Source organism: Gopherus evgoodei, chromosome 12, assembly GCF_007399415.2.
Source record: "Gopherus evgoodei ecotype Sinaloan lineage chromosome 12, rGopEvg1_v1.p, whole genome shotgun sequence".
Taxonomy (NCBI): Eukaryota; Metazoa; Chordata; order Testudines; family Testudinidae; genus Gopherus; species Gopherus evgoodei.
In genome coordinates, this window is record NC_044333.1 from 18,090,176 (window position 1) to 18,162,264 (window position 72,089).

Consider the following 72,089-nt stretch of genomic DNA (forward strand, 5'->3'; position numbering starts at 1 on the left):
AATCATGCACTGTGATTTGGTTGGGTGTACTGCTGGCCGTGCACAGAGACTCAGTGAAGCTGATGGGCCCCTGCAAGTACAGCAGATCACAATGCAGGATCAGTGGGTTTCTATGGAGATAATAGTATGCCATCACTGTAATTAAAGACTGTATGATAATGTGTTCACACTAAGAGGCTTCATTAAGGTTGCACAGGCAACTACAAATCTGGAATTACTTAAATTTTGAGTGTTTTACTTTGCATCCTTAACATTCTTTTTATGTAGTTATCTGTATTACTGGTATAAAAGCCTGGCTCCCACTGACTTCAGAGTTTGGACTAGGCTGATGTTGTCATAGATTTGCACTGTTTTTTTTATGGTCCAGATTACTATGGATTCCCTGACCTGATGAGCTTACAGTCTAAAATTAAGATGAGAACAGGTGAAGACAACAAATGGAACCATGACAGAGAAGACTATTTGATGTTATGATCAGCTAGGAGGCTAGTGCCACGTGTCTTGAATGTAATGAATATTTTGTTGAGGTCAAGAGTGAATTTAGAGAGATAGTCACATCATATGCTCTACACTGCACTGAAGGATTCTTGTGCTGAAATGTGGGTTGTTCAAACCTTCCAAAGGCAAAAGAACCCAACATCCCACTACAGAGAAAGTATCATTGTGAGTAACTGTATTACTGCTCAGCACTGTAGTAGCGAGTCTCCTTGAGCATTAGCCAGAGGCCCTTGCATTTTCACCCTGAAGCTGGTAACGAGCTGTGAGGAAGCATGAAGGCATGTGAAAAACTACTTGGTTTAGTAAAATTCAAGAGTAAAAAGAAGTAAAACACAGTTGTTTTGCTGTAACTCTATTTAACCTTTAAGTGCTGCATCTTGAATTTTAGACATTTTGACAAAGCAAAGGTTTATGATGCCATAAAACAGCAGCAAACCCATAGAAAATTCGCTCTCATTACTATGCTTGACAGCTGTTTATATGGTGCCATTCTTCCTTCATCCCAAGCTAATAAGGTCATCAGAGATGAGTTCAAATACAATGGTTGGCACTAGATCAAAAGTTCCACCAAGTTCAGCTTCCTGATTTTGCCCCAAACATTCAGACCAGTCTCTCTCTGATTTCAAAGCATCAGCTTGTTCCCTCTGTAGACTTAGGTCTTCCTCTTGTCCTAAGTGAAAATAAATGTCTTATGTTCTTGGGAACAACACTACATTCCCTTTCACACCCCAAAATCCTATTTACATCAAAAGGGAATGCAAGATTGGATGCTTTGTTTTTGAAAGTATCACAGAAATAGCTAAAGCACAGTACAGTACAATATGATATAGCAATAGAAAGCACACAGGAAATATAAAAACAACAGTAAAAATACTTGTGAAAACATTTTATCTTGACTAAGCATAAGTTACTGCAGCTATGGCTGTGCTGTAGTAATATACCAGGGGTCAGCGACCTTTCAGAAGTGGCGTGCCGAGTCTTCATTTATTCACTCTGATTTAAGGTTTCGCGTGCTGGTAATACATTTTAATGTTTTTAGAACGTTTCTTTCGATACATCTATAATATTTAACTAAACTACTGTTCTATGTAAAGTAAATAAGGTTTTAAAATGTTTAAGAAGATTCATTTAAATTTTAATTAAAAATAGAGCCCCCCAGACCGGTGGCCAGAACCCAGGCAGTGTGAGTGCCACTGAAAATCAGTTCACGTGCCGCCTTCGGCATGCGTGCCATAGGTTGCCGACCCCTGTAATATACACTACACAACCTCCTTTTACACAGTGAAAAGCATCATCTATTGACTCTTTATTTAAAGCACGGGAGCAGTCCCCCACATCAAAGGGTATCATCCCTTTCTAGAGATACACATCTCTCAAATCCATATAATCACCAGGACCGGCTCTAGGCACCAGCAAACCAAGCACGTACTTGTGATGGCACAATTGCAGGGGCAGCATTCCGGGGGGGGGTGGGGGGAAAAGGGTTTGCTTTGGAAGTTGTGCTCTCAGAGGTTTTTTTGTTTTTCTTTGCTTGGGGTGGCAAAAAACCTAGAGCTCACCCTGATAGTCGCACTATCAAAAAGGGCTCTATGAGTCTGTAATAAAGAGTACCACTTCCTCAGAACTCTATTCACAGCAAAATCTGGCAATTAGGTACTGAATTATGGATCTGGACTGCATTTTTGCATAACTAAAACTTTATAGGGACATTCAGGAAATGTTACTGTTATCACTATAGTTGGTGAATTTGAGATTATCAAAGTAAGAATTTCAAAGTATCTACTTTTCCACTAATTCAATAAAATACGAATATATACGGGTCAAATCTGAGGTCAATGGAAATTTTGCCTGAGTAAGAATTTGGCCTACTTATTTCAGATCCTTTGAAGGATTTATCTCTGTATGAATGAATACACACATAAATTGTTATTAATTGTGTATATGTGTACAAAGACATATATGTAAATACTTTCCATGTAATAATACATACTGTATATGCATGTATAACTCAGAGGGAGATAAAACAAAAAAAAATGCTCTTGACCAAATTCTCCTGTGGTGTAACTCCACAAAATTAGAAAAAACAACGTTTATAAACTCCAGTAATAAAATAAATTGTGGACCTATTAAAATTGTTAAATATATAACGGTATGGCTACATTTGGAATTTCGGAGTGCTGCCGCGGCAGTGCTTTGAAGTGTGAGTGTAGTCAGAGCGGCAGCGCTGGGAGAGAGCTCTTCCAGCGCTGCATGTAAACCACATCCCTTATGGGTGTAGCGTGCAGCGCTGGGAGCCGCGCTCCCAGCGTTGCTGCCCTGATTACACTGACGCTTTACAGCGCTGTATCTTGCAGCGCTCAGGGGGGTGTTTTTTCACACCCCAGTTGCAGCGCTGTAAAGTGTGAGTGTAGCCAAGGCCTAAGCTGTCTTCTATAAAATTGCCTTTGTGTAGTTACACACAAATGGTATGAACAATTCTATAAATGATTATAAACTCAAGACTCTGGGTTCTGTTGTCTCTCTGCAAGATACGAATAAACCCCATTGAAAGGAAGAGGGAATAGGGTCCTATTGAGTTTTGCATATCCACTCTAAATATTTACCTTGTTTTGTGTAGTCAGAATGCAATGCAGCTGGCTTTCTTCACTACAGGCCAGATTCTGTGTTAGCCTTATTAGAGTAAACAATGGAGAAGGTATATCTACTTTCCTTGGGGGGTCACATGGCTCCTGAAAGGGGAAGGGAAGACACAGGCACATGGAGCAAGCAGTAGAGCTTACTGATCATGCAGAGGAAAACAATCTGTACTCCACAAAAGTGTTTTTTTCCCTCTCTCTCGCACGCACGCCACCGACACTGGACTTGTAACCACATTTGGAAGCTACCTAATTCCTGAAAAACATTTTTATAACACCAGTTGCCTTGTGATTCTGGATCAGGCCAAACTATATTAGAGCTATGTTTCCGAATTCCATTTTAGCCTGTTTAAACATAGTCTGGACCCATCTCCATTGGCCAGCTAAGCCACATTAATATCAGGTTTTACTTGAACTATGTTTAAAATTAGTTTAGTTTAAACACAGTTTTGAGATCTAGGGCCCAATCCTCCGAGACCTCAACCTACAGAACCATCACTGAAAGTAATAAAAGATCTGTAATGGAAGGTTTACAGTATGAAAACTCCGTCTGTACAAAGTTACTTTTCCTAGACATAATGTCTTAATGTCTCCTATTTTGTTTGAAATGTCAAGCCACTCTGACTCCTCCAAATTAGCTGTCTTTCCTTTACCCCATCTTACTGCATTAACCCACCAGCTATACTATCACCATTTCACTGTAATATGGAAGTGACGTATTAATATCCAATTTACCATTGAAATAAATCAGAAAATACCATTAGATAATGTATTGATTATAATCACTGTGCAATAACAGTTTGCAATATACAGTATCAGAAAATAATATGTTAGCTCTCCCAATATAGGTTACAGGATGGGTTTTCTACATGGGAACAGTCAGGAAAGTAAATCCAAATGAACTAAAAGTGTGAATTTAAAGTGAATTAGTTAAACTACTTTAATACCTTGTGTGAACTTTCTTGTTCAGCATCAAAATGGTTTTAATGTGGTTAGCTTAATTCATAGTGAATTAAACCTGTAACAGATAGAATACCAATTGTAGGATTGTGTAGTCTTCTAACAATAAGCCTTTTAGCTTCATATAAAAGTTTCCTGTAGAGCATTGTCTACATTTTTATTATGGTGGGGACTATTTTAGCCCTTCAGCAAACTAGCTATAGATGTCTGGAGTGTATTTTATGAACAAACAGATACATTCCTGGGACACCATTTGTAAAGAAAATTTTTGGTTTGGAGGATAAAGAAATAAATTAACGGAGCTCTTTGTGTGGTACAGCAAAGATATCCTCTATTCACCAAAGCACCAAGCCACAGCTGCCAGAAGTGACATTGGCACTGCTGCTCTGAGATTCAGTCACGGTGTGAATGTCAGGACTCCAGCCATGCCTTTCTTGTCACACTCTCTTTTCTATGACTTTTCTCTCTTATTATTTTCTGTCTGAGCTAAACAGCATTGAACTTTACCTACCAAATCAAAGTTAACAAATGCTGCCTGCAAAAATGCATGTCTTAACAATTAGTCATTTTCTTACTGGAACATTCTACAGGCTGACTGTTGGGCTTCTGTGATGAGCTATTCATGCCAAAACTATGAGCTAGAATACAGAGGACAGCAGGTAACTCAGCCTCTTGTTCTTCTTGAGATGCTGTATCACACTAGCTCTAAGAAATTCCCAGTAAAGGAAGTATTGCCAGTTTTCACAGCTTTTGTTTACTTGAAAAAGCAACGTCATTAATAGACCGATTGAAAATCAGAATTTCTATCCCACAGAAAATTCCAATATTTCAACATTTGTTTTCATCCCAAATTAGGATGACATGTCAAAATACTGACTTTTTTTTGTGGACTGGAAAGTAAAATTTGGGGCTAAAAATAAAAACATTTCATCTTGACATATTCCAATCAAAACATTTCAAAATTCTCAAATTGAAATGTGACAAATTGATTTTCTGAACTGAATCAAAACATTTTGTTTTGGTTTGGTTTGATATTAATTTGTGTCACCCTGAACTGCCACAGTGCCTCATGGGAATTGTAGTTTGAGTACCTCATACTCCCATTCTCATCAATGGGCTTGGCTTCCTGGACAGTCCACATTTCTCATGTTGCACTGTGGTCAGGTAACTTATTTAGTCACTGTATCCGTTCAACCAGAGGGGAGTTCATAGGGCATCATGGGAGACGTAGTCCAGCCAGGGACCTGAATCATGAAACATCATGGCAGCTCAGATTAATTAGATTAATGTCAAATTGACCCCCCAGAAATGTTTCAATTCAGTTCAACAAACTGAAATGTTTCAATCTGGATCGACCTGACCTGAAATGAAATATTTAAATTTTCCCCCATGGAAAATCAAACTGTTTCAGCAAGATTGAAATTTTCCATTAAAAAACATGTTGACAAAATTCTGACCAGCTCTACCCATTAACAAATCCCAGTGAACACTTACACAAAATTGCCATTATTTTGTATTATGACTGAAGCAAATTTTATCATATTTAGTATACATATCTGAACATCTGTTAAACACTTTTTATTGATATATTTTTTATTTATATTGACAGGGGTATGCATGTAGGCCAGTTCATATGAGAAATTCTTCCTTAAATCTAGAAAGATACAGAAGTACAAGTCCAGCATGGCAAATTCAAATATTCTTTTCAAGATTTAATTGAAGATAGAATTATAACCTGAGATCAGGATTAATTAAACATCTATATATTTTTGTTCAGTTCTATACTTACTTACAAACAGGACACATAGGAAATAGGATTTCTACCTTTAAAGTAACGTAAAGTAAGAACATTATCAAAATCCTCTGAGAAAACCTGGTTGCTTATGTTGTTTGGCATAGGATAGGGACAGTTATTCAGTGTACTACTTAACCCTAATAAAAGGAAAATAACAATCAGCTAGTTTTAGGAAATGATTGACATTTGGTACTGTAGCTTCTACAGCTCCAATTATGAGGGACAGGGCACTTTCTATTACAGGATATACTTTATTGCCTGCACTACACCTTTTACAGGTTTAAGAGTTTCACCTTGAAGCTTATGTGCCCACCTGTTCTTTACTATTCTACACTAAGTCACCTTGTAATTTCAAATCTTAATTTAAAAAGAAAAGAATAGAACCCTGAGTCAGAACATACTTAACGTTAAGCTCATGCTTAAATCCCACTAAAATCAATGGGCCTTCAGGACAAGTTTACAGTTAAGCACATGCCTAAATCCTTTGGTGAATTAGGGCTCTGGCAGATCAGTACTAGCAGGCAACTCAAAGAATGTGAGCTGTACTCCAATTAGTTTTTTTTTTAACAGTCTTTTAGATTTACACAGGTCGAAGTTTACAAATGCTAGTGGCTAGGGAACAAGGAGAAACACCAGGAGCTCATGGAGTTAGATGAGAGATGCCTGCTCTATTTTTAAGACTGTTCTAGTTTAAAAAGGTAGTTCTTCAAAGGCATTAGTTTAAAAGTAGTAGTAGTAATGGAGTGTCAAAGGCCCCAATACTTCAGTAAACAGGATCAGGGTCTCATTCTATTACACTTTAAGCATTAATGAGGTCGTCAGATATTCTTTAGAGTGCTGTTCATTGGGCCTTTCTACTACACCAATTTAATCATATGCCAAACCCTCCCACTAGAGCTTTGTAGAACATCAGTCAAACTTTACACATTACAATGAGCCTCTGCACATTTGTTTTAAGATTCCAATTATCTTGTCCTTTCCCTTTCTTAACTACACCACATCATGGTTTGTCTCTATTATCCACTTATTGTGCATACTATGACCTAGGTCCCTCCGATGACGACCATCTGTTTACTTCACATTTGTATAGCACCTATCACCTATTCCTTGACTGGAGAATCTAAGCACTACTGCAATACAAATAAGAATAAAGAACCAAATCTGTAAGACCTTTAAATGATGTTGCCTATGCATATGCCTTTTTTGAACTGTTCTCTAAATAGGCTCTGGGTAGAGTTCTCCTTTCATCTATTTCTGGATATCTCTAATCACAACTCAGAAAAAACTGTCAGACCAAAAGACATTTTAGTTTTTATGCTCCACAGAAGGCCATTAGGGCTACCACATCTGTTCTGGCATCTGTAGTAAATCAAAGTAAAGCATTTTTCTATCTATCAAGAATTTTAGTGTTTTCTGACTTGGTTTATGGTACATTATTTTTCAGTAGCTTGTTTTATCCCATGCCTGCCAATCTTTCTTCGCATACTGCTTTGCTTGATAATTTGAGATGGGCTGTGTGAAAAAAGGACTTACATAAAATTACTAAAGGGCTAGGATCTTCAGCGCCATCCCTATTGTTAATACCAAGCTCAGGAGGCGAGAATGCACAGGCACTATGAAACTTGACTTCAGCACAAGCTCGTAGAAAGATAACCAGATAGATTCCATAGCTTCATTCGAGATGGCCTACATTTGTGAAGTAAATAATGATTCACCTGCAAGTTGCCCAGTGATGGTTTGACTAGAAATAAGGGGACAGAAGGCGGTAGGAAAGAAGAGTAAAAAGGACCCAGGCAAAGTGTGTAAGTAGGTGTAAAAGGGAGTAAGATAACCTTAGTTCTGATTTCTCTTTCTTTTTCTTTTATTAGCATATATCTTAACTGTCATGTTCTATCACAAAAGGATTGGTTATACATTTAGATAGGCTATTCAGTGTAAGCACATAGGCATTACTAGCACTTAAGTATTTGGTTTTGATTATTAGTAGAAGCAGCAGCCTGATTTTTTTTAAAGTAGTGGAGGAGCAAAGAAGAAGTTGGTGTTGTTAAAGAGTGAAGCTTCGTTCTTTGAAGTCAGAGAGGCCTAACAGATGTACAAGCTGGGAAGTTTTTCAAATTCATTTTTAAGAAAGCAAAGTACTTAGCACAGCCTGCACTAAACAGGGTTATTTGGTCTATTATGGTGTGACCGGCAACACAAAATATATTACCTAAATATTTACTGGACAATATAAAAAGAGGAAACAGCAAATTTTGCTAGAGTTGGTCACAACTTACCTCCCAACAAAATGAAGGGTTTTCCTGGACAGCTATAGACCTTTTATCATAGACATTTTTATCCACTAGTAAAAAAAGCACACTGAGTTTTCATGCAAAGCGCTGTTCTAGGCTGATGACAAAACAGACTTTTAAACACCCTTAACAACGGCAGTGTTAATGTCTGATGAAATTTATTTAAATGCTGATGCTGCTACTTCTAGTGGAAGCACTGCTGCTGGTAAATATCAATAATATAGGACATAACTGAAAAATGATGTTGCCTTTCCAAGGACACTGCAGCCAATAATCCCAGTTCAACTAGTCCTATAAATGAAAATCTTGGGCTTCATTTTCAGAATTGCTCAGCACTCACAGATCTAGTTAGTCATTCGTAAATGAAAGAGATTGGAAAAGTCATCTCCCCCACCCCAAGTTTTAAAAGATTTATATTGCAGCAATAAATAAATGAAGACATTGTAGTATCTATCCTTGGTACAGTACTACTTGTCAGCTTGGCCACGACAAAACATAGGCTATAGAAGAGGCTGAACATAAAACCAAATTTAATGGAATCTAAATTTTGTATCCACAATCAATGGAATGATAACATTATTGATGTGGCATCTATACATCTGGAAGTCCTGCACTCGAGCACTGATGGAATCTGGGGTTCCGCTGCTTGGGGGAAAATTAGCAGATGATAAAAGGTTCTGTGTTAAAGCCATAAAAATCTTGCCCCTTAGGGTAGGCTGAGGATGTTCTTTGTAATTCAATTTCCTTTGAAATGAAACAAAGGATGATTTGTAGGATAAAGACATTTAAACTTTGATACGTTCATCAGATAATAGCTCTGCAAGAATTTTCACACATGCTAATTATGATTTTGGGGGACAGAAATCTTCCTAAAACTTGATACTCTTTCTTACGGGAAGAAATTAAGGAAACAAGTTTCTTAGTACATTTTTACAGAAATCATAAAAGGCTGTGTTTATGCCCCCATTTTGTCCTATTTCATTTAGCTTGAAGAACAGAAGAAAACAGATCCTGTTCAAGTTTGTCTCATTGACAGACCCATAGGTCTGCTTGAAAAGATATCACACCTGCAGCCTTGTATTCCTACCCAATTAAGAGGAAAAAGCTGATTTGGTATTCTGCCAGGAGGAATACAATTCCAAGAAAAAAACAACACACATTTTCTTTGAGGAGATGAAAAAGAATGTTTTAATAAGACAAGTGGAATCTTATTTTAATAAAAGTTGGGCTATAATATGGAGACTCAGGAGGCACAGATTTAAGACTCCAGTTCTATAAACACTTCATCACATGCATAACTTGTCTCCTATGAGTCCCACTGAAATCAATGGGACCACCTATACTCTTGATGTTAAAGGCATTTGTGTAAGAGTTTGTAGGATCAGGATCAGGTAAAAAACTATTCATGAATAATTTACTTGCCTCTTTTTATTTTCACAAATTTTTGTGAGTAGATTGCAATTTTCCCCTTAATTTATTACTTATTTGAAATATTTTTGAAAATGGTTTGCAAATATTTCTTGGTCCATAGATTGTTTGAGAGTTTGAATATTGGATATTCAAGCTCTGCTGATTAGATTTGATTGGACACACAGGTCACATAGTATATTTCTATTCCCTGACTGGGTGGATGTAACTCTCGGAATCAGGTTTCCAGCATCAAAATTCGTTTTAGCATTTCAATTTCACTTTCCATGAATATGCTACAATGTTCACTTGAAATTTATTGTTTTCATGTGCTGCCAGTAAATTCATTGGCTAGAATATCCTCAGGAAAGGATCACAATATTTTCATTCTCTCTTATTCTTCAGACATTCTAAGAATCCTACTTTTTTACTCTTATCATCGCAGAACCAATGCAGCTATGGAAGAGGGAGATGGAGTCATTTCTGGATCATGCATCATCCACAGAATTGTTAAATAAGTTCTGACAGCTAAATCTCTGTTACTGGTGAAGACGCACGAGCCAGAGGAAAGCAGCCTGAATTCCAGCTGGAGTGCACAAAGCTAGAAAAAAAGGCATCTTTCTTTCACTTGGAATATGGGCAAACTTAATATGGAAGTAACTGGGTAACAATCAAAATGGAAGCCCATAAGTCTACTTTTAGAGGATTAGTACTGATTAAAGGACACTTCCAAAATATACCAAATATTAATTTCCATTAGTATTTACATTTACCTCTCAATTACAAAACTGCCATCTCTAAACAAGTGCTTTAGCATTATATTGCAATAAAATTAATTGCTTAATTTATGCATTTTATGTAACTTGCACTTTTGATAAAAATTTCTCATAATGTTAAATATTTATGCATTCTGTTTTTCAGTGGAAATGTTAATTAAATATATATATATATTAACCACGAGGCTGCAGAGTAGGGTATGAATCCCTTATGTTACAGTTAAGTGGTTTACTATATAAAAAGGTAAGCATATTAAATATTACATCCTGAAGTTACCCTTCAAGAATGTAAATAAAAATTACTCTTATTGTAAAATATTTGATCAAATAAATACAAACATCTTTATAGAGGAAATTTACCTAAAATACTTTTAATGTTATATTACACAGTCTGATTAATTTTTCCTTATGTGAAACAGTTAGCTGTACTATTTGCTTGATTATAACTAAGGAGTATTAGCACATCTGTTTTACATTCTGGATTTTGGTCATTGATAGGTCACTTAATATATCTTTTTCTGTGCTGAAAAATGAACAGGATCTGATTTAAAAAATACATGCCTGTTTGTTGTGTGAAAATACTGTATGTTGCATCCCTCCAATGTTCTCTCCATGAGTAAAATTGCCAAATAGGACTGTCATGGTATAACCAGATTGAATTTTGAATTTGCAAAATTAGAAAATCATGAAGCTTTCAACTAGAAGATAATTTCATAAGTCTACCCACAAAATAATAATAAATAACAGTAATAATAATAGCTACTAATTTCATGAAAGTAAGATCTGACATCCCAAAAAGCACATGAAACAATTTGGTTCAAAAAATGATGTAAAATTTTCTACAGTGTCCTGTCACTATATTGTAAGAATGATGGAATCTGCATAACCCTCTCTTAAAGAATCATAATAAGGGAAGAGACATTAAAGGATACATCATAAATGAATTACAACACCTATCATAGGAGCCAAAAGTCAATGAGCCAGACCTTCAGCTGATGTGACTTGGTATAGCTCCATAGAAATCAGAATTATCTCACTTTACACCATTTGAGGATCTGGACTAGTATTTTCCAACCATTACAATAATTATCCCAGACACCTTCTGTTCAAGCCGCAATAAATTCAGATGCCACTGTGTGGAAATTGTTGGAAAATACTACATTTTTAATAATGCCTGCAGTATATAGAAGCGTTTTTTTAAATGGAATCTCAAGTTAGGAAGGAAGGAAGGAAGGAAGGAAGGAAAATAAAATAAAATAAAATAAAATAAAATAGTGCATTCATATTTAAGACTATGATACACAATTTATCACATATTGAAATTGGAACAAACTGATAATAAAGCTAAAATATTTAATAGGCCATTACCTATACCACTGGTTCCCAAACTTGTTCCACTGCTTGTTCAGGGAAAGCCCCTGGTGGGCTGGCCTGGTTTGTTTACCTACCACGTCCGCAGGTTTGGCCGATCCGCGGTTCACTGCTCCAGGCTAATGGGAACTTCTGGAAGTGGCGCGGGCTGAGGGATGTACTGGCTGCCACTTCCAGCAGCTCCCATTGGCCTGGAGCAGCAAACCGCGACCACTGGGAGCTGCGACCGGCCGAACCTGCGGACGTGGCAGGTAAACAAACTGGCTTGGCCCACCAGGGGCTTTCCCTGCACAAACGGCGGAACAAGTTTGGGAACCACTTATCTATACTACTGAAGTCAATGAACCATACCAATTTACATCAGCTGAGAATCTGGCACAGCACACGATATGTAACTAAACATACATTTTAAAATGACTCATTAGTCTACTGCTGGCTAGGCACTAGTACATACATATATACATTTTGGCTGAGTCCTCCAACCTCTACTGTAGCAACAAAATACTGTAGCATCCCTTGAATAGACAGAGAATATATATATGTCCCCAAAACCCTGTGGGAAAAAGATTCCACAGACACAGACTCAGCCTACCTAATGTTTTAATTACCCTTTTTCTCACATGTATGTCACTCGCATCATTATTCATGTTCGCTGATCTGTTTTATTGGTGAGGAAGGTTTTGTGGACATTTGGTCATGGTCCAAAATCAGTAGCCATTTTGGAAGCAGCCAAAACTATTTGACACTGCAAATGTCTGGAGTTATGGCAGATTTCCAAAGCACAGTGATAAATATAACAAGAGACAGTGAGTTCTTCTGCATCTAAGACTTCTAAATCAAAGGATGAACACCACACAGTAGATCTAATACAAACATTAAAATCCCTCTTATGTTTGTCACTGTCAGTGCTCTCAAGCATGTGGTAGTGTCACAAAACAAATATCAGAAAACCAATGGGGAATTGCATGGAAAATCTCCAGATATACCTCAATATAATTAAGCAATCTCATTACAGTCCACTTGTTGAAATCACACAACTATAGAAAAGCTGCCCACTAATAACGAATAGTTTCAGACTCAAAGATCACTTAATCTCTAAGGCCTGGTCCACACTGGGGTTGGGGGGAGATCGATCTAAGAAATGCAACTTCAGCTACGAGAATAGCGTAGCTGAAGTTGAAGTATCTTAGACTGAATTAAAATTACTTACTTCGCATCCTCGCGGTGCTGGATCGACGGCTGCGGCTCCCCTGTCGACTTTGCTTCTGCCTCTCGCACTGCTGCAGTTCAGCAGTCGACAGGAGAGCGATTGGGGATCGATTTATTGCATCTACATTACATGCGATAAATCGATCCCCAATAGATCGCTCGCTACCTGCTGATTCGGGGGGTAGTGTAGACATACCCTAAGATGCCAGAAATACAAGTATCAGCTTAATTTGCTTGCTTTTGAGAAAGTCAATTACCTCATCTGGTTTCCTGAATACTTGCTACTGACGTTGTAGCCAGCTATTTTGCTATAGATACATGGGCATATTCTAAATAAGAAATAGGTATGGATTAAGGCAGTAAATCAAACACCTGAAAAACAATAGGTTAGCCAAACTAATTATGGCCTAAGGCTTAAAGACTTGCCATAAGAAACTAACCAGTAAGGGATTCTGTATTAGAAAATGTCACAAGACAGAATGCTGTTATTAGCAGGTGTTGCTAAACTGATGATAGTTAAACTCAAGATGCCAATTTATACCAGTTTTAGATATTTTAAGTTAGCAACATCAGCAGATGTCCAACCAAGAAGAATGCCAGGCAACTAACTGAAGTATATGTTAATATGCTTGAAGTAAAAGGCCTAAAAACCTATGGGAGAAGGGCACCCCAACATTAGTTGGGTGAGAAAATACAGATAAGGAAAAGTGGCTGAAACCCCTACTGAATAGGTAGTAGGCATAGTGGTAATCAGCTAACTTCTGATAAAAAGTAGCACTCAGCCCAGGCACTCCAAGCAGATTTCCTGGAACGTGTCAGGCCAAGGACCACTTGTGTATCATCTGAGCTACTATGAATGGTGTGAGTATGCAAATTCTGGATGCTTGTACTATCTCTGCCTACTTTGCTACATTGTAGTGATATTGCTGATTGTCTAATAAAACTATTGCAAATTCAAAAGGCCTTCCTTAATTCTGAGCATCTCTCCCACGTACACCTGGATCCTCACTTTCAAATTAACTGTAATACTGTGGCCAATCTAGAGACAAATGAACTCTGCCAAGCCACGAAATGTTAAATTGGGAAAACTAAATAATACCTAATCAATAGATCAGCCAACTGCCCCCACGAGTGATTGGCAATCTGGCCAAGCACAGAAATATTTATTTGGGATTTGTTTATATAGTGATAAGACAACTATATAACAACTCTATAGTGGAGAGGAGGGATAGCTCAGTGGCCTGCTAAACCTAGGGTTGTGAGGTCACTCCTTTAGGGGGCCATTTAGGGAACTAGGGTAAAACTCTATCTGTAGATTGGTCCTGCTTTGAGCAGGGAGTTGGACTAGATGACCTCCTGAAGTTCCTTCCAACGCAGATATTCTATGAATTATTTTTGTTTCCTTTCCCCACCCCCTTTCTCCCCCAAAGGGCCATCTGCTTATGTGCCATCACAGGAGACACTAAAACAAAGACAAGACTGTAAACTTGTTGCTAAAGATGAGCATCTCCTTCTGTTGAATTGCTTTCTTAGTTTGTGTTGCAATCCATGCAAGATGTCACTATTGTAAGGTGAATTCAGAAGGTCCCACCATGGGATTCTCTGAGACAGTAACATGGAGATGGAGTCCATAACTGGTTCACTTGTGGATCACAGCAAATAACCTAGCAAGGAGTCAAAACCAAAACCGCATACCAGGTTACTTGTTTCAAATTCATCTCGTACTCGAAAAATTCTGAGAATTACCATCATGGCTTTATTTTTTAAATCAATTGCTTATAAGAAGAAATGAAATCAGTGGCACTCAAGCATCTAAGTACATGCTTAAATGTTCTGCTGAATAGTGATGGACTTCAGCACATGCTTAAAAGTTCCGCTGATTAGCAGTGGACTTCAGTACATACTTAAATGCTTTGCAGAACTGGGATGAGGACTGACAGTCAGGAGGTCCTTAAATTCTAATCCTTGCCCGACTGCAGACTCACTGTGTGGCTTTGAGCAACTCACTTCACCCTTCTGTCTCAGTTTCCCATGTCAGTTGGAGATAACAGGGGAAATTTATTCCTCAAGGCATTTAAATCATGCTCATCTCTGGAGTACCTGAGTGCCCTCCCCCACCCCCCATCTTAAAAGTAGGCACAATAAAGGAGCTGTCTTTCCCTCCTACCCTCCATTCAGTAGGCTATTTTGAGTTTTGCTTTTGACTCTCAAGGCATGAACATTTGAGACCATTCTAATATATTCTGGGTTGGGCCATTTGGTCCTGCATTGACAGGTCTCACTCCTGAGAGTAATGGTTCCAGTGTCCCAGTCATACGTAGCTGTTGCAGGAGGCTATGCTCTTGGAATACGAGGTAGTCCATCTTCCTGCCTCTCTCCACCACAGTCCTTCCATCTTTCCCCTCAAAACACTAGCGCACACACATGCACAGTTTTATGCCTGTGTGTTAGATCTGCTGTTCCCAAAGGAATAGTACACAGCAGCTTGTGATATTCAGTTCAGCATCCCCACTTTGCTTAACATACAGCAAGACATAGATATAGCTATACATATAGTATAGATATAGTGAAAACAAGAATTTTTTTTTATCAAAGAACAGAGATTCAAGTGATAGTAAGAATTCTGGAAACAAGTGGTTACATTAAAACAAAATGATAACACACTTTCTAGAGATTAAAATGAACTAACAAGGCATTCCCCTATCTCCTACGAGATAGCTGACCCTTTGTCCTTGCCCCAGCATTTTCAACCAGTTTGACTGGGACCCTGTTTTATAAGATCAAGCCTGCTGGCAGCTTGTCCTCACAGATTAGAGAAAAACACAGGGGTTAATTTGTACATCAGATACATTCAAAAATTCATTGTCTTACCCCTAAAACAGGATAACTCCTGTTGTTTTTGTTTTTAATGCCAGTTCCCATAATCTATTGATCAGCATTTTTCTCAGACTGAAAATGTGTGTTCATTGTGAATGATAGAAGACTCAATTTGCATATGACCAGCCAGAGTGAGACAAGTGTCTCTTCCCCTGCTGCCTTCCAGGAGTATGTGGATTACCCTTTGGTGACCTGTCTTAACTCACAGACTCAGAAAACAAAGTTTTCAGTATGTATACTTAACTCTTAACATATTTTCCATGCATATATCTTGCAATTATTATGCTGACCAGTGTGACACAGGCTTTCAGTAGAGATCTTACATGACATTCTTTTGTTGAACCCAAGGGATCCCTTTGCTCTCTGGCAGTTGGCATCCTTGGGCCACCACCCTGTCTCATTACATATTTTTAAAGCATTTCCCCTACTTTTGGGTGCTATTACATTGCAAACAGTGAACCTAAAATTTATGCATTTATCCTTTACCTCTGAATTACCATTTGGAAAATATCAATAATTAAACACTGGGAAAACTATTTGTATTTTAAATGGGTTATTTATGAAAGGCAAAATCCTGCTCTGCACCTCACATGAGCATTCATTTGGGGAAGGGGAAGATGGCATCACAAAGATTTTCTCCCTAATGTTCGCACATAGGGAGAAGGCAAGGGATAGACCTAACACTAGGCCAGGAAACCAGCTGACATGACCCTAAAGGGGCATGCCAGCTGGCATGAGGGCATGAGCAGGCCCCTAGCTCCCCCATGCACATATTGCCATCTGGCGTTGGAGGAAGCACACAGTGCTCCTTTTTGGAACATGAGTAGGAATACTACTGAATTCGCTGCCCTCCAGCCCTGTGAGTCTTCCTACCTCATAAACCAGAATTGTTCTAGAGGACTTTGGTGCAGTTAGGAACCTCTTAGCCCTCCTGTGCCTTTGAGAGGCAGCACCCACCCCATTGTTGTTGTTTTATATAGCATCACAGATATACATTATAATTCCCTTTGGCAGAATTAGATATTTAAAGGGTGGACCATTTCTGGGCATTATTAGCGGCACGTTGCCAAAAAGAGTAGCGTGCATTAAGGCCAACATTATTAAACCCAACTCATCAAGAGATAGGACCTAAAACCATACTTAAACACCAAAATAAGTGACCAGTGAGAGCTCTGGATGCTCAGCACCACTGCAAATAATCAAGGCATAAATTTAGGAGAAGCAAACAGGAAGAGCAACAAAGATTCTGGAACATAGTGAAACATTTCACATTCCAAGACATGCCAGGGAGACTCTAACCAACAATGGATGCAACCTATGGCAAGGCATCTTTTAGAGCTTCGGGCTGTGTCATATAGGTGAGCAGTCAGAGGATGTGAAGTGAAGCTTCTGCAAGAAGGGTCTGTGGCATCAGGCAATGAGGCTTAGGAACTCCCACAGTTAAAATAAAATCTGAGTTGGAATGGATTACTGAAACCATTTGAAATGGTTCTGGGCTCCATCCCTGCATCTTCAGATTAAATTGATGATCTTGTGCATTATAAACAGGCCTTTTAAATAAGTCGTGGAAAGCCTTGATGCTGTAACTGTACCTCTGGCACATTCTATGGCATTTAAGGTTCATTAAATTTTGAATCCCTGTCACTTGCCCTTGGCTTAAAATGGTTCTGTATTTGCCTTTTGGCTCCAAACTTTCACTTCAGTGGAAATTGTTTCTATTTATTTCCCAGTTCCCTTTATTCTGCTATCAATATCAGTTCTTTAGTCAGACTGTACGTTCCTGCACTATGGAAAGAGTTGAGCTCCCTCCCACTTATTTCCATGGGTGTTGAGGGTGCTTGGCATTTAACAGGATCTGGCCCCTTATGAACACTTAGTAATTACGATCCCTGTGGCATAGGTTTTTTAAAAAGGTAAAGATTTGACAGGTACAACTGGGCACATTATTCAGACTCAGGGCTAAGTACCATATCCTAATGCAGATAAAACTTTGACTTTAATGGTGGTTTTGACAGCGTAAGGATCTGGCCCTACATTTTGGATTTTCCAACAGAACTGCTCTTTCTGCCTGTTTGTCAACACTTACTGACATGACGTGATCAGATACGTCTTGAGCTGCTGTAAGCAACATTACGTTTCTTGTCATAAACCATGAGACTCACCACAAAAAGCAGTATCACATCCCAAAGATATTTCCATTTAATTTAAAGCAACTATCTGAAATGAATAAAACATGATCAAATTTCAGACATTTTTACTGAAATCAAGAAATGTCACATCACCAGTTTTTGATTTCAATAAATGCTTTAAATTATTGGGGGCAGGGGGAGGAGAAAGTCTTATTCCAGGTTGGCAGTACAGATTTTATGATAAATTTCTTCCCTGCCATAAAGACTTTATGACTCAAAAGGTACAATACTACATAAAATGAAGCATCTTTTTCTATCATAATAATTGTTACATTTTTCCTCAATGCTTATATGCCTCTAACTTATTTTGTAATGAAATAACACCTGTGAAACATTAAATCTGTGCTGTAACTGTACCAGATAGTATAAGAAACGTCAGTTCTCATTAGCCTGCATATAAATCTACCTTTGTGATAAGCAGGATAAAAGAAAGACAAGTGAAACACCAGGAACCCAGAGCATATGTTGTTCATGCAAAAAGGGCATTCAACAATGTGCATCTTCTCATCATTTCCAAACTAGAGGAATGGAAAGAAAGAAAAAAAGAAAGAAAGAAGTTATCAAATTGTAGGAGGGTCTCAATTGTTTGCTGACACAGCTGAACAGTCATAAAATATCATAAAGAGTAAATTAGTTGATAATGTAAAGCAGTAATTAGGATTTGGTGCAAGCTTGTGCTATTTACATATTCTAATGCTTTGATATTAACATGTCAACTTTAATAGTATGTAAATGAATTCCCTCATGTGAGATTTATCCTGCTAGGCATTAGACATACATCCATTCACTGCAATTGTAAATTTTCTTTCCTTCTCTATCCTTTTAGCATGATTTTTCCAGACTCTCAGACATGTTTTCTCTGCCATCTGTCTAGATTCAACTAAAGAATTATATAACTCTAATGGATACACCAGCAGTAGCCCCGAGCTCCACATATCACTGAGCTATAAAGAATACATGCAAAAAAAAAATACCCTCATTGTGTCTAGAGGGAAGGTTAAATAAAATGAAGTTAATCAGCCAACCACTATTTCTACCTGTTTCTAGATACCACTGATGCTTGCTAACTGCCTGATCAGACATGTTTAAACTGTGTAACATTAGAGTGATGCCTCAGAAGAGCCACGTCATGTCCCAGAGGTGTTTTCAGGGGTGCAGGACACACAGTAAAACATCTTTATTTCACTCTTTTCCACCCTGCTTTATTCCTGATCCACCCTCCCTTGATATTGATTACGTATCGGCAAAGTTTGCATCCTTTAAAATTCAAACACTATTTCATTAGAAACATCCAATTTGTGGGCATTGGTAAAAATAAAAGATACAGTCTAACATCAGTTACTACCTAACTGTGCACAGCAGTTCAGTGATGGGAGTACCGCAGAACCCAGCACAATACAGTTAAGGTTGCCTGGCAACCAACAGGAACCAGATCAAAAAGCAACAAAGGTGCAAATGAATAAATGGAAGTGACAGGGACAAGTGAAAGTATCAGGTGAGAGAGACCAAATTCAGTGCTAGAATGTCTGGCCAGATGCTTTCACCAAACGGGAAATTAAATGCTGAGCCGAAGTCAGCCCACAGGTAAGTTGGGCTGCAGGGGATGTAACTGAGAACTGGCTTTGAGCCAAGTGATTACATGCCAAATTCAAATGAAATATAAGGTAGAGTGGGCAAGCAAGCTGTTTTGGTGTAAATATGGATTAAAATGCAGTGCTATACTGTGCTGCTGCTCTTCCCAAAGAACAGCTCCGTAGACATAGGTGGAACTAACTCAACTGTTAGTGATCTCCCAGAGTATTCCAGGCTTACAGAACATTGTCAAGCAGTTGGAAACCAAGCATTCACACACAGTGAATTTGAATGGCCATTGCTCAATCTTTCCATGAAATCCTATTCAGAAAGTCCCTAGTGGAGACACTGAAGGGTTTTCCTCTTTGCTTTGCACTGAAAAAGAATTTAAGTAATTTCTTTACCTTTTTTTATTTGCAAGACTCTTTTGTTATGACCAGGGCCATCCCTACTGGGGTGCAGGGCCCGAGACATAGGTGCCAAGTTTCTAATCTGCCAGGAGGTGTTTCCCCCCAGCTCCACCCAGGCCTTGCCCCACTCCTAGGGTGACCAAACAACAAGTGTGAAAAATTGGGACAGGGGATGGGGAGGGGTAATAGGAGCCTATATAAAAAAAAGAGCCCAAAAATCAGGACTGTCCTTATAAATTCGGGACATTTGGTCACCCTACCCACTCCTCCCCTTCCCCCAAGGCCCAACTCCCACCCTGCTCCTTCCCGCCCACAACTTCCTGCCCCATCCTGCCTCTTCCTCTCCCAGTTCCACCCCCTCCCCCGAACACACTGCACCCTCACCAGACATGCCAAACCTGTGAAAAAAATGCAAAAGTTGGGCTTGTTTTTGGCTTAATTGGCTTGTGAGTTGTTTGTTGGTTAATTTTTGGCTTGTAGCTTGTTGCTTTTTTTTTTTGATTGGCTCCCGGCAAGCAGGGGCAAGAGGGGGAGAGAGTCAGAGGTGCACAGAGGGCCCACCACAGTCCCAGACTCCATGCTGTGGAATCTAGTCACATAGAGAGTGTTGGAGTTCTTAGGGATTGGCTTGTTTTGGCCTGGTTTTGAAATGGGATTAGCTTGATTTTTGGCTTGTTGTGAAAGTTGGGGTGCTTATTTACCACATGAAAGCTGGCAACTGTGGCCCTCGCTCCTCTTCCTTCCCTCCCCAGCACCTTCTGATGCCACAGGTGAAACATCTGATCCGTGGTAGGTGCTGAGAGGGAGGAGGAGACGTTGATTGGAGGGGCCCACCGGTGGACAGGAGGCACTGGAGGGAGGGAGACTTTCTGTAGGGGGGCTCCTCCTCGCCCCCTACCCCCGCCCACCTGCCGCCTCCCATTCACCTTAACCTACTCACCTGCCTGCCTCATGCCTCACCTGCCTGCTTCATGCCTCACCTGCCTGCCCACCTCCTGCAGGGCCCCAAAGTGCCCCACGGACAGTCACCCCAATTCTCTGTACCCTAGAGACAGCTCTGGTTATGACCCACAGCCAGCTTGAGGTATTAGATATATGACACATAAGCAGACTTAGTATTGAAAAAAATGTTCATGTTAAGTGGACAGCACCACACTATTTTCCAAACATAGCAACTGGAATTACCACTGTATTTTAAAATGACCACATAACAGGATCATAGTAGCTACAGATGGAAAAAGACTGGGTAGATCATCAAAGTCCATCCCCTTGTAAAGTCTCTTGGAGTGTTCTGGTAATGGACATATTAAAGTGATATTATGGTATGATTATGGTCCTGATATATTTTACATATATGAGATGGATGCTCAGCTGGTGTAAGTCAGAATAGCTCATGTGATTTCTGTAGAGCTACACTGACTTATATCAGCTACGAACAGGATTCTGTTTCCTAAAACATATGCTGAAAATCCAACTAATATGAACTTTCCAGTACTTACTTTAATCCTCCCTATCACTAAGGAATACTTTAAAACAATGTGATGAAGCAGAGATTGATTAGTCAGAATTATGCTGACGTAATGTTAGGGCAGAAAGTTCCATGAGGTCATCTTCCTGAACAGATGGTCTAGAGATATTGGTTTTAATTGGCACATGGGTGAGTAAATAATGTTTAAGTTTTCTTTGTGTGCCTGGGGAGTGAACCAGATAGAGTTGAGTGAAATACCTGTGCCTCCTGCCCACATCATCTGCTGCTCCTAGGGTTTTCATTTCCTGCGCTGTTTGTGCTTTATCACACGGCTCACTGGTCAAGCAGTCTGTGCCCTTGGTTCAAGAAGCTTATATTAAAAGACAGAGAGAAATGTGCACTTAGTTTCAATTTGTAATTTATTTTACACACACACACACACACACACACACACACACACACACACACACACACACACACACACACACAGAGTTTGTTCCGCAAATCATAGTCAAGAATGGAATGGGTATACTGCTGGATTTAGTTTTGCTCAGTCAGTACAGCAAATTTTATCTGTAATGATAAATGACCACCAAAGGATACAAATCTGCATGGTTCAGTTTAATCATGATTCAGTTTCCCTTAGGACTAAATAGCTATTTAAACATATTCAGATTTGAATTCTAAACAGATTAGTTCTGTTGATTGTCAGTAAACTTTTTAAAAGTATAATAAAAATGCTGAGTTCTTTAAACATGTGCATCTGCAAATTTGAAAGGACTGTCCTGGCTCTGTTATATCTTTGTTCAGAATAAATTCAGAATAGCCACTAACATGCAGTCAAACTTTACAAAAGATAATGTTTTTTGAAACACAGCTACAGTGATGGGATTTCTTCATTTTCTTTTAAATCCTTGATTATTATGAAGACATGTGAGACTAGTGTTGTAAACAGAAAGCCTTCCACTCTTAGAATCAGCCTCTATTTATCTGACTCCTTCAGTAACACCAGGCTAGTGTCTGTGATAGCACATTTGCTTTCACAGTAGCAATTTGGGATGTTTTATTGTCATTTAATATTTTAATGATTGATTGGTAAGAGAGTAGGTTGAATTACTGGCAGCGAACAGCCCATATGAACCAATAAAATACATTTCTGCTCACGACCCCACAAACCACAATACGTAATATGATATTAAATACCAAAATAAATCACATGGATCAACATTATGATAAACTACTTTCTGAAAACTACTGAATAAATGTAATTTACAGTTAACGGTCTTGTCTGGTATTTTAAATATTTTTAAATGATCCAAAAATCTAGAGACCCATGCCTATCTACACATTATTACCCTTTGTGAACAAGAGCAAAATACACGTGTAAGTCATATGTGCATTCAATTCACTCTTGGTAAAAAGTTACTACTCCATTCCACTGAACTCTGTAACAACTGCTGACTGCAAGCACAGAATGTGTATTTCTAACTTTTAAAATAATGTATTTATAATTTTCATATTTCAGTCATCACTAATACCCTATTGCTGGTAATAACAAAGATTACAAAAAGAAAATCATAAAGAGAAAATATTCTAATAGATATTACAGTTTTTCTTGATAAAATTAGCAAGTCAGTTTCTACTCTATCCAGAAGAAAAAATATCCAAAGTCCAAGAAAAGAAAAGAAAAAATATACAGTCTGGCCGAACAGACTGAAAGCAGGCTGCTGAAGTTCCAATGGGAAGAAGATGCCAAAACACCTATCATTATCAGAAACAGTCAAATATGGCACAAGCTAGGTAGGGAAAAAATGATAAGGGGGACATTAAAAGAAGTCATCTGAAATGGTGTCTTTGACTGGAGAATTGCAGGAATCTATTTAATGTTTATTAATTAAGTTGGCCAAATACTATTCGTGAAAGTAAACATAACTTGAATCTAAGCTTTTTCAACAGGAGAATAATGAACAGTACAAGTTCCTTAAGTTTAAGGAATTCACAAACAGTTTGATGAATACTGGGAATATATCCGAATATTCACAAATATGGCTACACAAATAGCAGCAAATTGAAACCAAGTCATATATTCATAAGTTTATTTACAAATCTGTTTTTTAAATATTTGACCAGCTCTATTAATAGAAGACAAGCAGGTTCACTTTCCCTCCTGATACAAATAAAGTGAGAATGGAAGTAAAAGAGACTAATTTCCCATAAGTCTCTGATCCTACCCAGTGAGAATTATCTTTATAAACAGGACAGAGTGGTTTCGGAGCCTGGGTAGCTTTCTTACTTGATTGGTCAGCCAGGCATGAAAGTGTCTTCTATAATATGCTAAAAGATTCTGCACAAAAGACAATCACATAATCTGGACAGCAAATAGCATTTTTAACTGGGTAAAAAAATAAAGCATCAATATTCCACTAGACTTTAATGATGGAGTAAGATAATATTCAGCATGAGTAGGAGTATCAGAATCTGGCCGTGCATGAAATATGAAGTGTTCAAATATATTCCACAAGAGCATGTAACTATCTGCACTGTTCACAAACAAACTCCATATGGAACAAATGTTTATTCAAACAATTCAAGAAAAAGTCAGGTGTAGGTTATGTTACAGGACTGGGTACCAGAAGATCTGGATTCTGTACCCAGTTCTGCAATAGACTTCCTACATGAATTTGGGAAAGTCACTTAAATCTCTCTGTCTTGCATCTGAAATGTGGACAACTAATTCTTTGCTACCTCACAGGGGTATCACGAAGCTTCAGTCATTAATGTTTGTAAAAACACTGAAATCCTTGGAAGGAAGGTGCTGTAGTAGAAACCAATTCTCGGTAATTATCCTATTCATTTCCAGTTTAACTTTTATTTCATCCATTAAATGAGTGTTTCACTTTACTCAGTGCACAGCTGTTACAGTCTGTCTGATTTCAATAAATTAACTTTTACTTAAAGGTGTTAGCTTTCTTAATGCAACAATATAAAGTCATATATTGTTCAAGTAAATTAGACTAATTGCACAAATGGATCTCTCAGCATAATGAAACTTACCATCAAAGCATTAGATGTATTAGATGTATTAGAATTAATAATTACTTACTTATTGAAACAGACAGTATGACTGAGTAAACTTGTGTTTGGGTTACACATCACAATGACAAAACAGAGAAATACCCTGCCCATTACAAATACGCAGAGTAGATCATGGTGATTTTATTAAAGAGCTTAAAAGATTATTGCTTATATTTTTGATATGGACAGGTGCAAGGAAAGCTGTGTAAACAATTGTGTGTCAAACGCTCATGTAATTACTGTAACTGAACAGTCAATGTGTGGGTATGAATGGTAGGATTTGTAGGTGCAGCACCTAAAAAGTGGCTGCAGAAATGGCATCAAAGGATCCCACATTTATTGTCACTCAATAATGCCTATATCAATTTTGTTGAGGCTATACATAAAGAGCAGGTTTTATTTTCAAAGAACAGCCCTGCAGGCTAAGTTTAGGATCTGAAGGCCAAGTTATGCTGTTTCTGGGTTGTGCATTATCAATAAAGATTCTGCTGTTTGAATGTAGTTAGCATCCAGCTCATTCTTCAATGGCGATATTGGCTCTGCTTAGCTAACAAGAGTGCAAAGGAATAAAAACATCTTTTTGTCATTGAATCAAGTAGGATTCTGACTGCATACAGTGAACAGTTCAACTGAGACAGACGGTGCCATTTTTACACCATCACTATTTTGAATATTACATGGAGAGTTTTCATACAAAAAGGAGAAAGAAGAAACTTTGCAGATTTTCCTGTATAATTTATACAACATCTTAAGCCAACATTTTCAAATCTGAGAGCCTAACATTAGGGTTTTACATCAAAGAGGCATGATTTTCATAGATGAGCACTTGTAGCCTGGGCTGAAAGGAGATGCAGGTGCTCCATATCTCTAAAAATTAGTCCCTTTAATTTTAATGCCTAAATATGAAGTTAAGACCAAACTTTGGTTTTCACTGGGACCCCACTGGGCACATTTAGATTAAGGATAAATTGGCAGACACTGGGAATATGGAAATGACCTTGAGCTCATGCCCTGAGGATTTGTTCAGAATGGTTCATGTCATAGCTCTAGTAAGAAACAGTGTCTTTGCTGCAGCTCTCAGATAAACTTCAGACTTTTTAAAAATAAAGATGTTTCATGTAATGTTGGTGGAGATAAAAAAAAAGTGTGACAGTAATTTATTTCTTCTATTGAACGTAGGGTATTTTCCCACCTGAACATTCCCAGGACTACTGAAAAGGAAGTATTATACTTGTCGTGATGCCATAATCGCAGGACTTGTTACTGAACATATAATACAAAGCTTCCCTTGTGTCGTCTGTCTTCTAGAGCCTGGTATTGGTGACAGCTTTACAGGATTGAAATGAGGCACATCGGAAATGGCTGTAGCCACTAACACTTAGAAAACAGCCAATAGGTTTTTGGCATCTCAGCAGAAAGTTTGCTGTTATTTTGGCTAGTTGCTGTCAGATAGATAATAAAGGGTGCTGTTGGGAGTCTCTATCCGCTCCCTACACAACATTCTGTTTCATATAACAGGGCCAAAATCTCTGTGTAGTGGTAGAGACAATTTTAATGTTTTTCTAAGTAAATCCAACCAAGTGCTAGATTTAGCATTTTCACATTCCCCTAATCATTGATGCATAACCTCAGTGTGGACAGCTGTTTGGAATTCCAGGCTGGATACCCAACACTCAGCAAAGACATTTGATGCTCAGACGTGGTCTCTTGGCAGCTTGAACTCATGTCCATGTGTTCAGATGGCATCGTGCCCATTCATAAGTTAGTCAGACTGTTTCATTTGGGTTAGCTGGCAAGTAATCATGAGTTTGGATGTGCAGCCAGCTACACACCGTACAAATGCCATCTCTACTACTATAAGTCCCTCTTCTGAGAAAGCACTGCCATGTTTGGTGTTATATGTATTTTTATACTTGGTTTCATCCACTGACATGTATGTGGGGAAAAAATATTAGAGCGGAGGAAAGGCAGTAACTAACAAAGTTAACGTAACACTTTAACCAATAACTGGTCCCAGAGCTGAAACAAAATCCCAGAATGGTACCTTGTGTTCTCATATAAGGAAGATGCAAACTAACTAAATAAATAAATAAACAAATAAATAAATATCTTTGCATACAGAGGTTGTAGATGAGAAATACCCTGGCATGTGGGAAGCACAGGTGAAAAGTAACAGAGAATCTGAATCTTATTTCATATAATTATTGTACTATTTTAATTACGCTATGATTAAGCACTGCAATATTGAGTATTTTGACAGTATAACAAATTAGTATTAAAATTATTTTAAAGTTTGTATGAAAGTTATTATGGATATCATACACACTTTACACTTACCCCGCCCCCCGAAGATCTCAAGACAGCAAATTTGAAATGTTAAATAACAACGAAATTCTTATAGGAAGCTAGCAGATTAAATAAATGAATGTGATGTTATGGAGCAAGAGTAGCTGCCCAAAGTTAAGATTACAAATGACACACCTCTTGACATACTTCCCTGAACACACCTCTAAAATACACACACACACACAAAAAATCATATTGAACTCTGAACTCACATTGGTAGGTTGGACCTGGGATCAAAAAAGGTGTTTTGTTTTTTTTGTTTTTTTTTTTAACTCAACATGGAGAAGGGGACCTCCAATTGTAAGCTCGGCCTCTAAGAAGGTGAGTCCAAGAGTGGAGGGCATTACAGGGAGAGCCAATTTGGCTGTGCACCATATTTATGCTCTGGATTCTGGCACTGGCTGGGTATTGAAGTCATCCCCAACATAAGTCAGACTGGACCCACAAGTGCTCTAATTTATATTGCCTGTAATGGTTCCACAGACGCATCCCAGAATAGCTGGAGTGCACTGAACTCCAGCCATGTCCCCATCTGCTCCCAGTATTTTCCCCATCAGCCGAGTCCTTTTATAAGGCCTATTAACAGAGTCTTGAAAACTTTGCATACAATCAGGAAATCACAAGATAATATCTTGATCACTTATTTCTAAGATTGTGGTTACTCTTTATGTTGCAAAAATTATTTATTAATACTTCTGCTCTCTACCTCCAGCACACTGCAGTGCTTCACAGTCCTTGTCATTAAGTAGAGGAATGGACCACAGTGTTTTCACAGAATCACAGAAATGTAGGGTTGGAAGGAATATTGAGAAGTCATCAAATCCAGACCCCTGCACTGAGGCAGGATCAAGTACAATTAAACCATCCCTGACAGGTGTTTTTGCAACCTGTTCTTAAAAACCTTCAGTCAGGGCTGGCTCCAGGCCACAGCACGCCAAGCGTGTGCTTGGGTGGCACGCTGCGGGGGGGTGCTCTGCTGGTTGCCGGGAAGGCGGCAGGCGGCTCCAGTGGACCTCCCGCAGGCTTCCCTGCGGAGGGTCCGCTGGCCCCGCGGCTCCGGTGGAGCATCTGCAGGCACGCCTGCGGGAGGTCCACCAGAGCTGCGGGACCTGCAAGCGGCAGAGCGCCCCCGGCGGCGTGCCGCCATGCTTGGGGCGGTGAAATTGCTAGAGCCTGCCCTGCCTTCAATGATGGGTTTGTCATAAACAGATACTTAAGGGTTAATGTCTCTTTTACCTGTAAAGGGTTACAAGCAGTGAACCTGGACCACCTGCCCAGAGGACCAATCAGAAGACAAGATACTTTCAAATCTCGGTGGAGGAAAGTCTTTATTTTGTGTTGTCTGTTTGTCTGTTGTTCTCTCTGGGTTCTGAGTGACCAGACGTACCTACAGACTCTCTAATTTTCTGTTCAAGTAGTAAGTACAAGTAGAAAGGTGCTTTAGTCTTTTTGATTGTTTTCTTTATTTGCACATGTGTTTCTTGCTGGAAGGATTTTAATTTGTATTTGTGTTGGGGGGAAGGCTTCTCTCTAGTGTCTATAAGCTGAAAGACCCTGTAACATTTACCATCTTAATTACAGAGACAACTTTTACTTTATTCTTTCTTTTATTAAAAGCTTTTCTTTAAGACCTGATTGATTTTTTCCCCTTGTTGAGGCTCAAGGGAATTGAGGCTGTACTCACAAGGGAATTGGTGGGAGAAAGGGAGAGAGAAGGGAGGGGGGAAGGTGGAATTCCTCTGGTTTTAGATTCACGGAGCTTGAATCTGTATTACCTCTTGGGGAGGGGAAAAGAGGAGGGGGGAAGGTGCATTCCTCTCTGTTTTAAGATTCAAGGAGTTTGAATCACAGTGATCTTCCAGGGTAACCCAGGGAGGGAAAGCCTGGGAGAGGCAACGGTGGGGGAAAGGGTTTACTTTCCTTGTGTAAGATCCAGGGGGTCTGGGTCTTGGGGTCCTCTGGGAAGGTTTTGGGGGGACCAGAGTGTACCAGGCACTGCAAGTCCTGGTTGGTGGCAGCACTACAAGATCTAAGCTGGTAATTAAGCTTAGGGGGATTCATGCTGGTACCCCATCTTTTGGACGCTAAGGTTCAGAGTGGGGGTTATACCATGATAGGGTTGATAGATGACCTCCTGAGTCTCTTCCAACCCTAATCTTCTATGATTCTATGGAGATTCCACAACCTCCCTTGGAAGCCTATCACAGAATCTAACTATACTTATAGTTAGGAAGTTTTTCCTAAGATCTAACCTAGATCTCTCTTGCTGCAGATTAAGTCCATTACTTCTTGTCCTTCCTTCAGTGGACATTGAGAACAGTTGATCATAATCCTCTTTATAACAGGCCTTAATGTATTTGGAGCCTACCACCAAGTCCTCCCTTAGTCTTTTTTTCTCCTGACTAAACTTGCCCAGTTTTTTAAACCTTTCCTCACAGGTCACGTTTTCTAAACCTTTTATCTCTCCTCTGGATTCTCTTCAGTTTGTTCACAACTTTCCTAAAGTGTGGTGCCCAAAACTGAACACAATTCTCCATCTGACTCCTCACCAATGCTGAGTAGAGTGGAACAATTACCTCCTGTGTCTCACATATGACACTCCTGCGATTATATTATTGCCACTGCATTACATTATTGACTCATATTTGATTTGTAATCCACTACAAATCCTCAACCTTTTTCTGCAGTTCCTACACCTTACCAAAAACAATGAGGAGTTCGGTGGCAGCTTAAAGACTAGCAGATTTAATGGGCATAAGCTTTCGTGGGTAAAAAACCCACTTCTTCAGATGCACCATGCATCTGAAGAAGAGGGTTTTTTAGCCACGAAAGCTTATGCCCAAATAAATCTGTTAGTCTTTAAGGTGCCACTGGACTCCTCGTTGTTTTTGTGGATACAGACTAACACGGCAACCCCTCTGATACTTAAGAACATAAGAATGGCCATACTGGGTCAGATCAAAGGTCCATCAAGCCCAGTATCCTGTCCTCTGACAGTAGAGAATGGCAGGTGCCCCAAAGGGAATGAACAGACAGGTTATCATCAAGTGATCCATGCCTTGTTACCCAAAACCAGCTTCTGGCAAACAGAGGCTAGGGACACCATTCCTGCCCATCCTGGTTAATAGCCATTGATAGAGCTATCTTCCATGAATCTATCTAGCTCCCTTTTGAACCCCATTATAGTATTAGCCTTCACAACACCCTCTGGCAAGGAGTTCCAGAGCTGACCGCATTACGTGAAAAAATACTTTGTGTTTATTTTAAACCTGCGACCTATTAATTTCATTTGGTGGCCCCTTGTTCTTGTATTATGAGAAGAAGTAAATAACGCTTCCTTATTTACTTTCTGTTTACCACTCAATTTCTAGACCTCTATAATATACCCTCGTAGTCATCTCTTTTCCAAGCTGAAAAGTCTCAGTCTTATTAATCTCTCTTCATACAGAAGACATTCTATACTCTTAATAATTTTTGCTGCACTTTTCTGAACCTTTTCCAATTCCAATATATCTTTGAGATGGGATGACCACATCTGCACAAGGTGTATTCAAGGTGTGGGCATACCATGGATTTATACAGAAGCAATATGATATTTTCTGTCTTAAATATCATATTGCTTCTATATAAATCCATGGCACACCCACACCACTTTACAATTTACCAGTTATTCCCCATTTTGTAGCTGTGCATATGATTTTTCCTTCCTAAGTGAAAGTACTTTGCACTTGTCTTTATTACATAATTTCATATTTTGCTTGGATGGTTCTCTTCATTGTGATCTGTGTTCATTGGTATGACATTTCGCATGTCCAGTGCTTTAAATTGCCTTCCTTTTCCATTTAAATTAGTTATTTGTGGGAGAATGTAGCATAAAGAGATGGACCTACAGAAACATCCATGGTCATTCTAATGTCTTGTGGAATCGAGATCCACAGCCATGGCCAGAGAAAACCCAGTGTCCAGACATGTTTCCCCCGAGCACAGATAATTCCACCGTCCCTCATTAATGCAGTTGCCATTGTCAGGAGACAGAGAAATCTCATCTACTCTTTCACTGTTTCAGTTGTAGTCTTGTCAACAACATAATGTGGTTCCCTCCCAATACTTACTGTTCTTCCTAAGCAGACAGAATAATGATTATTATGACACTTTGATATCTGTATTTTAACATTTCTCTTTCATAAGTTTAAGTGGTTTCTTTGAGCATAAAAAGATATATTTCTACTTAGCTACATTAGCCATGTACAGAAACAGCAACAAGATTAGCTTGACTAACATGCTATCCTTGCCGTTCAGTTTCCTATTTTGCTGTCATCTTTTGGGTCAAATGAAAGGAAAGCCTTTAGTTCAATTTATTGTATATCCTTGTAATAAATCTTAATTCATGTGTTTATTCATTGAAAAAAAAAATTCTTCTTCTGAGCCCGTCTGGATGTGCCTACCATGCACAATTCAAAAGTCCATCCTCTCAAGGCATCAAAAATCAGGTTATTTTCCAACTCTTGGCCAATTGACGCTACTGATAGTTTATGTACACTTCTTACTAGGAGACCACACCCTGCCTCTGCATTCAATGCTTTTACAAAGCCATGGCATTTGTCTACACTATGGTTTCTTCCCAACGTTTGCTACAAGTCAGCTCCACCAGCATTAATAGTAGTAAGAGTGCAGCGTAGGTCAGCTACTAGTGTTTTAACCTCTGTTATCTAGCCCTGGTCAGCACATAGCCAGAAAACACAGTCACTAGCAATTCTAATGCACTGATTGTAGCAACAGTGGAAAAATTTAGGAAAGAAAGTTTGATTTTAAACACCTTCCCTAAAGGGTAAAGGTGCTTTGGGCTGGGTGTTTTCTCTTGATTGCCTCTTTGTACTTCTTTCATCTGTTATTGATAGAACTAGACTTTTTCCCCCCACTATTGATGGAATTTGAATATTTTTACAATACAGTAAGACAAGAATAACATCTCTTGCATCAATATTGATTATGTGAAAAGTGCAGCTCTGGACACTGAAATGTAAAATATGACAATATGCTGGACCACAACAGACATATAATTATGCCCCTTTATTTGACACATCCTCAGCTACTCTTTATTTAAAATTCCTCAGCTATTCAGGTTATATTTAGCTTTATAATTGTCCTAAAATTTCAGTTGCACATCCATTTAAAAGGTAGTTTCATTTAAAAATAGTATTGAAATAGTGGAAATGAAGGAATTTTTTCTATAAATCTTACGGTTTAGGGAAAGACACAAAAGCCTTTCAATAGCAGTTGGGTTGGAACTGGGCAAATATATATGAGTATGCTGCACCCACACTTTTTGCCATTGCAAAGAAAGGAAAAGGAGAGAAATATAGCAGAGAAAGAGAACAGATGGATGGTAGGGACAATTTTTTAATCAGCTCTCTTTTTCGTACCATCACTATTTTTCCCCTGTTCAGTCAATGATCTAAATTATTGTACTTTTCAAGGCAAAGTAATGTATAATGGTTTGCAACATAATACGCAATTATCAGTGCAGCAGCTCAGGGTCAAACTCATTCAGCTAGGAACAGGATCTGAATGTGAACAGTGTCAATCAAACTTACTGACCCTCCAAGCTGCATATGACAATCTTCAAAAGTTTGAGAGCTGCGGCACACCCCTCAGGGCTTGGGGCTTCTGCCTCACAGGAGGCACCTGCTGGGGCTTGGAGCTTCAGCCCCACTCTTGCTGAAGCCCTGAGACCTGGTAGGTGTGCCCCATGGGGCTGAGGTCCTGAGACCCACCTCCCCACTGGGCAGATGCCCCTGCCCCACCACCCCATGCAAGGTAAACGTCCTGAGTTCTCCTCCTCCCCACAAGTCTGGTAGGCAGAGAAGAGCGGGGGTGTGGTGGCTCCTCGAGCCACACTAACTGTAAAAGAACTGCATGCGGCTCGCAAGCCACAGTTTGGCCACCCCGGTCTATAACATTGTTCCTCGATCTGTCGTAAAAGATTCCCAGGTTTTACAAGGGAAGGGAAGTCTCTAGTGCCAGGAAGAGCAGAAGGCCAGCTCTGGGGGAATCTTTTTTAGATTTCACTTCAGGGATTATCTGGACTGATAAGTGAGAGTGGCTTGCAGAAAATTAAGCGGTTGCTGAGGCACCTGTATTTGCTTCACTTTACCTTTCTCAGCAATGAATGGTATGAAATGAAAATTGTCCTAAAGCAACATAATATAAGTATCACGGGAAATGTTTTAAATTGAGCTAATTAACTCCACGGGACCCAGCATTTTCCCACTGAAAGTGCTTTCCGTCTAGAACCTTCCATCACACATGTCATAGATAATGATATGTGGTATAATTTAGAAAAAAAAGAAAGCTAATCTAAAGGCTCCATAGTGAGAGACAAGTAAAGAAAATTATAAGTTTCATTTTCTTGTTGTAACTGAGATTTGGAGGAAATAAGTCTCCCCAATTCCTTTAAATGAAGAACTTCCAGTAGACAACTGCAGTCCCTTAACCCCTTTTCTGCCTTACGGATGTTTGATGCTTGATAAAAAGATGACATTTGCTGGCCCCATATTCCTACATCTCTGTATTCCATGAAAAAAAAATCAATAGAATTTCACACAGCCATGTGGTCCCAAGCACCGGTAATGCACAAGAGTTTAAAACAGGAGCAGGGATAAATGTTGAACCTAGGCAAACTTGCTCTGACTACTAAAATGTAAATCATCCACAAGGATCAGAAAAAAATAGATCCTTTCAAAAAACAAAGGAACATCAATTTAAAAGAATAAAAACAGGTCAAGAGGGTTGTGATCCTTTATTTGGAATTTCTGGTCCATGATCAACATGAAAACTATATTACTTACCATTGTCTTCAAAAGTCTCCCGGGATGGGCATATTTCCTCTGCTTCTGGCAGTTAACTATCACAACTCATTCCTGCAGCAAGTGATGCATTGGCCAGATCTTGGAAGAGAAATATAGCCCCTATGGAAATGGAATGGATCAGGAAATTAGGAGTCATATCTATCGTGGACAAATTCATATTGTAATCATAGGATAAATACCAGCCCTCTATTAGGATATGGTCCTCATTCTTTAAGCATTTCAGTCAACACTTTGTTAATGGTGGGCTTCCAGCAGAATTAATATAATTTATATCTGAGTAATGTAACGTTTCATAAAATGATCTCAGATACACTCCACATTAGAGTCTGATTCAGCAAGCTGCAGAGTACTCTCAGCTCCTACTTACCTCAGCGGGAACTGAGTATGCTCAGCATCGCATAGGTGCTCCACAACACTAAGCCCTTACTGGGTAAGGGTACGAAAACATTGAAATCATATGGGTTGTAAACATTTTATCCCGTTGTGAGCAGTTACCTACTCAAGTAGACCTACTGAAGTCACTGGGTTTGCTTTTGTGAATAAGCTACTTACTTAAAGGGAGTAACAGGTTCACAATTCAGCCCTACATGAGTACATCTATTTCTTTTCCTTCATCTTCCACTGATTAAGCAAATATAATAAATATACATAACACTAACCATAATACAAATATTTTTGTTCTCTTTTCTTCTGTTTCATGGATTAATTATCTTTTTTTTTCAGTTTATTCTTTCAGGTTCTTCCTTGGTTATTATTTCAAGTTTCCTTACTATGGACATGAAAATGAAAATGCACGCAATGAGCTTCTTGAGAGAAAATTGGCTAATGTTACACTATACAGAGAATTACAATTGCACTTCTCCAATATTGAACTTTAATATTCTGACCTTGGTGGGAGTATTCTGATTACTACAATATATTGACTGTATTCGTGTCTCCCTCATGCTAGCTGTAACCTTCTGTGGAGTGTTGGTTTAAAAATAAGACAACTAAACTTAAGACGCAGTAACTTTATTTTGACAGAAAATAAGTCCCAGGATTCCACTGTGATACTTACTCACATTGAGTGAAATTCTAGTCCCACTGAAGTCAATGGAATATTCCCATTTATATCAATGGGGTAGGATTTCACCCAGTGAGTGGTACCTTACTTGACAAGTGGCTTCAATAACTTCAGTGGAATTATTTAAGATTAAGATATAATTCCACAGGACTAAAAGTAGCACAATCTAGCTCCAACTGAAATATAAAGCATTCAGATGTAACTTCAACCTTTCAACTTGAAATACAAAATTCTGAAGTTAACCTGAGATGCACTTAAAACCAAGGTTTCTCTTAAGATTCAGAAGTATGAGTAAGAGGTAAACAGTGGAAGTGATTTTGTTACATCAATTATTTTAACAGATAATTTCTTATGGCAAACTGTTTAATGTTGTATGTTTTAACCAGAGGACACCACTGAAAAAAACTTATAACTATATGTTTAAACGTCCCAATTCTATTCAGAAATGTTTCTTTAATACTTTTAAATTTCTTACATCTTGCTTATTTATTGATCTTTGATAGTTATAGTTGCTTAATATACTTTTTGTTAAAAAATAAAGGACTTCACCTCATGCCTGCTCATAATTTTGCACAGTATATTGGATAAGAGGCAGAAAACAGAATCATATCTCTGTTTCACCTTTTGTTCCTGTAGGTAAAAAAACACTTCATGCATATTAGCAAAAGTAATTGAAATCATGAGAAAAAATTAAAAGGAAAAAATCCTACAGCTCTAATAGAGAAGGAGATTTTTCTCTGTTATGCAAAATCCTGACAAATTCTCAGTCAAACTATGTAACTTGAGCAATTTATTTGTGAAATAAAGGAAGATACTCTAATTCATGGCACCTGCTGCTTTCAATTCTCACATCAATGGGCTACATTGCACCCTAGGCATACCCCTGTGCAAAAGGTGAAGGACAATGACATCATCTCAGGGGTAGCCCTGGGAGGCATTGTGCTCAGAGACAAGACATAATACCCTTCCTGCTTCCCCCTTGCTCCAGGTGAGAAGAAGATGATTAGGGGTTGGGGACGCCATAATTTGCTGCTGGCCTATGATAAAAATCTACAAAAAGGTGTAAACAGCGAGAGGGACATGGAATTACATAGCATAGTTCAAAGTGGTATAATTAGGAGCCAACGGAGGAATAGTTAAGATGTCTACCAGAAAAAAATTAAGAAAACTGAAATCTATTAGACTGTCCAATAGCCACGAGAATCCTGACCCAGACCAGGAGCAGCTGGGAAGCTGTTACAAATCACCAGCTATTAGGTGACCTACATGAAAAAAGGTAGAAGTTTCAGTACAGTTTCTGGTGGGAAAATGTCCAGATCCCAAAAATTACAGTCATAACTGTCATTAACTGGGGTCATTTTTGCAGTCTCTGAGAGACCAATGGTCATGGAGATTGCACTACCGTGTCTCCCAGTGTGCTCTCTCCAGACTGGCAATGAAGCACCCTGATGGAACAGACTGTGTGTGTGTGTGGCGGGGGGAACCTGCCCTGTTCCTATTCTGCAGCAAAGCAGAAGGTGCCAGTTTGTAGTGTTGTCAGAGTACCATTTATAAATGTGTGCACTTTCAACATTTAAGATCTACGCATTTTCAGACTACATATTCCATTTGCAGGATGCAGGAGCCAAGCCAGCATCCCCACTTGCCTTCCTCATGAGGGAGCTGAGCTGGACGATAGTCTACCTGACTGAAATCTCTGATTGTACCAATATTTCATTTTGCCTTAACTCTCATTCCACAAACCAGACTGGAGTGACTGTAATGGTGTGTGATTTTGGCACTGTAACGCAGCTAGTTGGAAAATGGAAGGCAGGAAATACACGAATTATGTTACAATTTTTTTTTCCTTTTTTTTTAATTTGGTTGTTTTGATCAAAATTTAAACAGAGTTTGTGATGAAAACATGAACTCTCATATAATTTCGACCAGCTCTAATAAAAGTGGGACAGGTTCTCTTCTTGGATCCAGTGGCTACTTTGTACTTCTGAGACATTGCAAAGAAGCCCATATTTGGCCATAACTGGCCACCTGACAATTTTCCTAATCCTCTGCGGTCAGGGGGAGCTTTCAGCAGACATAGTACTGGAAAAGCCAGGTCCTACAACTGCCTAGCCCAGTAGAGGGGCATGTAGGAGTGGGGATATCTTGGGGGAAGGACAGAGCTCCACTCTGCTTTATCCATTCTTAGATGAAATAAACTACAGCAACTCCTGGGCCGCTCAGATTTGTGACTGGGACTAGAACAGTCATGGCTTCAGAATCAGGGAGTCATAACCCATTCCCTGATGAATCCTCTTACCCCTACACTGGGCAGATCTTATTAAAGGAGTGAATCTTTCTCAGGATCTCCCAAGACCTGCATTTACACCACTTTGCCTCTGCAAACTGCCATCATAACTCTACCATGAGTAACACTGTGTACTCCTGGGGGAATTCTGTGCTACTGCGCATGCGCAGAATTTATGTCCCCCTCAGATTTCTTTGCTTCCCTGCAGGAAAGTAACTTTCTGATGGGGAAGCAAAGGGAAGCCACAAGACTGGTCATGCAACCCTCCTCTGCAGTATGTTTCAGGTACCCAGGGCAGCCAGCAGAGAGAGAAATTCCTGTGCGCAGGAGGCGGAACTGGGGAAGACCTGGCTGGTGGCTCCTACCCTGTGCTGAGCTCAGCTGCTAGTCTGGGCTGGGCTAGTCAGGAGGGGACTTCCTCTTCCCCTACACGGCATTCGGAACCAGGTCAGACCCACCTTCAGATTTCTCCCCTGGGCTGCAAGAACTCTGCAAACTCCCCCCGACCATGCTTCCTTCAACCATCGTTCCTCAGCTGCAGGTGGAAGGATCCCTGTACAGGGAGCTGCTCCCCCATCCGCCCAACCCCCATGCATCCAGATCCCCTCATACCCAGACCCTCCTGCTGAGCCTCACCCCACCACACACATTCAGAACCCCAACAAGCTGACAAGCCTCTGCACCTGGACCACCCTGACAAGCCATCCACACCCAGATCCCCACCCCAGCAAGCCCCAACCAGTTGCACCTTGATCCCCACCCCACTAAGCCCCACTTTCCCAGTATTTGGACCCCCCACTGCCCCTCCCGACTCCCCTGCCTAGCTCTATCCTCCCCATGCTGACCTCCAACCATCTTCACCTGGAGCCCCCTGCAGAGTCCCATTACCATTGCACTCAGAACCACCCCCCCAAGCCCCTATGCATCCAGATCCCCTCTGCACACGGATCCCCCACTAAGCTGCTTGTACCCAGATTCCCCATCCAGAACTCTCTCAACCCACACATGGATCCCCCCACACTAAGCCCCTTCACGCTTGGTTCCTGCCTTGCTGAGCCTACCTGGTGTACCTGGCATGGAGGGGCAGGGCCCTGGGGTGTTTCTGGAGCAGGCCCCATCCTTGCACTGTGTCAGGGTTGGGTGCAGCCTCACCACTGGGTCAGTGTCTGGGATGGGGGGAGCTGCACAGTCATCTCCCACCTCTGTGAAGCCAGTGGCCTGTGCTCCCCAGTGCCATGTTGGAGCCTCCACATTTGACAAATAAAATATGCAGAATTTTGCAGAATTTTAAAACATTGTGTGCAGAATTTTAATTTTTGGTTTAGAATTTTTTTTTCATGCAGAATGTCCTTAGGAGTAATTTTGCCCCTGATTTTACAAGACAGAGGCCAGAGGTCTGTGAACCATTTATGCGGACATCTACCACCAAAAAACATGCAAATCTGATGTGTGCCCAAGTGGGATGAACACATATGCCTGTATATGAACAAATCTGATTTGTATGGGCACTCACATACTCAGATATATGCAAGTGTGCATACGAAACAGATGTCATCTGCAGCCCCTCCCTCTCTCATTTTTAAAATCAGGCTGTGCATTTTCATGAAGCAATTATTACAACATTGAGATAATGATGCACATTCAAACTAAAATATTTTCATTGCTTTGAAGCTGTTATTGTTTTTTATGTTTTCAAAATACCAAAAGGGCATAGCCTACTATAAGAACTAAGCACATGCAAATGTTATTTTTAACATTAACAATTGAGGCAAAATATTCTGCAATTCTCTAACTGCAAAATGGCTGAAAACAGTCTAATGACTGTGTTTTAATAAAATAAATTGCCTCACCAGTGAGGATACTGGGTGCCACAATTCAGCCTTATGATATTTAAAATGGTTAACATATTAAATAAGCTGAGTTTGTAATGCAAAAATCTCCTTATAATAATGGCAGCTTTTATAGTCCACCTCCAATTCAGCAAAATCTCCCTTTCCATTTTGCATGCATAGGCCAAATTTTCAGATGTGTCCCTAATGAGTGCCTGCCATACTTGTGAATTCAGGATATTCATCTGAAGGTGCAATTACTCACACTTGAATATCTGCCCATAATACATGTTCACATGCACCACCACCTCCTAGAGCCTTTGTGTACACCATAGACTTTTGTTTGTCCAGACCAATACATCTGCAAATACTGGATTCTGGATGTGAGCAAGGAGGCTGTAACAAAGGCCAAGTTTCTACATGGAAAAACAGAAAAACAGATGCTCTGGGCCTGAATCTCCATTGCCTCGTTCCTTGGTATGTCATTTACAGTGTGCAAAGCAAAAAGATAAATGATTACACACACCTCCACAAACAGGTATAAATGAACACACAAGGGGTAAGGCAGCGGACAAACAGGCTCTAGTTGTTCTAATTAACTAGAGTTTCCCTCCCTCCTGGGAAACTGAGTTTATTAGGCTTTTAGCACAGCACAGACCTCTCCATTTGGATTCTAAGGCCATGTGCTTTTTTACAATCCTCATAACTGTGGAAAGGAAGAGGAAATCCATCCATACTATAACCAATCCTTTCCCCCAGCTGTTTGGGCAAGAGTCCTTACTGTAACTTCTTCAGTTTGTCTGTGACTTCATGGCCCTCTGCCACGGAAGATCATCAGTTTACATATCTCTTGTTGGGTTAAACTGGCATCATTATCTCAATAAGCCAACCCACCCTCCTAACCCTGGCTGATCCTGACTACATCATAATACATCACTGACCAATTTCGGGCAGGTCTCCCACTCCTACATGATGTCTTCCCCTGACTGGCCAGTATGCCCTATCATAGATGCTTTTAAAAAATGTGGTCCAGGTGTGTCTAGCTCCCAAATCCTGTTCAATTCAAATGGACCTCTGTGCCCAGGCAGAGCCCTATTGCCTTCCATGCCGACTCAGGGACCTGTGTGGAACAGCTTGCAGAATCAGAGCCCAAGTCCTTATGTATGTGGCGAGTTCATCAAAATTCAGAATAAGGGGGGGATCTTTTTATTGATTTTAAAAGTCCTGATTTATGTAACTTAGTCTTCCTAATGCTGGACAATCAAATATCATCCATGCAGCCTCAGGATTACAAATGATTTGCCAAGTTTTACATGAGCTTTAAGTTTTCCTTAATCTAGCTAACACCAGCTGGAAAAGGAAGTGCATGCTTAGAACATCTTCAGCAGAGCAAGGCTGTTCAAGGTCTGGTATTTTTAAACTTTACAATGCTGCAGGCTGTAAGAAATTCAATTAGCAGGAACAAAAACAAAAAAAAAAGATGCTTCCTCTTACTGTCATTTTAAGTCCTAAACTGCAAATGAATATGGTTGGGACTTTTGGTAGGGGGATTTGTAGCCTAGCAATATAGATAGCTTTTCAGCATTATAAGAAATAGAATCTTGATATTGTGACAATTGAATATGACAAATGAAAAGAGAAATTGTCAATGTAGGGTCTATTGTTTTAAGTGAGCATTTGACAATTATTATTATTTCTCATTTGTACTACAGTTATGCTTAGAGGTCCCAAAAAATATCAGGGCCGCCTCGCGCTAGGCGCTGCACAAACATATCATGAGATAGAGAGAGATCCCCTGCCCTGAACAATTTAAAAGCTAAATAGACAAGACAAATGGAGGAAAGGGAAACAGAACCCTGGAGAGGTGATGTATCTTCCCAAGATTAGACAAGCAGGCTGCAGTACTGTGGATTAAAATAGCATATGGCCTGATGCTGCATAAACTTAGGCTCCAGTCCTGCAACACGTTTTTTAAATCAATGGAGCTGACATTACTTGGAGCTCACGGCATGTCTGAGGCCACTGGCACCTGAGTAACTGCACTCTCACGAGTAGTCTCATTGAGTTATCTGTTTTGCATCTGCTTTGTAACCTTTCAGTTGCATCTGAGATAGATGTTCTTGTTTCTAAATAAAAACTCTTTTTGATTTGCATTCTTCAAAACCATTTGTTCTTCCCCATACTATACACCTTTTAATGAAACAAAACCCGGTAATTTCTGTAAAATTAGCACAAATAAAACATGTTCCAATGTTTGATCCTTTCCAGCCTTTGATCTTCTCTCTAGCTTTTCCTTTTATGTTGACATTGTACCTATCCGAAAGATTTAAGAAAATAAAAATGCTCACACTGTTCTTATCAGTAACATAATTTCCTGTATTAACAGAATACTGTTAGTCAATAGCAGAAACACAAAATATATGGCATAATATTATAGATAGTTGTGTGAATGGTTTATAGCGCTTGTGTGGCACTGGAGCAGTGCAAATCAGCCATAGCAGGGTAAAATAATCTGGCTCTTAATGTGTATCATCAGGACACAGCTAATCACCACCTTGAACCCCTTTTCTCTAGTCTTTGTCTGTTTTTGCCTTGTAGATTGTACAATTGTACATTGTTTGGGGCACAGACTGTGCCTTGCTTTTACGTTACCAAAGCACATTATGGTGCCAGCGGGAGTAAATTATAATCATCTTGACTTAAGACATTCCAGAATTAGGAACAAGTTAATAATTACAGCATAGACCTATCATGATCTAGGGACATTTGAGAAAGAGAAATAGTTATTTTTATCTCACTTCTACCCAACAGGAATTAGGACTTTACCATGTCTGCTAATCAGCACTAACATTGCCATTTTGGCAAACAGCTCCTCCTCAAAAAATGTCATTTAACATGGTCCCAGCACCCCAGGAGCAGATCAGAGGAAGCTCACAGAAATCCTACAGACCTTATACATCACCTGCAATAAACAGCGTAGTTGGTTTAGCAGGCAGACCACTACAATAAACATTCATATTTTCATTGTGGAAATACAGCCTAGTACTCGATCAATATTCCAATGGGAATTTACTTTTTGTTGGTTTAATAAGGGAAGTCATTTTCAGGAACTACAGATATTACCTGCAGTTTTATTTTTAATTGAAATAAAGATTGAAGTTAGAGCTAAATCTGTTTTCAATCATATGGGAATGGAAGCTTCTGGCTGCTTTATCTGAAAACAGATCAATATTTAAAGTGTTAGTTCGTTTATAGGAAGCTAAACTTATTGAATTAAAGTACAAAGTTCTCTAGACTGCAGGCCTCACATCCAGTGCAGCACAGAACACGTTAACAGTATGACAGGCACCCTGGAATTGTGCAGCATAAATCCCACTGTATGCCCTCTCCCCTCACAGCTAGCCTGACTGGGCCAGCCCCAGGGCTCCCTAACCTCCAGCTTACTGGTCTCCCAGCATCTTTGGGGAGAGCCAGTGACAGACTTTCCTCTCCTTTTCCTCCTAGCAAATCAGCATCCTCCTCACCCTTAACTTCTCTCCCCCTGCTCCAACAGGGGATTCATGAGGAGGAAACCCTGAGTGGCTGGGAGTGGAAGAAACATATTGTGGAAGACCCCAGGGTTGGAGTAGGATTACCACCTGGCCAGTATTTTACCGGCCTGGCTGGCTTTTGTATGGATTTGCCAGTTGCCAGAAAAATTATTTAATCTGCTGAGGATTTTTTTACATGGGTCTAAATATTTGTATTATCACAATGCACTGGGATATCCAATGTTAAAAGTTTCTGTGTTCAACCAAAGATGCTGCAGCGTTCCCACTTACATAGTTGAAGCAGTAACAGATCAAAAGTGTTGAAAATACAGCAGCTTTCGGCCCACCAACATGCAAGTGCATTGCGTGTGTGTGAGTGAAAGAGGGTTTGAGTCACGGGAGAGTGAGGAGACATGCATGTTATCAATCTTATCTATATGTGTTCTCTCTCCAGATAATATAAATGGCAGTTGAAGGCGGGGCGGTGCAGAGTTGCCTTGTGATTGTGAGGGTTGGGGCTGCAGCAGGCTTGCTTTGTGAGGGAGGGAATGCCTGGGTTTTTGCACTTCAAAGGTGGTAACCCTAGGTCAGAGGCCGATGCAGAGTTGGGGTGAGGATCCAGGCTGGGAAGAGGAGACCCCAAGTTGGAAGGAGAGAAAGCTGAAGAGAGAGATCCAATCTCAGAGAGGGTTTAGAGGTAGGAAGAGCGCTCAGCTGGGGACAGGGAAGAAACAGGGATGGTGTGATGTATGGAGCGAAAAATGCCTAGCTGCAGAGGTTGGGGAGAGATCAATAATGGAGACCACATCAGAACTGCTGTACTACACTTTACTGAATTTCACTCAGCTATTTCCTGTGTAAAAGACCAAAAGTCAGAGTAAAAAGTACAGAAGGCCTAGAAGTGCAAACTAGTATTACATATACTACAGATGAGGGGAGAGACACTTTGCTGCAGCAGGGGGAAGATACTAAGAACTGTACAAGAAAGTGAGACAGCTCAGAAACAGAAAGTCTTTCCCCCTAGAGAAACATTGGGCGTTTCCCTTGAAGATGACACACAGAGGGAATAGCCTGTCCTCTGTGTCCTCCATATGTACAAAATGTTAAATGCTGCATTTTCCAGCAAGCTGTGATCATATATGCAAGTTATATGTGGATTTTGACATAGGTGAGCCTGCCTTATATTCAGATCCCATGACGGCCAAGCGTGGCAAGAACAAGGGCACAGTGGAATAGCAAATAAAACTGCAAGAAAAATAACCACCATCAGATCCTCTCCCTACCTTAGCTCCCTCTCTGTGTCTCCCCGTTCTCCTAGTTCCCCTCCAGCTACTGTCTCTTTCCACCTGTCCCCCTAAGCAGCCACTGACTATTCTCTTCCTACCCTATCAGTGGCAACTCCCTCTCCTCTTCTCCCCCCACCATCCAGCAAAATCTCTACTGAGCACTTGATTGGGACTCAGCTGCTCCACCTGGAATGAGACTAGGCCAAGCAGAATAAGCTAAGTCCTAGACCGTGAACTCAGTTTGCAGAACTCAGTTTCCAGCTCACTACTTCTCCTGGAAAGAAGGAAAAAAGACCCTCCTCAAGTAGCCCTCTCTCTTGTGGTGATGGGAGAGAGAGAACATCCTCTTCTTCCATAAGTGTAAAATAGGGGTAATAATTGTATTAAGTGTGAATATTTAGGAATTTATTTTACAGATAGGGAACCTGAGGCACTGAGAGTTTAGGTGACTTTTCCATAGAAAACTGACTAGTAATAACACACTATGTATAGTACTAATATACACCCATATAAGAAGGGCCTTATTTATAATGCAATTAGGCAGTCAGGCAAACAGCTGCACAATTCTCTAATTTTTAAATTACTAAATAATTGTGCTACAAAATCTAAGATTCCATCTAAAAGGAAAAACTGCAAAAATGTCAACTATGTATAATCAATACACTACTTTAGGCCTGGGTCCACACAGAGCCTCTAACGATAGTTCTGTGAGAAGTGTGAATTTATCCCAAACCTCTCAAGCAAGTGTTGCCTCTGAATCCTAATGATAACTTAAATGCACCCTTCCTTACAAGGGTGTTGTGAAGCTTAATTCATCAACATTTGTAAAACATGTTGGATAGAAAGCCTGATCTGCAATACACCTCTACCTCAATAGAACGCTGTCCTCAGGAGCCAAAAAATCTTACCGTGTTATAAGTGAAAATGTGTTATATCGAACTTGCTTTGATCCTCTGGAGTGCCCTGATGCAGCAGTCCTCCATAGTTACCACATTACCAGTATTTAAATATGAATCTTCCACTCTGTGAAACCCCTGTTTCTCTTATTTTACTGCAGTGTTTGGAATTCTGACCTCAAGATCACAAAGAACAACTACAGTTGTTACAATTTCTGGCAACTTCTTTACTCTATCAACTTCAAATATCTTCATGGTAAAATGAAACTTAAATTGCCTATTTTTTCCATTATCTGAAGCCATTACCAGTTGTAGATAACATCATCACCACCCTGTGCTAGTAGGAAATTTTCCCTATCATTGAATTTCCAGGTAGGACATGTAAACAGTTTGCTCTTTCATTATTACATTTGAAGAGTGAGTCAGTTTGACACACCTGGGCCAAAGTCTGCTCTTACTTATACCAGTGCCTTCAGGCAAGTTAAACTCTATCTTTCAGATATCTAATATCTCTACTCTAACTATCCAATATGTCTAATATCCATCTAATGTATCTAATGGTGTCTAGTATGTGTAAATACTGTAGTACGTAACTTCTGGGTAACTTCAAGAAACAATGCTTTCCCTTAACACAACTTATTGAGTGCGTAAGAAATACAGAAATCCTTTACATATCTAATTACAATACTGTTATATTTACTCACATTTGCTTTCTTTTTGCTAAGGCTGACACTTGTCCATATCTCTGAGCATGGTTCAGAAAATTCAAATGCATCATACTCAAAATATTTGTTCCTTGGACAAAGAATGCCTCAGAAAAATTCAATTTGATTAATATGGCTGCATGGGGGAAAGTGAAAGATATTTCCTGTGCTACAGCTGTTAAGATTACAAGGCTGCTTCTATCACAGCCCAACTTGGAAAAATATGATCCTTTGATCAGCAGGAGGAGACAGTATACAGAAACAAAGGGTGCTCTTACTCCATGCTCTCTCAGTACTCCATTTCTGTGTCAGCACTGGAGAAGAGTTATTCATGATCCGGCTGATGCTCTTGCTGATAACCAATGATAAAGTGAATTGAGAATATTTAAACGCAAAATGGAATTCCCTCCCTATGTCATCTGCAGTAGTTGCCAGGTGACTTTGTTTCAGTGATAGATGCAAGTTTTCTACTGGTGAGGGTTTTGGATTTACAAAAATTTAAAAAGCTTGACAAAAAATTACACTGAATGAGATGAATCGGTTTCCACAGCTCCACCACCACACATTTCTAAGCATTTTCTAGAGCTGAGTTAATAATTCATGATTAATTTACCTCACCAATCTAGTCCCTTTTTCTGCTCACAGATATCTGTCAGCAAATCATAGTTTTCTTGGATTTATTAATTATCTGAAATGTTACGTGTGTGAATTTTTCTTAGCTGTACAGGCTGATCATGAACATGTTCTATCTGAACTTTCAATATTTGCCATTCAAGCTGTGTTGGTTAGCAGTGATGCAATAATATGTTACAGTTTCTGTGTCCTGATCAGATACATCTGCGAACATTTTAACACGAATAGCTGAACATGTTATAAAACGAACCAATTAAAAATGTATTTTCTGTGACGACTCAGATATGCAACTTTGAAATTCACTTTCTTCAAAAAGTCACAGCAGTAAAACTCAAATGCATCAGTGCTGGTGGAAAACAATCAGACAAAGGACGTATGCTTCACTACAGCCAATTAATTAAAAAAGTGAAAATCTCAATATTTACAAGATTATGTTTTTTTTAAAATATACCATATTTACCGAGCATTGCTACTTTCATATTTTCATAACTAAAAATAAATTGTGCAATGCACATGAGAGATCTTAAACAGTTTAAGTAAAAATTGTATATTTAAGAATTTAAACTTCTAAGTCTCTTTAAATGACCGGATTGTTGAAATCACATAAAAGGCTGCTTCTGACTAGATTTTAGGGTTAGAATGAAACCAAATGATGGATTGAAATTATGAAATTTAAAGAGAGATCTGGTCTTAAGGTTTTGTAGCATTTTTTGTTTTGTTTTTTGTAACCCAGGGTTATTATTAACAATATACTTATGGTAGCATCTTCTATGTGCTAGGGGCTTTCCAGATAACCAAGAGGGGATGGTCCTTGCTCTGCCTCTGACAAAGCTTTGGCAAAAAAGTTAAAATATGTATACTGTATCTTAGTGGCTCTCTTAAATTCACATACTAAAATATATATACTTCCTTAAACCCCAGCCCTGTAAAACATTCACACGGCCCATTAAAATCAATGGTGCTCTGCAGAACTGCAAGGATCCTCTTGCGGGTATCACCTTGTAGAATCAGCCCTCCCTCCAAATTGTAACATATTCTGGTACAAAGTTAAATAATTTCAAGTGGTTATAGTTTTCAGAAATATTTTTACTGCATGTGTTTTGTTGAAGAGAAAAGAGGAAACTGAAAAAAGCAATTAAACCAGATTTTTTCTAATTTTAAAGCCCAAAGAATTAGATCAACCAACTTCCTAGTCTAAGGGCCTGATCCAAAGCCCATGGAAAGTTTCCCAGTGGCTTCAGTGGACTTTGGTTCAGACCCTAATATTGCTAACCAAAAGATAAGATACAGCACTCCATTTCACGGTCATGCTTTTCGGTAAGGAGCATTATACTTCTAACCTTCAGAATGTTTTATAATCTACTGAAAACTTCTCCCAAGGACATTGTCTCCTTTCATTTTATGAGGAAAAGGTTAAATAAGTCTGGATGCATCAAAGCTTCAGGATCGCTCAAAATAATATCAGTCCTTCCCATGGAAAGATTTCCTTCTGTTCCCAACATCAAGCACATCTTCGTTGATTTTCCACCCTGAGCTCCCAGGCAGACTCTCTCCCATTCTCCCTCTCTGATGTTTGCCTCCCAGTCCCTGGATAGACTTTTGCTTTCACTGCTGCATCAGGGCCCTAAGGCTAATAGGAAAGAAATTTATGGCTCATGCCTTAATCTGCCCCTGCATGATGTTGCACAGTCTCAAGTTTGGGCAAGACAAGAGGCGCTCATCTTTATCTCACAGCCAGTCCTTTTGCTCTCATTCAAGTTGCTGCTGCCATGGTGCTAAAGATAGATTCTGCCAGAAGCAATTATTAATGCACTACAATGGAATATATTTGAGAATAAATGTTCCTCTCTATTAAGATTTGGTTCCTGGTAGCATTTAGACAGAGCAGAGGACAAAGGTTTTGGATCTAGAAAGAAGTTTCAGTCGAACCCACCATAAAGACAAGAACCACTTCTAAAATTCAGATTCAAGTTCAGATTTCCAACCCGTGCCTAAAACATTCATAGATTTGAAAATCCCTGTTTTTGGTTTGGGCCCATCCTCAAGTTAAGATAAACATTCAAAATTCTGTATATTGAAACTGAACTTTCATGAGTTGTTTATTATTATTTAAATGGGAAAACTTCAACAAGCATGAACACTAGGGGCTGGGAGAAGGAAGGGTGTATAGAAACTGCCTGCCTACTTCTGTGTACTCACATACTCTTTGACATGATCCCTAAAGATAGCACACTTTCAATAAAGCATTAGCCACACATGGACAACACAGAATGCTGACTAGGAACAAAGCTAGAAGACATTTCTAATTCTGCAGCTACCTTTGCCAGAGTCTCTTTAATGGATCATCTGAATCCCTGCGCCTGTATGTAACATAGAGGAGATACAAATCAATAATGCTCTGAGTACAGGGATCTGTGGGATCCTGGTGAGGGATTGGGCCTGTTTACCTGCTGATGCTGCTACAGATGCTGTTTTGTGTGTTCAGTAATGAACATACTTTCTCACTTAAATCCTGCCTTTGCTTTTGATCCTGCTGTGACAGGTTGGGTCACAGAAACCCCCTTGGGATTGCCACCTGATGTGCTGAGACTATCTCTGAGCCCATTTTCCCTGCCAGCCTAGGATTTCAGAACCCTGCCTTTTTGAGCCAGACATGCCAGTCTGCTGCAAACACAGACCCAGGTCTGAACCACGTCCCCCAGAGTGGCAGACTTAACTGAAAATGGCTTAGAAAGTGCTCCTGTTTCCCAGTGGGATCCAAACCCCAAACAAATCTGTTTTACCCTATATAAAGCTTATACAGGGTAAACTCATAAATTGTTTGCCCTCTATAACACTGATAGAGAGATATGCACAGCTATTTGCTCCCTCGGGTATTAATCACTTACTCTGGGTTAATTTATAAGCAAAAGTGATTTTATTAAATATAAAGTAGGATTTAAGTGGTTCCAAGTAATAACAGACAGAAGAAAGTAAGTTACCAAGCAAAATAAAACAAAACACGCACGTCTAAGCCTAATACAGTAGGAAACTGAACACAGATAAATCTCGCCCTCAGAGATGTTCCAATAAGCTTCTTTCACAGACTAGACTCCCTTCTATTCTGAGCCCAATCCTTTCCCCGGGTACAGTCCTAGTTTCAGCTCTGCTAGGGGTTTCTCATGACTGCAGCCCCTTTGTTCTGTTCCACCTCCTTATATAGCTTTGGCACAAGGCAGGAATCTTTTGTCTCTCTCGGTCCCCACCCCTCCTTCTAAATGGAAAAGCACCAGGTTTAAGATGGATTCCAGTACCAGGTGACATGTCCTGGGAGAGCCCAAGCCTTCATTCTTCCTGGCCTGACTCACAGGAAGGCTTGCAAGTAAACAGAGCTATTTACAACCAATTGTCCTAGTTGATGGGAGTCATCAAGATTTCAAACCACCATTAATGGCCCACACGTTGCATAATTACAATAGGACCTCAGAGTTATATTTCATATTTCTAGTTTCAGATACAAGAATGACACATTTATAGAGACTGGATGACCACAATTAGTAGATTATAAGCTTTGTAATGGTACCTTACAAGAGACCTTTTGCATGAAGCATATTCCAGTTATATTATATTCACACTCATTAGCATATTTTTATAAAATCATAGGGAGTGCAATGTCACACCTGCTGGTGGTTGGTGGTTGCTGCTGAATGACGCTGATCTCCTGCCTGACCTAAATTCCATTGTATACCCCAGTGGCTCTGTTGCTTAATACAAACCTGGCAAAAGAATACTGGCATTTGATCTGCTGCCATTCACTGGGGAGGACTGCATGGGTAAAACAGTTCACCTTACAGCAGACCACTACAAATGCATAAGCCCCTTCTAGACTAGTTTCCCAGGAAGTAGTCTGGATATGGAAAAGAGGGAGGGCAACAGCAGCAGCGAACAAATATCTCCGTATGTCTCATTTTCTCTCTCTCTCGCTTTACTTAAACACACAAGAGCCATCTCAGAGTTAGGGGCCTTAAGGAAATTGTTTATAGGGGAGAGGAGTTTTAGTGCGGAAATGCCTGCCTATTCAAGGCATTCTGTGGGTAGACTGAGTTTTCGAGGAGCTTTGTTGCTGGTTTTGTTTTGGCTGTGTTGTTACTTTTACTATTATAAAGGGCATCTAGAGTAACAGAGAGGTGCCTTTTTCATGCATAAAGCATAAATAGCTTCCACTCAAACTTTCAGTTCTTTGGGGTTGGAGGCTTTCTTCTGGCATGTTCATGTGTATGGAAGTGAAAAGTACCCTTTGTCCACATTAGTGGAGAAAAGTAAATTTTCAGGGGTATGCAATCATCAGGAAAAAAAACAACTGAGACACTTTTGACTAAACTGCCATGAACATTTTTGACTCACTTTTGCACAGCCCTACTAATAATTCAATGAAGTTTCCAGCGCTAACAAGAAAATTGGCGATGAGCCACTAAGAGTCACCGCTTTCCTGAGGGGAAAAGAGAGAAAAAATTAATTAAAATGAATATTCACAAAAGCTTATAAGCCATTTTTGCAGTTTCATTATTTCCCTCAAATAAGAAAGATACTAAAATATATTAATATCCCTTAAAAATGTATTAAAAGAGATTTAAATTAGTTGGCTCAGTCCGGCAGTATTTGAACTGCTCCTTTCCGTTTGATGTATCCAAGGTACAAGGGTTGAAATAATATTAGTCGAACAGCAGGAACACTACGCATGCAAGTTAGCATTAGAGACTAATGAAGAGTTTATTTTCTCAATAATTTATTAGTATTAAGCTGTAAAGATGGTCCTTATTAAGTGCAGAGTCCACTTGAGATCCTGTGGTTGCTGCCTTCTCCCTATAAGTGAGTCTAGAACTGCAAATGACAGTGATCCAGCATAAAATGTCATCTGTGTGGTGAGCACAATTAAAGATTTTCTCCCTGTATTCTTTTGAAGATTGACAGCTCAGCCAACAGGGCAGCCAGGTTTGTGCAGCTCTCTGTAAGCTCACTGACAGTTTTCCCTGTGAAACTCTCTCCCTGGGTCTCTTCATCAGGTAAAATCTTTCTAATGCATTGTCAGACAGCTCTTTCAAAAGCAAGGAGGATGAGGAGTCCCACTATGAGCAGCTATGAAGTCTCATTAAAAAAGTCTTTCACACTTTGTTGTCCTTCTGTATTATAATGATGGCTTGCCATAAAGTGCAAGGAAATGTTATTCTAATGAACAGAAGAGAGCCACTGGTATGCTGAGTTGTGATTAATGAGCTGAAGTCATTCGTGAAGTCATTTGACATGTCTGTTTGGTGACCTTTGGATTTGAAGAATTCTATTGTACATAAAGTATAATAGGGGAAATTACTTGGTTTGCATACAACGTATTCCTGGTTTAACACAGAGGGATATGGAGAAGGTACGGTCTAGCAGGAGAGACAACTCTGACATAAGAACGAGATTACTACATTTTTTTTAAAAGGCTATGCAAAAATAAGGTTCAGGGTCTCAGCACTGTGTTTTAAAGCAAAGGTTTTAAGAGCAACATCTTCAATGGGTGTAATTCAGTATAACTCCACTGAAGCTGCAGTGATTTACCTCAGTACTATGATTTACCTCATGATCCCATGAGTCCAACTTAAAGCTAACAAAAGCAAGGAAGCATTTAGTTTTAGGCTCTGCTACTCTAAACATCAGTGTATTGTATCACTCCTCTACGTTGCTTAAGCAGCAGGGCATGAACAGTGAAAAAATGGTATCTTCTGATTCCCCATTGAAAGAATTGTACGAAACCATTTTTCCAGCTTTTACTTTATTTGCCCAAAATACTCCCTAAACTCTTTTAACTAATACATGTTAATAATGATGAACTATCTACAGTACATTATATAGAATGGGCCAGACTCTCTCAGTTCCTTTTACAAGGGAGCAAAGAAGGAGAGGCTAGCATGCAAAGAGCCTGCACCAGTACTGCTGAAGTCTCAGTGCCCAACACACGCTTGGCAGATATGGAAGAATTGTTTAATCTTCTGTTCTCCCAGCAGCCCACAACAGGATATGTTGTTACTTCAGTGGAGAAAACTAGATATACACGACTCTAGCTTCTCCCTGGTGTAAATTTTATTGTCTTCTCCTCTGCCTTTTTGTCTGCGGAAGTGTCCTGTCTACCACCTCCTTGCTATGTAGACACAAGAACACCCCTTCATATTCATGGCAGAATGACAGGCTCACCTAGTAATTAGGTGGAGTTTCTGACACTGTAGCTCATACTGGAAATAGCAGTGTATATGTGTACAGATGAGTCTTAAAGCGCCATATGTACTGCCTTTTACCTCCTTTGATCATTTGTCATTTTGATGACTACACAGCATGAACAAAGTAACTAATCAATCCTTTCTCATTTTGTCTTTCACATGCTGCTTGAGACCCTCTGCTAACTTTGTTCCTTCCCTTTTTATTTAAAATCCTTAATGTATAAAAATAAATTCTACAGCACATCCATTCATTCTTTGGTGTCTCTGAGGAGGGGTGGAGAGCACAGAAGTTAAGAACACTGGTAACCTGGTTTTGCAACAATAATACACTTCCCTAGGATGTTTCTCTAGTGCCTTTATCAATGTTCTATAAAGTCCAACTCTACTGCGTTCTCATACAAATAGGAAAGAAAGAAAAGGTAACTTAATCCCAACCCTAAATTCTCAACTGAATATCATCTCACTGGCAAGAGCCAGTGGACAAAAAGCTTGGGGGTGTGGAAATAAAAATAATCTGGCACAGTCCAGTGTGAAAGACAGGGGGAGATGTCAAGTTATGGTGGGACAGTGAAAGGAGGAAAGAGATAGAGCATCTCTTCTCCATCTGAATTTTCACATTGTACAGATAGATGAGTGGTTCACTTAACATTAACTCGTACTCTCTCCCGTCCCCTTCCCATTGACAAAGATCTTGGACCAAACAACTTTAAATGATTCCCTTTGAAAGTTTCCACCCATTGTTTGGCAACATTGGATGAAGTTTCACCAATCTCTTTTCTTTTTGTTTATTAAAACGTGTTTATAAAAAAAAAAATCAAGGGATCCAGTCTAGCACACCCTGTGCTCCCATCCACTTCAATGGGAATCCACATACACAGGGCTTACCAAATTGGGCCTAAAATGCTAAAGTATTGGTTCCCTTGGTGTTGCTGTGCATCACCTCTCCAATGAGCTCCTGTTTCTTGCATTTTCATACTTAGGGTATGGCTACACTTGAAATTTCAAAGCGCTGCCACGGCAGCGCTTTGAAGTGTGAGTGTAGTCGGAGCACCAGCGCTGGGAGAGAGCTCTCCCAGCGCTGCACGTAAACCACATCCCTTACGGGTGTAGCTTGCAGCGCCGGGAGCCGTGCTCCCAGCGCTGCAGCACTGATTACACTGAGGCTTTACAGCGCTGTATCTTGCAGCGCTCAGGGGGGTGTTTTTTCACACCCCTGAGCGCAAAAGTTGCAGCACTGTAAAGTGCCAGTGTAGCCATGGCTTTAGCAGCTGGGAAGGGGCATGTACAAGCAGTACTGGAAAATAATGATGGCCCAGTTTTTTTTCTTGTTTTGTCTTTACTATAAAGTTAGCAACTAAACAATTAACTATTGACAGTTCAATTTTTTTTCTAACATAAGCATTAAAAGAGAGGGTAAGAAACACAAAAGGTAAAGGAATAAAACTGAGCTCAGAGCATAGGTTGTGTTTTACATTAGCTATACACATTATTCTTGTAAAGTTATATCTATGACTTTTTAAAATCAATTCATCCCATGTGACCCACCTTTCTGCAAACAATTCATTTGTTAATATAATATAGGCAATAAGTTGTTCCATTTCTCTTAATTCTTTTATTCTGGTCAACGATAGTTTTCCAGCCAGTCTTTGTTTTTCCAGCCATAGTGGTGAAATGTGTTTAAGGCCCAGATTTCCAAGGGTGAGGTTTGTACATACCTGACTTTCATGTGACAAAAGCCAGTGTGCGAACACATCCCCCCAAGGGTGGACAGGAATGTGGCATGCAGGCAAGTTATTCGCATGAAAAACTGCACTGTTGGAAACTTGTGCCCACATGACTTGCAGGATTCTCTTCTTGAATCACATTAGACTAGAGTTTACAGCAAGGTACCTCACTGCAACATAACAAAAAGCTTAATTCAATGATCAAGGCTGGACTGCAATTTGCTGTGTCCTCCTCTTTGGCAAAACACTAGCACTGTATGAAATTTCATAATTAATCCCCAAACAACAACATGGTTTCATTACAAACTGGAACCTAGGCCGAAATTCATCAAAGCATTCCCTTAAATTCCCCAATTTTCAAATGATCTTTGACCAATTTATGATTTTATGCTGAAATCAGGAGAAACTTGCAGTTTCCCATAGTTCTGATGTGAAGTCAACAGAAACAGTGGTTTCAAAATGAGTTTTGCTTTGAACTATGGATTTGTTTGAACTTGAAACTCAAAATAAAAAAGCTCGAAGGATACATACAAATAGCTGAAGCCAAAGTGAAGAAAGGTTCCTTGAATTTCACATAGATCTTCAAAATACCATTGCAAGGGAAAAAGGCTAGAGCAAAGACAGTTTGTCTTCTCCCAAAGCAGTAAAAGAATTATTTCTCTAAGGTCAACACCTCTTCAATATAGAACAACCAAGAGGCAACTCTAATTTATAAGATTATAATTCCTTTAAAGGGTAATGTGGTGATGCCATAACAGAGAGTGAAGCTTGCCTGGGTTGTATAGGGACTAGAAATCCATGATGGAATTATCGGCTGAATTTAAAATTTGCCTGTTGTGCAGTATATGTTATTATTTAATCCTTTTTCCCTTCACCCCCTACAAATCAGAAGAGATGCTGCTCTTCAGCTGCTTACAGGGCTGCCTTAGGATTTCCAGAGCCCTATGCAAAAGCAGGACGTGTGATGACTTTAGGCTGATTTCCACATAGTATGTTAGAAAGAAGAAGGTCAGGATGCTCAATGTAATGGAAAAAGAAGGCTACATTGGTTTAAAAAAAAAAAAAAAAAAAAGGTCTTGCTTAGGGGAAAAGTGAAAGCTGCAATTTAAAAAAAATGTAACATGGAAAAAAGGGGACAGTGAGATAAATATAAATGAAAATCTAGAAACTGTGCAAAATTGATAAGGGAAGCAAAAGAATAGAGGGAAAATGTTTGACCACCAGAGTTAAAGATAAGTGTATTAGAAACAAAGGGAACAGTAACTATAGTATTGGTATATTACTAGAGTAAAATGATAGTATTGTCATTAATAATGAAGAAAATACAGAAATGTTCAATAAATATTTCTGTTCTGTATTTGGGAAAAATCCAGTTATTGTATTCATATCAGATGATGATGATGATGGAATACTTCCATTTCAACAGTAACTAAGGAGTAATTAATATCTAGCTAACTGATATGTCTCCAAGTGTAATTGTAAATGAGAAATCATCAGAGTGGGTGTGTTTTTAATGGGGTCCTGCAGGAATCAGTTCTTGGCCCTGTGTTATTTAATATTTTTATCAATGACCTGGAAGAAAATATAAAAACATTATGATACAGTTTACAGATGATTAAGATTGGGGGAATCGTAAATAACAAAAGAGGAGATATCACTGCTACAAAGATCTGAACTAGACACAAACAAACAATATACATTTTAATGTGACCAAATGTAAGGAACAAAGAATGTAGGCCACGTTTACCTCTTCCCATGAGGTAACTCTAAAAAAGACTTGGGTTGTCATGATGGATAATCAGCAGAACATGAGCTCCCAGCCAGTGTTGTGGCTTAGATGACTAAAGCCATCCTTGGATTCAAAAAAGGGGAATCTTGAGTAGAAGTAGAGAGGTTATATATGAGAAAACAATTAGAAAGCATCCCTTCCAGAGAGAGCAAATAAACAAACAAGCAATCTAAGCTTAATATACTAAAGAAACTGGCTATAAATAGCGAATTCTCACCCTAAATGTTGTTTTAGGTAGATTGCAGAGGTTCTTAAAGGCAAGCTGCATTTGCTTGCAGCTTAAAACTCCAGATATTACTTTCACAGGCCAGACAACCCTCTCGCTTGGGCTCAGCGCTTCTCCCCTAGTTCAGTCTTTTTTGCTCTCATGTGTTTCAAGCCATCCTCTTTCTTGGGAGGCGAGAACAAACCGTGATGTCACTCCCCTGCCTTAAATAGTTTTTGCATATGGTGGGAATCCTTTGTCTCCCAGTGTGATTCCCACCCTGGTCAGTGCAAAAACACTAGTATCATCATGGAGTCCAGTACCAGGTGACTTTGTCATATGCCTCTGCAGCCATAACTCAGAAGCTGTTTGCAGTGTCCCCAGGAAGGCTTCCCAGTAAGGTGGGAGATTAGCATCTCCAAAGACCTATTGTGTTCCCTAATGGCCCTTCCCAACTGGCTATCCAGACTGATTGCATTCTGCCTAGTTGGCATTTCCCAGGTGTAAACACATTTGTAATAGATGCATAGAAAATATTCCTACTCCAGATACAAAAAATGATACATGCATACAAATAGGATAATCATATTCAGAAACTCATAATTGGAAAGGTTATCTCTCACATGACCCATCTTTCATAAAATACCTCTTAGTTATGCCATAGTCATATCATAACCATACCTCTATGAAGAATATGGGGCATAGTGTCACAGAGAGATCTTCAATCTGTCAGACACAGATATAAGAAGATCCAGTGGCTGCAGACTGCAGATAAACAAAACTCAGACTAGAAATAAGGCTTAAAACAATTAGAGTAATTAACCATGGGAACAACTTGCCAGAGATAGTAGATTCTGCATCACTGTGAAGTTTTAAATCAAGATTAGATGTTTTCCTAAAATATATGCTCTAGGTCTAGCAGAGTAATTAGATTTGAAGCATGAACAAATTCTGGGAAGTCCTATAGCCTGTGTTATGTAGGAGGTCAGACTAGGTTATCATAATGATCCTTCCTGGCCTTAAAATCTATAATTCTACAGGGAAGAAAGTTCATCATCTGAAAGGGAGACTTTTATACTTCTCAGTAGGAAGCCGAGGAGGGGATCCCCAAGTTAATCTTTCAAGGTGTAGGAATAATGAGTCATCATTATGGGCATGCATCTGAGGAGGCCATAAGTGCCTGCTGGGAAGTATTAACAAAGCTGCCCCTGCTGTGAAACCTCCCCGGCACAGTTGTACACAGACTTGTACAGCTTGGGTTGCCAGAGCAAAGGCAGAACTCTATGGCAAGAAGTGACAATTTCGCCTATTTGCCAAATGGCACCTCTTTAGTTGCCAGGCAGCTGTGTCACTTGGGAGACAGAGCAATTGGTGAAATCTGATTAATCACAGATGTTAATATCACCCTCTGTGGATTTTGTGAATTGGGACATCACACCTAAAGAGTCCAGTTGGAGCATCAGTACAGCTGTGTGGGAGTTGGTGGTTTCACTTTAATGAGGCGTGCATGAAAATTGCGTATGTTTTCAGTCTGCTTAAATTCCCTTCCCAATACACACACACACACACACACACACACACACACACACACACACACACACACACCCTGAAACTGTTGCAAAAGAAAAGTTTCACCTTGTTTTGCCTCAGAGCTATATGAAACAAAGAATGTTTCATGGATTTCAATGCAAAAACTACCAACTTTCGCACATGTGCTCAAAACTGGATCCACATAGTTAGTGGAAACTTAGACCCTGACTATACTGGGGTTTTTTGCACTGGTGGAACTACACCAATGGAATTACAATAATGAAAGGCAGAGCATAGGTGCCCAGCACTGATATAAGACGAGTCTTGCAACAGTGAGACTCACTTCTTTATGTCTTTAGTGAAAAATCACCCTGTTTTTGACACAGCCAACAAGTGCAACGACTGTACGATAATTAACAGGGAGTCTCAGGATTGCTTGGTGAAGCATATGACCTTGAGGGGGACAAAGAAAAACTACAGCAAGAAAATTAAAACAACCGTGCAACACTGAGCTGGTGCAGACTTTCGGCAAGCCTGCCATGGCATTTGCTTTGCTCTTACCTCTGGATATCCTTGTGGGCATAGCCACTAAGAAACAAATACAAAAGAGGAGAGATGTAGAAAGAGAGTAAAAATCGCAATCAGAGGCTTTTGATACAGAGTAATGTATTTAAAGTGTTTCAGAGAAAGAAAACATTTGGGGCTTATGGAATGTAACAGTTCAAAGGATCTGTGTTCATTAGCAACATATCAGCCCCAACCCTCTTTTGATGTCCAGTATAATCTGTATTATATACCATTGTAAATACTATCTTGCACAGTTTCTTCTCCAGGAATATATCTATGTTGAATGAATGTAAAATCCCTTTTATAGCCTGCATTTCAGCAAGATAAATCAAATACATTATGATGATAAATGCCGACTCTTAACATACCATTACACCAACACATTTACATTTGGGGCTTATTTCCTAATATTTCATGAAGAGTATTATTGTTGCAATGATCTGGCACCATGTATGGTTTGTTGGCTTACGTCGGTATAACCTATACACCAAAGAAAATTATTTCAAAGAGAGACTTAGTCAAAGAGAAGGGGTTTAGTGGTGATTTGCTCCACATTTGGAAAGAATGACATAACAGCTAATAATAAGCAGTTATTTCCTGGGCTACCTCATAACTATTCAGGTATATGAAACTAGCAAGACAGTCTGGCTACTCACAAAAAAGTTACTCAGTCATCACCTCTGCTGCCACCTGACCCTTGCAGGAAAGAATGCAGTGGTCTGACAGTAGAGACAAATTGCCGGCCTCAGCAGTTGAGTGGCTACAGTATCTGTATTCTATCCAGGCAATAGGCAAATTAACCCAGACTTTGAGAAAGAAAGATCAGGACTATACAGTAACATGGATATGCCATTCTGTCAACACTAGAAAACATTTATCACCAGAAGAGCCAAACTCAAAATCTTAATTTAAAAAAAACTGTCACAATGCTAATGAAGCATGTACTAGGTCCATATCAACATGGGAGTGATGTCAAATGTAAGAAAGGGATTACAGGCCCAGGGCGCAGAGAGGAGTTAAGTGCTAAGAAAAACCTCAAATGGGCCACATTTTAGATTTGAGAGTTAGAGGTACAAATAGTGGACAGCTCCTTCAGCCTTGAGGTAATCTGGAAGGAGATTGTTTGTCTCTAGAAGGCAGAATACCTCCTGTGGGCTGGAGTAAGCACATTGAATAGGGGCACTCGCTAAACCCAGTACTGCCAACTCGCTGTTTCTTCCACAAGCGACAGGATTTCAGAGGTTGTGGGAGATCATCTTGCGATGGATGACGCAAGAAGCTTCCGTCCCCTCACAAAGAACCTAGCCACTGAGCATAATTCCAGTCCCTCATCCTCTCTGCTTACTGTTCTTTCAGGAGGGGAGGGGGCAGTGAAGAGCCCAGCAGACCAGTGCAGCTCAGCTCTCCCCCCCAACCCCACCATGAGAAATAGACAGAAGAGTGACTCTGCCCCACTCCATCTCCTCCCTGCAGCACCCAGCCTGGGAAAGAGAAGAGGAGGCTGAAGCTCCCCTAGAAGAGCAGAGGTGACGTTATCAGGGAGCTGGTGAGTGGCTAAGTTGATGGGGACTGGAGGGATGAACTGATGAGGTGGGGTGCAGGGAGGAATACACTGAGGGGATGGGGATTGATGGGGGAACTGAATTGATAATGGGGGCTGCATGGGGGGCTGGGAACCTATTCGGGGGCCTGACCTGATGGGGACTGAGTGGGAAAACAAGAACTGCTCATCAGGGGATGGGAAGATGTGGTGGTGAGAGCTCCTGGAGGAAAGGCCAAAAATCATCTTACTCAATAAATCTGAGAAAGTGGGCAACACTAATTGTCATGCACATATGTACGCATGCATGCACATGCGCGCGCATGCATACACACACACACACGGGATGGGGAGGGGAGCTCAAAAAATCAAAAGAGAGTCCAAAACACACAATATTATCTTTAAAAAAAATCTCTCATGATTTTTTGGGTCAATCTCATGTTTCTGGAGAGTCCAACCCATGATTTTTGATCTCTTGAGAGGGTCTGACTCATGGTTTTTGATCTCAAAGTCTGCAATACTGTTAACCTTTATGACAGAAATAGTAGTAGCTAGCGCTAGCTGCTGTGCAAGGTGGGGGTGGCACATTGGTTATGTTCCCACCTTGCTCAGAAAGTCCCCCTTTGGGGTGTGCAATACCAATGGAAGCATTGGCTCACTTGTGTATCAGTGGCCTGATCCAACACCCACTGAAGTAAACTGAATGGATCACTGGATCAGGGCCCAGGGGTGTAGGCAGCAGTATTATATTTCTGCTCACTGTGCCCTCTCCCCTTAATCATCTTAAATATTAACTTAGGCAGTGCCGTATTCATGTACTGTGTGTAGGGTAATAACATTAGAAAACTCCATGTGTGTAAAGCTAAACTTGCTCTTTATTAAGAGAAATATTATAGAGATTAAGCAACAGCAGCTAACATTCAAGCCACGTGCACACAGACAGGCTTCCTGGTGCCAAAATCTTCCCCTCATGCAAGATGTTCTGCTCCCTCCAAGTTCCATGCAGGTTGCTAAAGGCAGCACCTTAGTTGCTCATTTACTGAAAACTCATATTTAAATAATTAAATCTTGTAGATACAAGATTGAGGATTTCTTAAGTCTAAACACAACAAAAATCCCTCTAGATGAAACTGAAAAAGGTTGTTGTTTTGCACCACTTGAACCAAACACATATCTGAATGACATTGTTAGAAAAATAATTCCCTTGGGGTTAAGCTCCACTGTGCCAAATCTCAGAACACCATAAATTAAGGAACTGATCTTGCAAACACTTACACATGGGTAAATCCCAACTGGATTGTACTTGTGAGTTAAGCTAAATGTGTGCCTAAGTATCTGTAGGCTCGGACTCGGAAATAGGGAAGTTCTTTACTTCTTAATAAGGAGACAAAAAAGCCTGACAAAAATCAAAACTCTAACATGCACTACAGTAATAAAAACTCAATAGGTGGACTTTGACTCTTCAGAACAAAAATACCTTGTAGCTATTATTTTCATCACTTTCTTCCCTTTCTCATCTAGAATTTCAGAGAAATGTTTTCCACCTTTGTGTTGCAAGAAATGAGTTAATCAAAATCAGCTAATGTCCTCCTTAGTCTCAAAACTTTCCTGGGAGAGTTCTGGCATGGGTTTATAATTAGAGAGAGAGAAATTAGATTATATTGATTCTCTTATCTGTATGTATGTATTTTTTTAAAACTACATAAATGTGACATTAAGTGTCACAGTTATTGAGTTAATGGCACCTCTGACCCCTCCTAGTCTCTGAATGCACCCCCACTCAGGTCTCAGGCCACATATCACCACCTTTCTTGAGATGGAATCACATGATTCTCCCACTTTTAAACTATGTCCTAGCTCAATTCTCCACTGGACTATATCTCAGCATGTCTGACATATCAAGTACCGTCAATGTTGTTCCCCCCAGGAGCAATGACAGTGTTAACAGAAGCCAAACAGCCTCCTTAAATCAAAGTATTATTTATTTAGATCATATGCAATTAAGAGAAAACAGATATTAAAACAAAATAAGCTGTATGCATATCTATCTTATCAGATACCTAGTAATCTTGCACTGAGTATCCTGGTAGGTCTAGGCTTCTTGCAGACATCGCACCCACCCACCCCAAGACCTCTAGGATCTGGCTGGCATAGTCTGTTCTCTTAACTCATACACACTGCTTCAGGGAGATTCTCCATTAAAAGCTGTGTAGCCCTTTTAATCCCCTTGACAATTACTCCCCACATACCCCATCTCCTTCTCCTGAGGAAGACTTTAATTGTTTGTTGTTCTTTGATTTCCAAGTTCCCAGCCTGGGAAAACAAGATTTACAACTTTGCTGGAGACATGGAATAGGATCTTCAAAATCAATACCTTCCCCCCGCCCCCTCGTCTTTCAAGTGTGCGATGGAACGTTCTTATGTCACTGTCCAGGTCATATATAGGGGTTTATAAAATTCGTACCTAGCAGCATTCTTAGATTATTACGTAACAGCTCAATATCTGCCACATTAAACATTAAAAAACATTCTCAAATCTCCTTTGTTTCAGTCCCATATTTCCCTACAAATTTCTACATGAATTTAGGATCCATTCTTATTTACATCAGAAATGCAGAAACATAAAACAAAGGTTATAGTAACAGTTATTTACAGTAAAGGGATGAATTTCACAGCATTTTAAGCTTCTTTATGAACACTGTTTAGTGTTTTTCAGTTATGGTCTTTCTCCACATTGCATATCACATTTGAGCCTGGCAGGTGTGAACTACGGTCATACATTTAGAGGCAGGATTTTCCAACAGTTAGGATGCTAGCCCGAGACTTGAAAAACACGGGTTCAGTTCTCTGCCCCAGACTTCTTGTGTAGCTCTGGGCAAGTCACTGTCTTTTTGTGCCTCTGTTCGCCGTCTGTAAAATGTATTTCCCTGCTACCCGTAAGAGGGTGCTGTTAGAAGCAATATGTAAAAGATTGTGAGACACTGAAATATCCCATATATCCCCATATTTATACCTCAGATAAAGAGATTAAATTTAAACATACAAGTCAGGAACTGACACTGGATACTGACTCCTGCCATATGACCTGTTATAAGCCTCACCAATGTCATGTGACTCAAGCCAGGAACTAAAAAGCAGTCTCTTACCAGCACTTTTGTTCAGCACATCTTTATTGCAGTAGTGGGCTAGCTTTGCAATCAACCGAGGAGCAACGTTGAGACTGTGTAAGCAACTGTTTGCTTTATCACCACTGCCAAATATTTTGGATGCTGTTCAAGAGAGTACAAATTATTTACAAGCTTTATGGTTTTGGTTTTTTTTTAATAAATGTCCTGGAAATATCTATAGATTCTTTACTGGAGTACAGTATTAATGGGCATTTTCATTTAACAAACTAGTATTTTAGTCATACTCAGAAATGCTAATCACAATCATGTTTGTAACAAGTCCTCAATTTTCTGTAAAGTTAAGTATTCAGTAAGAGAAACAAGAGAATGCCAGACGATGCTGAAAGGATGACTTCGAGTTTTACTTTTTAGCAGAATTTTATATTGGGTTAATATTAAATGATTAAAGAATATGATGGAAGGTTTTGTGAGAGTCCAGTGAAGGTGTTGAGCTGCTTTATTAAACCAGCAGAGGGCCTTAATGCTATCAGGAACGGAAATCAATACAGGCGGGTGTGGAGACGCTCTCTTCATAACTCCTTGAAACAGGCACAGTCAAGTTAAGAAGTCCTGGGGGGGCAGAGCTGGGACAGTGACTATTTTTTTAAGCTAAGAATTTTAGAGAGACGCCAATCCGTTGCTAAATTTATAGAATTAGACCATTCTTAACATGGTATGTTGGAGTTTAACACCTGGTGCAGCACTTATTGTATCAGCAAGACAAAGACTGTAGTGAATTTTTGAAAAAATGTAGATTGACAATATATCCATAAATTGCAATCTCTTTCTGATCACCTTGGGCCTCATTCTGATCCCATTGAAATCAAGGCAGGTTTTTTACATTGAGCAGACCTCGTGGGCTTTGTTTGGACCTTGCTTAGGTCAAGTTTACGTGGAGTTATTCATAATATGCATCAGTGTAAATGCTCAGAGAATCAGATCCTCTGGATAACTCCAGCCCACCATGACATTCACTGCTACAATATCATTTTTTAAGACCTTAATTAATTTTGAAGCTTTGGTAAACTCATCCCAGGAACATTTTTCTTTTTTGCATATTTTGTTCTTGTTCTTTAATTTGAAATATGTTATTTGTGGCTGGGATTTTAAAAGGGGCCTAATGGAGTTAGGATAGGTCTGGTCAAAATTTTTCATTTAAGTTGTTTTTCAAAGGAAAATTACAGAATTTGTCAGACTAAACAAAATGTTTTATGAAAATCATTTGATTTCCATTAAAGATTTTGATTTAAAAAACAAAAACAATAAAGCAAAACAGACAGACAGACAGACATACTTTCCGGCCAGCTCTAACTGAAATTCAAATGCAACCTGGGCATATAACTCCCTTAAGCCCCTATGGAAATCCCAGCTTCTGCATTTTCTCACCATTATTTGGTTCTGTTAAATTATTTTCCATAACACTTATGAATATAGGCCAACATTTTCAAATGTATATACCCAGAATGAGGCACTGAAATCCATAGTTAGATACCTAAATAATGTCTGCCTGGTTTTCATAGGTGCTGAGCACCCATTACTATAACTGACTTCAAAAGGACTCCAAGTACTCAGCACACATACACATTCTAAAAATCAGGCCAATTTTATATGAATTTAGGGTTGCAATTTTCTAAGATGTCTATGGGATTTAGAGACACATTTACCATTATTTTTAATGGAAGAAATATGGTTGAATCACCTAGATGATAGCTTCTGAACTTAGGGCTCACAATTCCCTGAGGGCCACAAATAAGAGTCAGAGGTTGGAAGTACACTGCTTTTCCCAACCAGGGCTGGCTTTAGGAAGTGCGGGGCCCAATTCGAACAGTTTCGGCGGGGCCCCGGCAGGGATGACTTAAAAAAAATGTAAAAAAAACACATGAGGCTTGTACTCACTGGGCGGTGCTCTGAGTCTTTGGCAGCACTTCGGCGGCGGGTCCTTCACTTGCTCCAGGTCTTCAGTGGCACTGAAGGACCCGCTGCTGAAGTGCTGCCGAAGATCCTGAGCAAGCGAAGGACCCACCGCCGAAGTGCCACTGAAGATCCAGAGGGCTGCCTGGTGAGTAAAAATTAAAAAGGCACCTCTAGCCAGGGAAGGGATTCTCACTGGGTGTGGGGCCTTCTTAGGTGTGGGGCCCGATTAGGGGGAATTGGTGGAATAGGCCTAAAGCCAGCCCTGTTCCCAACTGGCTAAACAGGAGAGGATCTTGGCTACATCCCAGCTGGTGGGGATGAGGAATGGAGGGGATCCCAATGCAGAAAAGGCTGATAGCCATTTCTTATATGGCTTTGAAAACCTCAACCTCTGTACCTAGTTTTAAGCACCTACATTTGAAAACTGTAGAAAATATCAAGGCAATTCTGAAGATTTAACCATAATTTTTCATTAATTAAATCTCCATAAAAATTCATGAAAATAAATCTTGAATTATTTAATAAGTAAAACCATTAATACATAACATAACTAGGCAAAGTGAATCCATACATTCAATAGCTCCTCTGCTGTACTGGCAGGCTGCCAGGCAATTTACAAACAAGTTAATTTAGATGCTCCCAAATAGTTGTGAACAAACTAATAATGTGTAAAAATAAAAATAGAGTCCCAACACTATCCATGTTTAGAATACCCAGCAAGAGTAGAGGGAAAGGACTATCACATTTCTCCTGAATAAGCATCTGTCAAATTCTGTAATTTGTTTAAGATATGAAACACCTGACCTAAATTTTAACATAGTGAGGGCAAGGGGAGAGCAAATTTATGGGGAAATGTTTATTCAATTTCTAGGCTGACATATCAGTCATGTCAGATTGGGTGGTGTCATTCACACTCCAATGTATCACATCATGCCTGTCAAACTATAATGACACCTGACCAACATAACATAATGTAGTACAAAATCTGATTATATCTTATCTATTTTTGTTTTTGAAAAGCATAGCAGATTGTGTGTCCTTTAAAGTATGATGACTTTTATCATGGGCATGTTGTCAGTGCACTGTGCAACTGCACAGAGATTTATCTCAGATTATTCTCTGATCCAGTTTTCACAGATAAATACCATGTGTAAAATGTTTGCACAATTGAGAAAAACTAAAATTATAAATGTAAAGTCCCTGTAATAGATAGGTATCCAACTAATGAATCTTCACAATGTTCACTAGAGAGACGGATTTTCAGATTACTATCAAAATAAGATACTACACGGTGTACGATTCACAGCTCAAGCATTATGTATGTACAAATACAAAAAAAAGACATAGTGGTGTCCCTAAGAAACATTTATAGCCACTGAGAGCATATCCGTACTCAGCTACATATAGGTATATTCCAATGATAAGTTAGAGTCAGTGATTTAAGGTATGGAAACTACGAAAAAAGATTGAAAAAAATTAGTTTCTTAATTTTACTAGTAGATATTCATTATCTTGATTTTGCACCAAGAAGATTGTTGCCATTAACTACAGTAGGAGCAGGATCAAGCCCTATTTCAGCCATATTTAGTTCTCATGAGAAATGTTTTGGCTATAGGATTTTGTCAAATTGGTGAAGGTCATGGAATGAAATCTCACTGAAAATATAATTAATGGTCACCATTAAACATATGTGCTCATAATGCTGCAAAAGGAAGTCAAAGCTTAAAGGCAGACATCAGCTAGTATAAATATCAAGCAGGCCAGACACAAAGCTAGCAGATAGAACTGGTTCAGATTGACCCAGAAATCAGTTCTACACTGATTGCACTACCTTATACTCAGGCATCCGCAAGGAAAAGATGGTATCAGAGGTTAGTCCAAACTTTCTGCAATATCCAAAAAATTGATTTTGAGTAAATAACCATATTGTTCTTTGCTCTCTCTAAACTCTCCATTTACTTTGAGCCAAAGTGGCAATCACCCCAGTAATTTTTCATTCCCAAACTCTGAAGATCCTCCCAGTATGGCAATTCCCTTTCCAGCCTGCGAAAGCTACATCCAGCTTCTCTTAAAGATCATCAGTGCTGTTTTCAACCAGCAAGAAAGATTCACTACTGAGGAATATTATATACTTCCCCCTTCCCCAATGGATTGAGCATGGTATTCCCAACGTGCTCCCAAGCACCTAACAGCACAGCCCAGGCAGACCAAGTAAAGAATCATGAACTCTAACTCCTTGCTCTGTAGCATGGAGCACTACTGCCAAACTGGTCTGTACTAGCATTTACAATGACCTTTCTGGGAATTACTGGTGCCTCTCACTGAGCAAGATTCTGATCTCTGGGAAGCTATAACAGAAATTGTGAGGGGGACAGCAGGAGGGGACGATGGCCTGCCTGCCACTGAGCCATGCTAATGAAATACCAGTTGAGCTTGGTGGATGCTGTGGGAGAAGTATAATTAACTGATGTTAGATTATTATCAGTTGTGATCATGTGTCTCTTGTTTAAGCAAGACCTGTGATGAAGAAATAGTAGGGCAAATATACTACAGACATGTCTAGCTTTCTCAGCTGTTTTTTCTGAGTGATCTGAAGAGTTTCCTAAAGCAAGACACTGGAAATCTCAATATTGCTTTCTATAAATGTCAAGTTCTAAAGTGTAGGCCAATTGCACACAGAGGTCTGAACCCTGGTAACATGCACCAAATGCCAACAGTTTACACTCCTGTAGTGTGTGCCTTGAAATGGCAATCCTTCTCCCTTCTCAAACAATTACACAGACATATATATTTCATTAAATACACCCAAGGGCACTCCCAGACAAATAAGAGAAGGTCTTTGCTGGAATCCAATACAGTGGATGAATGTATAACAACATACTTGACTATCAAGTTGGGATATGTTCCATTCTTTGCAGTTATCATCAAATTCTTTAGTCAATCCTTTATAGATCAAATGTTCTAGATATTTTATGGAAAAGTATAGTTCCTGTAAGTACATGCCTATAAAACAATAAATTGCTAAAACAGTCAGATTAACTTGCATTCTTCTGTAGATCCAGCAATCATCTAAACTGGCTCAGCATCGCCAGTGCAGTCCAGTCACATCCTAGGACTCTGATAAGTGTACAGTTTGTTTCTATAATATCATTTTGTAATTTTCTGCATGCTGTTTCATTGGCAATTGCAACAAAATAGTTGTTATTTCATCCAACCCCTTCAAAAATGAAAAAAATGCCTGATTTTGAAATGAATTATTTTCATTCAAAAATGAGCCTGGTTTTGTTTAGAAATGCTTTTGCTCAAAAACTGCCCCATCTGTACTGGAAAACGGGATTGGATCTTGCTTGAAATATTCACTTTAGAGTACGTGAATATTTCAAGCAAGATCCAGTCCAAATGTCTGTGACATTTTTAAGTTCATTACAAAAGTAAATGTTTTGAATTTTGGGTGTCTGAAATGTTTGCAACCTTTGCTAATATTCTATCCTAGCCCTGGCTGAGAAGAGAAATGTCCTTTTTGTCTCTCAGTGTGTTGCTGCTAGAAACAAAGAGCTACATTCTCCTACTATTTCTCACACTGAGTAATACCCTACTCTGAGAAGAGTCATTGAAGAAAATAAGTCTACCCAAAGAGTAAGGTGCTGCTCGGTGTGAGTGAGACAGACTCTGGCCCAGAACAAATCAATTTAATTTTAAAATTCCATGATGGAATTATACATAATCTTATTTTCAGGTCCAAGTCATAATACCTACAAAAACCTTGTTAAATCTTGATGCTTTGTTCATTCTTCTTTAAACTGAAATACCTATTTCATTTTCATGTAATATTTTAGCAGTTATTTAATATTAAATGCTTCCACATACAATGCCTACTTCTATGCTCCAAATTGCTTTTATTAGTCATGAATCCTAATGTTCAGTTTGCATTCTGCTTTGAAAGAGCCAGCCATTCTTGGCATTCTTTTCTCTCCGCTTTGATATATTGGAGCCATTTTCCTGGGCAGCAATCAGTGCTGATAAAAAAAGGTTTGAAACTCAATTCACAAACAGAAAGCATATTTGTGTGTAAGTGAAAGTGTTTGTTTTCAGTGTGTATCAGCAAACCTGGATATATTGCTTCAATTTGACAATGAATTCATATAGTAAGATGCATACTGGCATTTGAGAGGATTTAAAACAAAAGTGCTGATTTACAGTGTTTAGGCCTGGCTTTAATTTTTTATTATAAATATCTACATAGAACTAGTGGGAAATGGTATCATCTTCATTCACAAATATCTAAGCACGCATTATTTACAATGCAATGTTGTTGACTGAACAGTGGTATTCAGCTCTCACAATTTAGATGTAAGTCAATCTCATTTTTACAAGAAATCTATATGTCTCCATCTTAGGGTTTTATACTACTGTCCGTCACCATAGATTCTGAGCTCCTTCAACATGAAATCAATAGCAAAATCCCTAATGGACTTCATGGAATCTCTGACACACCTGCCTCTTCAGGGTAAAAAGACTTTGCTTGGGTAGGATTTTGTTCTATGGTTGGTTTTGTTTTTTAATTTAAATTTTATTAAATTTACTTGTTTGTTTTGGTAGGGGCTTCAGGGAAGAAGGCAGTGTCATTGTTGTGCGTATCATTCTAATGGAGGAAAGGCCTTCGTAAAGAGTAAGGTTTGTGCAACGTTTCCTAAAGATGATTCACATATATGTGTGTTTGGGAGGCCGAGGGGAAGGTGTCTTTTCCACATCTGAGTGAAGCCATTCTCATTAGGTTCAGTAGGGGCTTCAGCTGCCAAAAAGTTTGGGGTTGTTGTTTTTTTAGTTACGACTCAAGATTTTTCACCATTAGAGTTTGGGGAATGTTCGCAAAGTGTAATGCCCTTTCTGGTGCTGAAGATAAAGCCACCCCCTCTGGTATGGTTGCTGCTGAGGCCAGCCCCATGGCCAATTACTTCATTCTAGCATTTCTATATTCTACACTCTAGCACCATTCAACACATTTGTCATAAAGTGAATTGTCTTAACCACACAAACTTCCAAGTTACCAAATGAGAAATTAATACCAGAATTTTGCCTGTCTTTCAAGAGACCCATAGGGTATATGTGATGGAAGGCAGGATACCGCCAGCATCCATCAAAAGGATGGAAAGAATAGGCAAAGTAAATATATGCACATACAGAACACTGTCTTCAACACCAGCTAAGTCAGCCTGATTCCCACCAAGGTCCCACATTGTGTCCAAAACATTACTAGGCCCTGTACACTGTACACAGATAGTCACAAGAGTGAGGAGGACTCCACACAAGTAGACTAAAATAACTCTAGCAGGAGTAGCAGAGTTTGGCAGACCTGACTCAATGACTGTTCTAGTCCTTGTTACCGTGCATTGGATGGATAACACAGCTGGTGTCCTAGCAACACCAGGGTGCCTGGTTGCCCCTACCAGTGATGGAGATGGCTTCTTGTGATGCAGCTAGTGTTTAAAGCTGCAGTGGGACAGTTTATACAGGAGATGGGCCACTGCCACAAAGTTTGGATCTGGACCTAAAAGCTGAACCTTTTCATAGTTCTCTCTGGTGTTTGGATTGGGCCCATCTCTACTTCAGTTACTCCTTTTTGGGCCACTTGCTCAACAGTAGAATAGGTTCGAATAGATATTAAGGTATATAGGTACTTCAGCAATGAAAATAAATGGATGAGATGGATTTTCCCCTAGGCATGGCCTCTCTCCTGCTCATTCCTTTGTTCTGCTTTAACCTCCCAAAATGAGTTACACTCATTTTGCAGATTCACGGAGTCTTCCACCAGCACAGGTTTCATCATTTTGGTCCTTACACCCAATTTCCAATCATCTTGAACTTCACAACTACCTCTCCACCATTAAATCACCACATATTTCTCCTCCCAACCCCCTCCAACTGTTAAGATAAGTTCCTGTCTGCATCCTAAAAGACTTGCCCATACCGGTATTGCCCTGGCCTCTTCCTTTGTCAGTCAGTGTTAAAGGCATTCTGAACTATATGCATTTCCTCACCTTTTGGGGGCGAAGCCAGACTTTCAGGCACCTGCTCCCCTACTTGGTGTAAACTTTGCTTGTACCAATCAGAAACGAACACACACAGTTTTTGGGCCCCGTCCCCTATGACACTTCTATGATGTCATAGTGGGTATTTTAGGCTGGTCTGCCATGTGCAGGCAGAAGAGGAAAAAGAAAAACGAATCCTGTGTACCTTGTGCACACACGTAACCGAGCCTGATCACCTCGAAGCCTCTCTCAGCTCAAGTGTTTTAAGCAGAGTTTCTACGTTTGCCGGTCGTTATGAGTTGGTTTGTATTCGTAAGTATTGGTTATTACTAAATGCTGCATCTGTGTTTATAAATATTGTTTACTGCATCTTTGTTTATAAATATTGTTTGATAGTAAATACTTTAGCCATTGTATGTTTTAAGTTCCATTAATCCTATTAGCTAATCATACGCTGCTCCCCTACCCCTTGTAACTATCCCCAATAAAACTTTTAATTAATTAATTTTAGTTGTGTGCGTGCCTGCAGTTTGCATCGTGACCCATACCCTTCTTGCATCCCTTAGCTATACAGTCTATTGCCACGTGCAGCCTGGTAAATAACAGGTCTGCATTTTTCTTTCGCCCCTAAAAGTACGTGGCAATCTACATGAACAAATGCACATTCTTAATGCTGGCTTGTACCTGCATTTGAGTGGAGAGTTTGGGAGGGTTGGTTTGGGCAGCATTTAAGGGGATTAAAAAGTAGTTTAACGTACATCCAAATTAGGTGCCACCTTCCTTCCAAGCAAATTGCCTGTGACCTTCTGAGTCACAAAGCTTAGATGTTCGTGAGCAATAGAAAGCCCTTGGGAAGCACACATCAGAAAGTAATCATGGCCACCATTTCATTAGGTGTGGTATGTGCTTTCATCTGCACCTCTGGTAGCTAATGTGAGAGGGGTGATGCCAGGCCTCTTTTCAGAAATGGAGGGCCTGTTGGAATGCCAGTGTAACCCTTCTGCCAGGTGGAGCCAGCAGCAACAAGGGCCGGGTTCAGTATCTAGGGGTTCCTTTTCAACAGTACAACACAAAACCCGCTCGAGCCCCCAGCCAGTGACCTGGGACAATTACACACGCCCCCCTGGGATGCCTCTAAGATGCAATACTTTCCCTCTCGCAAGCACAGAGTCTGAGCGTAGCAAAAACTTTTAATAAAAGGAGGGAAGTAACAGCATTAATTTGAGAAAACACCACAACTAGCATTCATAAACACAAACCATGAGTAAAAGACCCACCCCCTAAGTAAGTTGGGCAGTGTCCTCTTCCATTCAGGTTCTTAAGTCCAGCAACCCAAAAGTAAATGTAACATGCCTGTCCCTTCTCTGCACCCCACTCACAGTTGCTGTCCTTGGCCACTGCAGCCCCAGAGTTC